At 42.0% G+C, this 72,089-nt stretch overlaps 3 protein-coding genes across 3 annotated transcripts; 2 read left to right on the forward strand and 1 right to left on the reverse strand.

Annotated features, from left to right (window-relative positions):
- Positions 1–15,660: 15,660 nt before the first annotated feature.
- LOC109760200 (pantothenate kinase 2) lies at positions 15,661–25,419 on the forward strand. Its single transcript, XM_020319039.4, has 22 exons — positions 15,661–16,262; positions 16,662–16,874; positions 17,458–17,513; positions 17,943–18,059; positions 18,255–18,374; positions 18,436–18,530; positions 18,602–18,695; positions 18,866–18,997; positions 19,671–19,783; positions 19,934–20,126; positions 21,032–21,243; positions 21,723–21,764; positions 21,853–21,901; positions 22,673–22,755; positions 22,954–23,070; positions 23,152–23,215; positions 23,530–23,676; positions 23,797–23,943; positions 24,318–24,401; positions 24,500–24,694; positions 24,803–24,874; positions 25,124–25,419. The coding sequence occupies exons 1-22, from the start codon at positions 16,007–16,009 to the stop codon at positions 25,211–25,213; spliced, it is 2,691 nt and encodes an 896-aa protein (XP_020174628.1). The 5' UTR covers positions 15,661–16,006; the 3' UTR covers positions 25,214–25,419.
- A 995-nt stretch (positions 25,420–26,414) lies between these two features.
- LOC109760197 (glucan endo-1,3-beta-glucosidase, acidic isoform) lies at positions 26,415–27,638 on the reverse strand. Its single transcript, XM_020319038.3, has one exon. The coding sequence runs from the start codon at positions 27,586–27,588 to the stop codon at positions 26,548–26,550; it is 1,041 nt and encodes a 346-aa protein (XP_020174627.1). The 5' UTR covers positions 27,589–27,638; the 3' UTR covers positions 26,415–26,547.
- Positions 27,639–48,062: 20,424 nt separating this feature from the next.
- LOC109760202 (protein FAR1-RELATED SEQUENCE 5-like) lies at positions 48,063–51,536 on the forward strand. The gene is made up of 5 exons (XM_045228688.2): positions 48,063–48,128; positions 48,263–48,340; positions 48,626–48,679; positions 48,772–51,444; positions 51,516–51,536. Exons 1-5 carry the CDS (start codon positions 48,063–48,065, stop codon positions 51,534–51,536), a joined length of 2,892 nt encoding a protein of 963 aa, XP_045084623.2.
- Positions 51,537–72,089: the final 20,553 nt, after the last annotated feature.

Raw genomic sequence — 72,089 nt, forward strand, 5'->3', positions numbered from 1 at the left:
AGTATAATGCTCCACCATGAGATTTTTTATTCATGGAGCAAACATCAGTGTGCACAATATCAAGAACATTTTCTGCACGATGTGGAGGGAGTGTACGAAATGCAGCCCTATGTTGTTTGCCAGCAAAATAATGTGCACGGGGTTTCAAGGATATATCTTTCAACTCAGGGAGGTACTCCATGCGAGCAAGAGCATGCATGCCCTTCTCACTCATATGCCCAAGCCTCTTGTGCCACAATTCAACTGAAGTGTCTTTTTCAGCAACGTTCAACACCTCATTGCACAACTTGGTTTTAGTCACATAGAGATTACCTTGCTTACTTCCTCGAGCCACAATCAAAGAGCCTTTGGTGAGCTTCCATTTTCCTTCACCAAAATAACTAGGATGTTTGATATCATCAAGCTTGCCCACTGACAACAAATTCAGCCTTATGTCGGGAACATGCCTCACATCATCGAGCACCAATATGCAACCTGTGTTTGTTTCAATGCATATAGAGCCCTTGCCAATAATTGCTGACGAACCACTATTTCCCATCCTCACTTGGCCAGTAACACCACTAGTGTAAGATGTGAAATACTCCTTGTGTGATGTGATGTGGAAGGACGCACCTGAATCCACAACCCAACTCATGGCATCGTCACAAACACTATAGCAATCTTCATCTTCAATGATTAGATAGTCCTCATCTGTTGGGGTCATGGCTGAACTGCTCTTAGCCTTTTGCTCGGTTTTCTTTGTGAGTTTTCCCTCTGCAAGCTCTCTTTTGTACTTCCTACACTCGCTCTTTATGTGTCCCGGATTACCACAATGAAAGCAAGTAATATCTTTTCTCTATTTTGACTTTGATCTCCCCCTGGATTTGCTTTTGCCTTGCTGAAATCTTGTATTGCTGTGTCCACGGTTCTCATTCTTCCCATGGGTTTCAGCCACATATGCATCAGAAGAAGAGGCATCACCCTTTACCTTCTTTCTGGCTTCTTCATTCAATATACTATTCTTCACCATCTCCAAGGTCAGCTTCCCATCAGGAGTTGAATTGCTAAGTGATACAATAAGCGTGTTCCAACTATCAGGCATGGAACTCACCAGCAACAATGCTTGCATCTCATCCTAAAAGTTGATCTTCATGGCTGAAAGTTGATTTATATGGCATTGTAAGACATTTAAGTGCTCAATCATACTTGTGTCATCTCAGTACTCAAGCTTTGCAAGTCTTTTGATCACCGAGCCTTGTTCATTGATGTCTTCCTCTCATACATAGACTCCAACTTCTGCCACATCTCATAAGCATTTGTGTCATTTGCAACATGGTGGAAAATATTGTGGTTGATGTACAACCGAATCATACCTACTGCCTTTCTCTGCAACACTCTCCATTCTTCTTCCGTGACACCGGTGGGTATCTTGTCTTTCACAATTGGCTCATACAAATCCTTGCAATAAAGGATGTCTTCCATCATGGGCTTTCATAATGAGTAATTGGAAGAATCAAGTTTTATCATGCCACTTGTAGTAGCGCTTTCTTCCAAAGCCATTGTGAGCAGCACTTCCAGCAACAATCAAGCAACTGGGATTTGCAACCTTCTAAGCAACCAAGGCTCTGATGCCACTCTGTTTGGAATTAGCACACAAATGCACTTGTGGTTTGATACGTCTCCGTCGTATCTACTTTTCCAAACACTTTTGCCCTTGTTTTGGACTCTAACTTGCATGATTTGAATGGAACTAACCCGGACTGACGCTGTTTTCAGCAGAATTGCCATGATGTTATTTTTGTGCAGAAACAAACATTCTCAGAATGACCTGAAACTCCACGGAGCTTATTTTTGGAAAATATGAAAAATACTGGCAAAAGAATCAAGGCTAGGGGCCCACACCCTGTCCACAAGGGTGGGAGGCGCGCCTGCCCCCCTGGGCGCGCCCCCTGCCTCGTGGGCCCCCTGGTGCTCCACCAACCTCAACTCCAACTCCATATATTCGTGTTCGGGGAGAAAAAAATCAGAGAGAAGGATTCATCGCGTTTTATGATACGGAGCCGCCGCCAAGCCCTAAGCTCTATTAGGAGGGCTGATCTGGAGTCCGTTCGGGGCTCCGGAGAGGGGAATCCGTCGCCGTCGTCAGCATCAACCATCCTCCATCACCAATTTCATGATGCTCACCGCCGTGCGTGAGTAATTCCATCGTAGGTTTGCTGGACGGTGATGGGTTGGATGAGATTTACCATGTAATCGAGTTAGTTTTGTTAGGGTTTGATCCCTAGTATCCACGATGTTCTAAGATTGATGTTGCTATGACTTGGCTATGCTTAATGCTTGTCACTAGGGCCCGAGTGCCATGATTTCAGATTTGAACCTATTATGTTTTCATGAATATATGTGAGTTCTTGATCCTATCTTGCAAGTCTATAGTCACCTACTATGTGTTATGATCCGGCAAACCCGAAGTGACAATAATCGGGACCACTCCCGGTGATGATCGTAGTTTGAGGAGTTCATGTATTCACTATGTGTTAATGCTTTGGTCCGGTACTCTATTAAAAGGAGGCCTTAATATCCCTTAGTTTCCGATAGGACCCCGCTGCCACGGGAGGGTGGGACAAAAGATGTCATGCAAGTTCTTTTCCATAAGCACGTATGACTATATTCGGAATACATGCCTACATTACATTGATGAATTGGAGCTAGTTCTGTGTCACCCTATGTTATAACTGTTGCGTGATGAACCACATCCGACATAATTCTCCATCACCGATCCAATGCCTACGAGATTTTCACATATTGTTCTCTTCTTATTTACTTTTCCATTGCTACTGTTACAATCACTACAAAACCCAAAAATATTACTTTTTGCTACCGTTACCACTACTATCATATTACTTTGCTACTAAACACTTTGCTGTAGATATTAAATTTCCAGGTGTGGTTCCATTGACAACTCAGCTGCTAATACTTGAGAATATTCTTTGGCTCCCCTTGTGTCGAATCAATAAATTTGGGTTGAATACTCTACCCTCGAAAACTGTTGCAATCCCCTATACTTGTGGGTTATCAAGACTATTTTCTGGCGCCGTTGCCGGGGAGCATAGCTCTATTCGTTGAGTCACTTGGGATTTATATCTGCTGGTCACTATGAAGAACTTGAAAGATGAGAAAACAAAAATTTATCCCTCAATTACGAGGGGAGGTAAGGAACTGCCATCTAGGTCTGCACTTGATTCTCCTTCTGTTTTGAGTAAGCTTGCGACACCTAAACCTGCTTCTGCTATTAATTATGATATGTCGCATGTTATTGATGATGCCACTTCTGCTATGCATGATACTTATGATGAAACTACTTCTATGCCTGATACTACTGTGGCACTTGGTGAATTTCTTGATGAACAACTTGCTAGGGCTAGAGAGAATGAAATTATTGAAACTGATAATTTTGAAGATAGTGATGATGAAGGCTCTCCCCCTAATAAATATGAATTGTCTGTTGTGCCTGAGGGCTATATTATGGATGAAGAAACTGCTAGAGACTTTCTTGCTTGCAATGATAGAAGTGATCTTAAGAAATTATTAGTTAAGCTGAAACAAAAATCTCTGAATGCTAGAATGAAATATGATCCTGCTTATGCTACTTCACCTATCTTTGTTACTGATAAGGATTATGAATTCTCTATTGATCTTGAGATAATTACTTTGGTTGAATCTGATCCTTTTTATGGCTATGAATCTGAAACTGTTGTGGCACATCTTACTAAATTAAATGATATAGCCACCCTATTCACAAATGATGAGAAATCTCGCTACTATTATATCCTTAAAATATTTCCGTTCTCATTAAAGGGTGATGCTAAGACATGGTTTAATTCTCTTGATCCTGGTTGTGTGCGTAGTCCCCAGGATATGATTTATTACTTCTCTACTAAATATTTCCCCGCTCATAAGAAACAAGCTACTTTAAGGGAAATATATAATTTTGTGCAAATTGAAGAAGAGAGTCTCCCACAAGCTTGGGGGAGGCTTCTCCAATTACTTAATGCTTTGCCTGATCATCCTCTCAAGAAAAATGAAATACTTGATATCTTTTATAATGGACTAACCGATGCTTCCAAGGACCACTTGGATAGTTGTGCTGGTTGTGTTTTCAGGGAAAGAACACCGGATGAAGCTGAAATTCTATTGAATAATATGTTTACTAATGAAAATAATTGGACACTTCCTGAGTCAACTCCTGAGCCAATTTCTGAGCCTATTCCTAAGCCAACTCCAAAGAAAAGGGGAGTTCTATTTCTCAGTCCTGAAGATATGCAAGAGGCAAAGAAATCTATGAAAGAAAAAGGTATTAAAGTTGAAGATGTTAAGAATTTACCTCCTGTTGAAGAAATACTTGGTATTAATTTACCGCCTATGGAATAAATACATTGTTTTAATCTATCACCTATTGAAGAAACACATGGTATTGATAACCCGACACAGGTAGTAAAGGTAAATTCTCTCTATAGATTTGATGAAGGTGATATTCCTCGTTATAAGTCTGCTAGCCAATGCTTAGATGAATTTGATAATTTTATTGTCGAACAAGAAAACTTTAATGCTTATGTTGGTAGACAATTGAAACACAACTCTGATATGCTTGAACACTTGGGTGATTATATGTCTAGAGTTAAAGGTGAACTTAAACTTATTAGTAAACATGCTTCTATGGTTACCACTCAATTAGAACAAGTACTTAAGGCTCAAAATGATTTGCTCAATGAATTGAATAGTAAGAATAATGATAATGCTGTTAGAGTGGCTACTAGAACTGGTAAAATGACTCAGGAACCTTTGTATCCTGAAGGCCACCCTAAGAGAATTGAGCAAGATTCTCAGAGAACTAATGTTGATGCACCTAGTCCTTCTAAAAGAAAGAAAAAGAAAAATGATAAGACTTTGCATGCTTCTAGTGAATCTGTTGTTGACACACCTGAGAATCCCAATGATATTTCTATTTTTGATGCCGAAACACAATCTGGTAATGAACATGAACCTAGTGATAATGTTAATGATGATGTTCATGTTGATGCTCAACCTAGCAATGATAATGATGTAGAAATTGAACCTGTTGTTGATCTTGATAACCCACAATCAAAGAATCAACGTTATGATAAGAGAGACTTTGTTGCTAGGAAGCACGATAAAGAAAGAGAACCATGGGTTCAGAAACCCATGCCTTTTCCTCCTAAACCATCCAAGAAAAAGGATGATGACGATTTTGAGCGCTTTGCTGAAATGATTAGACCTATCTTTTTGCGTATGCGTTTGACCGATATGCTCAAAATGAATCCTTATGCTAAGTATATGAAAGAAATTGTTACGAATAAAAGAAAGATACCGGAAGCTGAAATTTCCACCATGCTTGCTAATTATACTTTTAATGGTGGAATACCTAAGAAACTAGGAGATCCAGGAGTACCAACTATACCATGCTCCATTAAAAGAAACTATGTTAAAACTGCTTTATGTGATCTTGGAGCCGGTGTTAGTGTTATGCCTCTCTCTTTATATCGTAGACTTGATTTGAATAAGTTGACACCTACTGAAATATCTTTGCAAATGGCTGATAAATCAGCTGCTATACCTGTCGGTATTTGTGAGGATGTGCCTGTTGTGGTTGCAAACGTTACTATTTTAACGAACTTTGTTATTCTTGATATTCCCGAGGATGATAGTATGTCTATTATTCTTGGTAGATCCTTTTTGAATACTGCAGGTGCTGTTATTGATTGCAACAAGGCAATGTCACTTTTCATGTTAATGGTAATGAGCATATGGTACACTTTCCGAGGAAACAACCTCAAGTTCACAGTATCAATTCTATTGGAAAAATTCCATCAATTATTATTGGAAGTTTTGAATTTCCTCTTCCTATTGTCAAGAAGAAATATGATATTCTTATTATTGGGGATGTGCACATCCCCGTTGAGGTAACTTAGTGTTATTAGAAATTTCTCCGGTTCCATGTTATTCGGAATGAGTTTGTTAACACGACCTGATCAACCTTGTTAGTGGATTCCTTTTGATGAGCATGAGATGGATGAAGTTAGAAAGCACAACATTCTGTACCCTCCTTTTACTTTCTGTTATTTAGTTGGAATAAAGTAAAATTAGTATTTACTGTCTGTTTTCTGATTTATCCGTGCAATATAAAAATACCCCGAAAATAAAAGTTCTCCAAATGCCTCGAAAATGAAATATGATTTTTTTTCTAGAATATTTGAGAATATCTGGCACTGAGAACACATCAGGGGGAGCTGGCACCTGGCCACGAGGGTCCAGGGCGCGCCCCCTGCCTCGTGGGCCCACGGTGGCCCCCCTCCACTTATTCCTGCACCCACACACTTCTTCTTCCTCCCAAAAAAATCACCATCTAGCTCAAGCACGAGTTCTAGCTCATTTTGCTGCGATTTTCGATCTCCTTGCTCAAAGCACCTCTCACAAAACTGCTTGGGGGGATTGTTCCTTGGTATGTGACTCCTCCATTGGTCCAATTAGTTTTTGTTCTAGTGCTTTATTCATTGCAAATTTGTGCTGCCTAGGTGACCATATTCTTGAGCTTGCATGTCAAATTTATATGGTTCCAAGTAGTTCTAATGCATGATATAGGCTCTAGGCACTTGTAGGAGTAGTTGCTATCAATTTTGTTGAGCTTGGTTCACTTTTATTTGAAGTACTAAAAATTTCGGAAATTTTCAGAAAACGGTGAAGAGATTTTTGAGGGGCTCATCGAGCCGAAGCTCGAAGGAAAAGCAAGGTGAAGAAGCAGAGAGGCCCAAATATAATCTGCCTCGCACCGCGGAGGTTCGGCCGTGTGAATGGCCCTCGGATGATTTCTTGAGAGCAGCCGGGATTTATGATGATTTTTATGAATTAGCTGAGAATGCAGGCCTCACTGACTTCCTCTGCGACCAACGCGAACAGTATCTCTTACTCACCAATACTTTTGTGCAAAACTTCTACTATTATCCTAAGGAATCACCTCCTTCAGTAGAGTTTCATTTATATGATGTGGTTAAGAAGATGTCACTAGATGAATTTTGCAAGGTTTGCAAAATACCTTTCGAGGGTAGCTTAGAGGAACCACATCGTAAAGATGTGGACGGGTTTATTGATACTATTACTGTAGGGGAAACTAGGAAGGTTTCCGATGCAAGAATCACTAGCATACATTTTCCTGTTTTGCGCTACTTTGCAATATTTGCTAGTCGTTGCTTAATTGGTCGCGGAAACTATGAAAACCTTAGTGTTCCTGGTATTATCATTTTGTTCCATGGTTTATTCCACGATGACTCTATTAGTATGGGCGGTATTATTGCCAAACGGTTAAGTCTGAACCGTACAAAGGGCCCCATCTTTGGAGGTGTCTATGCTTCACGCCTTGCTGCATATTATAACATACCTATTAGGCACTATGAAAAAGAAGAAAAATTGCTGCCCACTATTTATTTAGATTATAAGAGTATGGTAGCGCATGATTTTATTGTTAAGAACAGGGAAAGGGCGCTTAAATATAAATTGTTATTTGATAAACATCACCCTGAGACTATTACCTTGCCTGCTCCTTCCTTGTTTGATTTATCTGCAGGCCAGTATCTCGTTCCACTGGCGGCCATTCACGCCTACCGGAACCCTACATCAGCCACAGAGCCAGAGCCGGAACCACAATTTGATCCTCCATGACAGTCTAATTACCTGTGGGATCCGGAGATGATTGCCAACCAGTGGCAATCGGAGTCTCCTCTTAGCAGTACGACCCCAACTACAACTATGGATATCCGTCAGGCCAGCCGTGGCAATAAACCAACTTAGGCCAAAAGCCTAAGCTTGGGGGAGTACGTATTTCTCACCGACATTACATTTATGTTCACACACTCATTGCTAGTTGTCGGTGCTCATACTTTTTCAATGTACTATCCATGCTAGTTTATTTTCTTTTTCCTGCTTTCTTCTTGTGTGTTAGAAAAATCTTAAGAAAAACCAAAAAAATTAGTTGTAGCTTTTAGCTAATTTACTTTTCATGCTCGTAGTAGTAATAATTAAAAGAAAACCCAAAAAGATTTCTCGTTCTTCTTTTTGCTTGTTGGGAGCTTTCCCGTGTAAATAGTTTTATTTCTTTTCTTTTCTTTGGGGGTGATAGGATAAGACCATGATGAAAATGTTGAAGTGGCTCTTATATGCATTACTGTTGATTTAACCAAGAGCCCATATTGCCTTGTCTTCTCCTGTTTATTGAATGCTTGCAGATTCCAGCTTAGTCCAATGCACATGCACTATTATTATTTTACACACCGTTCGGTCGTGCGAGTGAAAGACAATAATGACGATATATGATGGGATGATTGAGATGGGAGAAGCTAATATGAACTCGACCTCTCTTGTTTTTGTAAATATGATTAGTTCATCGTTCCTGATTCAGCCTATTATGAATAAACATGTTTGCAATGACAATTAGAGATTATAGTTACTTATGCCATGCTTAATTAGCTATGAGTTATAATGGTTTACCTTGCGTGCCAACATGCTATTAAAATAGTTGTGATGTGGTATAGTGGGGTGGTATCCTCCTTTGAATGGTTTAAGTGACTAGACTTGGCACATGTTCACGCATGCAGTTGAAACAAATCAACATAGCCTTCACGATATTTATGTTCATGGTGGATTATATCCTACTCATGCTTGCACTCAATGTTTATTAATTTTAATGCATGTTCATGACTGTTGTCGCTCTCTAGTTGGTCGCTTCCCCGTCTTTTGCTAGCCTTCACTTGTACTAAGCGGGAATACTGCTTGTGCATCCAATCCCTTAAACCCCAAAGTTATGCCATATGAGTCCACCATACCTTCCTATATGCGGTACTTACCTGCCGTTCCAAGTAAATTTGTATGTGCCAAACTCCAAACCTTCAAATGTAATTCATGTATCAACTAGGGCTGTCCATATCTTCCATGATAGGTGGGTTATTCTCAAGAGGAGTAGACTCCGCTCCTCTTTCACGAGAACATGGCTGGTCACCGGGATGCCCAGTCCCATGCTTTAAGCAAACTAAATCAAAATAATTGCAAACAAAACTCCCCCAGGGCTGTTGCTAGTTGGAGGCACTCGTTGTTTCGAGCAAGCCATGGATTGATGCTTGTTGGTGGTGGGTGAAAGTGCAATCATGCCCTTAATCGTATTTTGATGTTGATGACAACATGCATTTTGGGACTAATCATGTTTATCGAGTATTTCTCAGGATTATGTCTCAAAGGGCTATGTGTGTGTGTGGATCATAACTACGGAGATAAAGCATATATATATACTTATATCACTCAAGAGCAGAGACACAAGACAAAGATAAAAAGCTTCAGCTCCTTATTTTCAGGTTGTTCTTGAGTATAGGGATCCCGCACTATTAAGAGGGGATCGTTGGATTTCGCGAAAGGACTTGCTCAAACCCACAAAATTCCCTCTTATACCATCTCAAGTTTCTTCCTCTAACCTATGCACAAATGGTAGTATGCTTCTTAGCTATTTGGTCCTACTACCACCGGACGTCCGAAGTCTACGGACGTCCGGTCCCTCCTGACCTACCGGACATCCGACCCTCTCCGGTCGTCCGGTATATCTTCACAGAATGAATATTAGAGGAAGACCAATCACACCGGACGTCCGCTCATCTCCGGATATCCGGTGCACTTCAACAGAACTGATATTAACGGATTTCCGACAAACACCGGACGTCCGGGCTCCGGACGACCGGCGCCTTCCGGACGTCCGCCGCCTGTGCGTCCCACTACACACCTGTATCTGTGGTTGGTGTTCCAGCCACCGGACGACCGGCCGCCTGCCGGACGTCCGGTCCTCTGCGTGTCACCGGTCGTCCGGTAGCCACCGGACGTCCGTCAGCATTAAGTGGCCCAACGGTCTGTTTTGTTCCCACACTATATATATCCTTCTCCCTCCTCCGGGAGTTGGTTGACCATTCACTTTGAGCTTGCCAAGAACACTCTTCACTCTCTCACTCAATCCTCTACACCAAATCCTAGATCCCCAAGTGATTTGGGAACATTTGAGAGAAGTTCTCCAATCAAGTGATAGATCCACTACTTCCCTTTCACTGCACCAAAGGAATTCGTGATTTGAGCAAGTCTTGAGCTTTTCCCATCGATCTTGTTACTCTTGGAGGTTGGAGACTCCTAGGCGGTAGGAGTCTTTCGGTGAGGAATCAACCTTTGTGATTACCCCCGGAAAAGTTTGTGAGGGTTTGGAGACCACCCCAAGGTCTACCACTAGTGGTTGAGAAACGCCTCCGTGGTGTTGTCTCAAAGGGAGAATAGGGTGAGCCTTCGTGGTGTTGGTGTGCCTTCGTGGTAACATCCACCTCTCTAACGGTGACGTAGCTTCCCTCCAAGGAAGTGAACATCGGCATACATCCTCGTTGAAAGATCGTGGATGTCGCCTAGAGGGGGGTGAATAGGCGCTTTAAAATAATTATGGTTTAGGCTTGAACAAATGTGGAATAAACCTAGCGGTTAATTTGACAAGCACAAAACCTACAACAACTAGGCTCACCTATGTGCACCAACAACTTATGCTAAGTAAGATAAACAACTAAGTGATAGCAAGATATATGACAAGAAACAATATGGCTATCATAAAGTAAAGTGCGTAAGTAAAGGGTTCGGTTAAGAGATAACCGAGGCACGCGGAGACGACGATGTATCCCGAAGTTCACACCCTTGCGGATGCTAATCTCCATTTGGAGCGGTGTGGAGGCACAATGCTCCCCAAGAAGCCACTAGGGCCACCGTAATCTCCTCACGCCCTTGCACAATGCAAGATGCCGTGATTCCACTAAGGGACCCTTGAGGGCGGTCACCGAACCCGTACAAATGGCAACCCTTGGGGGCGGTCACCGAACCCGTACACTTTGGCAACCCTTGGGGACGGTCACCGGTACCCGTCAAATTGCTCGGGGCGATCTCCACAACCTAATTGGAGACCCCGCGCTTGCCCGGAGCTTTACACCACAATGATTGAGTTCCGAACACCACCAACCGTCTAGGGCGCCCAAGCACCCAAGAGGAACAAGCTCAAGGGCACCAAGCACCCAAGAGTAATAAGCTTCTCAACTTGTAACTTCCACGTATCACCGTGGAGAACTCAAACCGATGCACCAAATGCAATGGCAAGGGCACACGGAGTGCCCAAGTCCTTCTCTCTCAAATCCCACCGAAGCAACTAATGCTAGGGAAGAAAATGAGAGGAAGAACAAGAAGGAGAACACCAAGAACTCCAAGATCTAGATCCAATGGGTTCCCCTCACATAGAGGAGAAAGTGATTGGTGGAAATGTGGATCTAGATCTCCTCTCTCTTTTCCCTCAAAAAACTAGCAAGAATCCATGGAGGGATTGAGAGTTAGCAAGCTCGAAGAAGGCCAACAATGGGGGAAGAACACGAGCTCAAGAGTTGAAGTAGAATGGGGAAGAAGACCCCCTTATATAGTGGGGGGAACAATCCAACCGTTACCCCCACTTCAGCCCCGCAAAGAGCGGTACTACCGCTTGGCCAGCGGTACTACCGCTTGCCCCTATAAGCGGTACTACCGCTCCCCCTCGCGGTACTGCTGCTGGGCCCAGAGCGGTACTACCGCGATGGCAGGGCGGTACTACCGCATACGAGCGGTACAACGGCCCCCACTGCCGTGGCTAGTACCGTAAAACCCGACACGAAAAAAGACCCCTCGAATCGAGGAGGTACTAGCACAAGACCGCAGCGGTACTACGGCTGGGGGCTACCAGTGGTACTACCGCTCAGGAGTGGTACTACCGCTTGTAGCACCCAAGCGGTACTACCGCTCCGGCCCGCGGTACTACCGCTAGGAAACCAAAACTGCCATAACTTCTGCATATGAGCTCCGAATTGAGCAAACTCAAGCTTGTTGGATAGAGGAAGACGAGTAGCATCAAAACAGCTTGTTGGTTATAGTAAGAAGAGGCAGGGGAGGTATTCCAACAAATAGAGGAGTGAAACCTCCAACCGAGAAGAACCGGCATAACCTCCAACATCGAAAACATCATAGAAGATGCGAGTGAACTCCGTTTTTGATGAACTCGAGCTTGTCATCAAGATGACCATAAGCTCCAAAACTCACAAAGAGAAGAACCAAACAAGAACCAATAAAGATGATGCAAGGATGCAATGGTTTGAGCTCTCTATGAACGATACGATCAAGCTACTCATCGAGAGCCCCCCTTGATAGTACGACAATCGATCCTATAACCCGGTCTCCCACCTACCATCATGAGACCGGTAAAATAGAAAACCTATCAAGAGCAAACCTTTGCCTTGCACATGGTCCACTTGAGCTAGATGATGACGATCTTGACTCCCTCAAGTTGGACCACCTTTCTTGGTTGCGTTGGCTCGATGAAGACTAGTTGATTGCTCCCCCATGCTCCACTATGGGTGAGCCACTCTTCCGCACATCTTCACAAGTCCATTGTCACCACAATGAACGGAAAGCTTCAAGCATTTGATCTCTTCATGATGCTTCACTTGAACTTGCACACCGCAACATCTTCACAAGTCCATTGTCACCACAATGGACGACAAGCTTCAAGCATTTGATCTCTTCATGATGCTTCACTTGAACTTGCACACCGCAACCTAACCCCACAAAGAACTCTCACGAAGATCATGGGTTAGTACACAAAGCGTAATTGACAATGCTCACCACACCATGGGATCGCTTGATCCCTCTCGGTACATCTTGTGCGCTTTGTGTGTTGATCAACTTGATTCACTCTTGACTTAGTCTTGATCAACCTTGACTCTTTCCAACTCTCTTCATTTGGATGATGTCTTGAAGGTAAACATGAATGATCACACAATCTTCTTCTTCAAGACATGCTTGCAATAAGCTCAACTCCCACATGACCAATCTTTGTATAATTCCTTAATAACACCTTGGTCACCACATAAACTCCTTGAAACCAACACATGGACTTCAAGAAATGCCTATGGACAAATCCTTCAAATATAACTCAAGGCAACCATTAGTCCATAGAGATTGTCATCAATTACCAAAACCAAACATGGGGGCACCGCATGTTCTTTCACTCGTCTCCCGGAGTTGCGGTTATTCCTAACCCTAACTCTCTACTTGTGGTTACTTGTCTCTTAGCACTTACGTTTATCATATTGTGTTTGCCTATTTACATACTTGCTTTACTTGCTTAGCACTTAGTACTACACTTGCAATTGTTAGGTTCACTTTCACATTCCGCATTATTGCCTAAAATTGCTAAGTCATAAGTAAAATTTGTAATTGTACCTATTCACCCCCCTCTAGGTCCATCTCGATCCTTTCAATTGGTATCAGAGCCTCGTGCTCTATTCTTGTGGCTTAACCGCCCTAGAGTGAGATGAACCCCGATGGGACTCCCTTTGTTGTAGATCCAAAGGATAAAGGCGAGGCTTCCTCTGAAGTCAAGTCCTTTACTTCTGAGGATCTGGAACGGGCCCTTGCTAAGCAAAAAGAGGAACATGATGCTTCTCTTGAGGCCTTGGTCCAAATGAGACTAGCCACATTGTCCACGGTGCTTGCACCACTTTCGGGTGGCGCGGCTTCGAGGCCAACTGTGCCTACTCCGTCACTTGGTCAACAACCTCCTAGCAATGAACACTCCAGTGTTCCTTGGCTTTATGCAAGACCCCAAGTTGAGAAACCTAAATATAACCTTCAAGGCAAACCTCCTTTACTTGATGCCACTTCCGATTTTGCCTTGTGGAGAGTTGCTATGCAGGGTCATCTTCGATATGGAAACGATGAGATGCTAGAGATCTTGGAGTATGGTTACCATGTGGTTGATCCAAAGAATCCTACACCAAGAGAAATTTATGACAAGAATCTCAATGACACTGCAATCATGTGTATAAGGAGAGGTATGGTTGAAAAGCAAATGAGACCTTTCATACACATCACAAGTGCCAAGGACCTATGGGAAAGTATTATAAGATCCAAGACCGGTACCTCCACCCTCCGGAGTGCTCAATATGAAATTGCCAAGGGGCAATTGCAAAACTTTTGTATGGAAAAAGGTGAAACTCCCAATCAACTCCTTGAGCGTCTCATGACTCTCACCGCTGATATTGAGTCGTGTGAGTGTGACAAGGCACAAGATGGATTCAACATGACTAAGCGATTCCTTGTGGACAAGTTGCTCCATGCTCTTGCTCCATATCACCATCAAATGGTATGGGACATAAGACAACACCATGCCTTCAAGGAAATGACTACAGATGACACCATATCCACTTTCCAACTATTTTAAGAGTCAAAGGCAAATGCTACAAAATATCTTGCCATGCATGGTACTCCATCATCAAAGATCAATCTTGCATTGAAGGCCAAGCATGTGTGTGAAGATGAGCAAAGTGAAGAAGAAGAAGATGATGATGATGAAGAAGATGGTGATGAGGGTGAATCCGATGAGGGGCCTTCATATGAAGACATGGCTCTCTTTGTCAAGAAGTTTAGCACGGGAAAATTCAAGGGAAGATTTCAAAAGAAGAAAGTAAGAAAATGCTACAACAGTGAAGAAACCAACCACTTCTCCAACGAGTGCCCTTATGAGAAGAGAGAAAATAAACCAAGGTTTCCCAAGATCTTTCCCAAGAAGAAGTTGCCAAATCCTTTGAACTCCAAGCTCAAGAAGAGAGATGGGAAAGCAATGGTTGCTCAAGAAGAATCCGATCTGGATGATGTTAGTGGTGTTGCCGGAGTTGCTCAAGATTCTCAAAACACATTGAGGCTAGTCAACAAGAGTGGTGATGTTGTCACCTACAACTACATGAAGGACTACAAGGGCAACGCTCACAAGTGCCTCATGGCGAAGGCCGTGGTAGAAGATGGAGAGGACCAACACTCTCCTGACAAGGTCAAGGTAACCCCACGATCAAACCCTCCTCTTTTCACTCCTTCTACTCCTAGTGATGAGTATCTTGATGCGGAGGATAGTTATGAGGATGATGATATAAATGATCCTATGCTTGCTAAACTAAATAAGTTCATGTGCTCCCTTAAAGGAAAGAAGCTCACTATGTTTCGTATGCTTATGGAGATGGTGAGTAAGCACACCATTTCCATTAAGGAACTCGAAACCCTCGTCACCGAGAAAAAGGAAAAATATGAAATCCTTAAGCGGAAAGTCCAATATGAGGAAGCACGCAATGATGAGCTATGCTTAAAAATTGGTGCAAACATTGATGTTCATACTAGAGATCTTGCCTCCTTGAAAAAGGCTATTGACTCTTGCGAAGAGTTGATGAATGATAAAAGTAAGCTTGTGAAGTCTAATACTTCTCTCTCTAAGGATTGTGAGCTCCTATCCGTGTCCCTCGAGACTAAGGAAAAAGAGCTCACCCTTCTTACAAAGAATAAAACGTGGACTCTCACTACACATGCATTGCTACTATTCACTTTAACATTTTCAGCTTTATGTATCAGACCATATTTTTTTCCCCAAACACCCGCCTCGGATTCTACTACATCATATTAACCTATATTTTCTGATATCTGGTCCTACATGATATGCGGAGCATCACCTAGAGACTGTTTTTTACAGGTTGGACCTGGCGTCCGTGTGCTTTTTGCACCGAGATCCCCTGGACTTTCCACGCGCACGGCTGCACGCGAGCCATAGTGCCCGCAGTCCGGGACCACGAGTCCACCCAGCCACGCACCCAGTGACGCACGCCGCGAGCGAGGACCCAGCCGATTCCCGATCCATCCCCAACCTGCAGCGTGCTCCCCACACAAATCGAGTCGAGAATTCCCCTTGAGATCGATCGATCGATCGATCGATTCCGGTTTTGTCCCGCGCTGCTTGGCGATTTTCGATCCCCCCAAAGCAGTAGCCGGCAGGCAGGTGGGCGGTTGGTGGCGGCACTCATCCATCCCCTCCCTCCTACATCCAATCCACTGGCCTGGAATGGCGGCCAATAATAGCGGCAGCGAGCCCCGCATCCCCGAGGACGTGACGCTCGAGGAGGAGGCGGAGGCGGAGGCCAAGGGGAAGGCGCCGGCGGCCTCGTCGGCCACCACCACCACCATGAACCGCTCCGGCTCGCGCCCGCAGCTCGACCTCAGCGGCGCCGCCATCCACGGCACCCTCGAGGACCGCAACCCCACCATCCTGCTGCCCAACCAGTCCGACGACATCTCCCACCTCGCCCTCGACATCGGCGGTACGTCATACGGACCTTGCCTCCGCGCCTCTCCTGCTCAAATTCGCCGCATAAGCGTGCTGAGTGTGGTGGTTACTGTGGAGTGTGGAGGCAGCGCATGAAGAAGGATGCTAGCTAGTTTTCCACTTTTCAGTAAATAAATAACTAAAGATGGGTCGTAATAGTGCATGAAAGATGAAATGCAAGTGGCTGATGCTGGCTCTCCGACTTGGGATTGTCGTGCTACTTGGTACTGATCCTTGTGAAAATAGCCTTATGCGTGCTCTTGCTAATTACTTCCATTAATTGCCTGCATTTGGCTTTTGTGTTTTTGTTCACCACATTGTTTTCTGGCCATCAGTCTGAATGAGAGCTACATACTATTTGTTTAGCAACTGAACTGTATGCTTTCCTCTCTAGGCTCTCTTATAAAGTTGGTGTACTTCTCACGGCATGCGGATCAGCCCACCGAGGATAAACGCAAGCTATCCACCAAGAGAAGGCTTGAGATATTTACCGGTGCCAGGAGGAGTTACCCGGTTCTTGGAGGGAGGCTCCATTTTGTCAAGTTTGAGACTGGGAAGCTAAACGAATGCTTGGACTTTATTTCTTCCAAACAACTACACCGGGGTGGTATGCTAATTTTAGCACTACTTCGTTTCTAATACGAATTGCTGCATTGATATTTTGATAGAAAACAATTCAAATCCTGTACGCTGTGGGTTTTTCATATATTCTGTTCAGTATAATCACATCATGTTAGGATGATATATAGTTTTGTTGTAAAACAAAGGAAAATAACACTCTCTTATAAACATAGTGACAGTATATATATTGGTAGTTATTCAAGTTATTATAACATGCTAATAATTTTGAGGGTGGCTTGGGTGTATTTTTCTTTATTTCTCAGTACTATGTTTTTTCTAATTGGATGTGCTGACATGTTCGTTTCATATTTTATATCTTTATTCTGATGTCATGCTCAAGTTTGTGCGTTTCGTGTTCTTACCTTGCATTCCTCATTGAATTCTATCCATTTTGAAATGTACCATATGTCAAATTTGATGCATATATACATGAGCTTAAACTAAATTCTATAATCTCTTAATTGCTCCCAGCCTCCCATCACTATGTTTCATGTGGTTTTACTGTTTTTTTTTTTTTTTAACTTTTATCTCCCCTTGCTCTCGCATTGAGTTGTAGTTTTATGCTGCAGGAGTTGATTCACCTTCATGGCGCTCAGGAGCTCAGCCTGATAACATTGTAATCAAGGTAACAACTAATGAGATAACATCATTGACATTTATTGAAAATTGGTTTGTATGCGTGAAAAGTTACCTAGTGCTTGTTATCAGGACGATTGACATTTTGGTTTGCAATGTGTGCTTCCTAATTTGAACAAATGGTTAGTTTTGGTGGTTTTGGTGAATAAGACCCATATTTGTTCCGGCACATGCCACTTCTTTTTTAATAGAAAACAGGCATCTAGCACATAACGCCATAGATGGTCTAGTAGTAAATTATTATGAAATTTCCTTTCCTCTCACAGTAATAAACTTTTGAACGGAAGTATTAGCAAATGGTTGTACTCGTACTATATAGAAGGAAAGTTTTGATGTTGCACCGCTCTTCCTTTTCATGATATGTAACATTAGAAGTTAAAATTCTACTTTTTTACTGATTATGATATTTTCTGGAAAGGCAACAGGTGGTGGAGCATTCAAGTATGCTGATCTTTTTAAGGAAAGATTGGGAGTCAGTCTTGAGAAGGAAGATGAAATGGACTGTCTTGTAGCTGGAGCAAATTTTCTGCTTAAGGTTTTCATTATTTCTAAATTGCAATATCACTATTTTGGCTGCATCCTACTATGCAATTCCATATTGTACATGGTGTTTATAATGGATTGTTCAAAATGTTTGTGCCACTAAAGTGTTATTGAACACATCTCATAGGGTGGTCGCATTCAGAAAGTCAAATTACGTGCAAGTTAGTAAGACTTTGTTTTTTGCCAGGCTATACGCCATGAAGCCTTTACACACATGGATGGCCAAAAGGAGTACGTGCAAATTGATCAGAACGATCTGTTTCCTTACCTTCTAGTTAATGTTGGATCTGGTGTCAGCATAATCAAGGTAACTTTAAGGTTGACCCTTTTCCCCTCATTGGATCTTTGCTAATTGTTCTTCTTCAAAGGTTGATGGGCATGGGAAGTTTCAACGAGTAAGTGGAACAAACGTTGGTGGCGGTACATACTGGGGATTGGGGAGGTTAATGACAGAGTGCAAGAGGTGCTATTTTTGTCTGTTCATCGATATCATGTGTTCCTCCATAGAAGTTTGAAATCTTGAATTTGTTTCAGTTTCGACGAGTTACTAGAGCTGAGCCAACGTGGAGACAACAGCACCATTGACATGCTTGTAGGAGATATATATGGTGGTCTGGACTACTCCAAGGTAACTATTAATATTATTAGTTGTTTCACTTTATTATCATAATGTGCACATTGGATTTTGTATGCATTATGAAATTTTCCAGTTGCAAGTGGTATTAGTGGATAACATGTACCGTGTCAAAGTCCCTCATTCTTGTTATGCAATGCACTAATGCTTATGGTGTCTTGCAGATTGGCCTTTCGGCGTCAACAATTGCCTCTAGCTTTGGGAAGACAATTTCAGATAACAAGGAGCTATCTGATTATAGACCCGAGGATATTTCACTCTCCCTCTTACGGATGATTTCATATAATATTGGCCAGGTATCTTGTTGATACAGAAACGCTGAGTAGTTATTGACATAGTATTTTGAACTTCAGACATTGTTGCTTCAAAGTATTTAGAGATTCAAACCTGACAACGTTTGTTGACTTCAAAAGTTTGAGCAAGCGATCCATACAATGAAGCTTGGAAGCTTATCTGAACATAGAGCTGTGTTCTACTTGATTTATTCAGAAACCCAAGTGTCCAACACTGAACAGTAGCATTCTTCTGTGAAAAGAAACAAAATAATGAGTTTCAGCTTGTTTTGTTATCTAGCGATATTGGTAAAAATGTACGCAATTATTCATTAGTACTTGTGGATTTGAAAACAGAAAGAGCCCAGAAGCTGACACTGCAAAATATGATATCAGATGGCAGTGATAAACTATGTATTAGGTTACTCAAAGGTTGACTGCCAGTTAGCATGCTGTTCGGTGAACTCAGATATTTTGTGTTAGTTGTTGTAAGCTAACAGCGATGGTTTCTCTGGGAGCTTACGGCTGAACATATCTCATTAGAAAGTACATATAGCCAAAATCTCCAAAATTCATCTGTGTTTAATACTAGACACTAGGTCTAAGGAGAAACTGGGTGTCCACTGTCCAGTACCAGTTTATGATGGTGCATGCAATATTGCACATTTTAGTGGACTCATTTTCTTCCCTTTTGTAGATCTCCTATCTTAATGCACTTCGATATGGACTCAAGAGGATATTTTTTGGTGGATTCTTCATTCGTGGCCATGCTTACACCATGGACACCATTTCTTTTGCAGTACATTTCTGGTAAACATCCTGAAATCATTTTAGTTTTGGATGTGTTACGGTACTAAAGTAGACATGTAGTTAATTTTGACAATAATTAAATAATACTGCCCCCATATTGTATTTCAATAGTATGTTCCTGAAACAAACATACACTATTGTTTTGATAAGGTCAAAAGGAGAAGCAAAAGCCATGTTTCTGCGTCATGAGGGTTTTCTAGGAGCACTTGGCGCGTTTATGAGTTACGAGAAGCATGGTCTTGATGACTTGAGTGCACATCACTTGGTTGAGCGTTTTCCAATGGGTGCTCCATATGTTGGTGGGAAGATTCACGGGCCTCCTCTGGGGGATCTCAACGAGAAGGCAAGGACATCTATTTCTTATTATCGTTATCTTTATGATTATGTTGTTTTGGTTATTCTGCAGAGCATAACAATCTGTATCGTTATTGATTTTTTACGAGGGAGAACCTTACTCATTTTTGCATTAACAATAGAGTATAATAGAGTACATGATTATCCATGCTAACAACAGCACACCTAGACTGATTTGCAACCTTTGGAAACATACCCTACACATAATTAATGGTCAGCCTCACAACTCAGCTAATTCAGTCAAACTAAGCCACCGAAAGCTGATCAGTGGATAGAATGTTGTCACGCCACTGGAATCTGATCAGCCTCTTCAACTGTCAGCACCCCAAGTCCCTGATGTTTTTCACCCAGGCGACTCACAATCTGTTGCAGTCAAGTTGCTTCTCACGGGAAGCATCCTGGAGATCTCCCATTAGCATACCTTGCCAGTAGTACAAAACACACAAAAAAGCAAACCATGCCCGTTATAGATTTATCCTTTTCTTTTCAGAACATAAAGACTTCCTGGTCTTTCAAATTGCCCAACCTAAAGTTAAACCCACAATATGAATCTCTTTCACGGTCGGTAAGATTTGTTGAATTCAGGCAGAACACTGGAACCAGAAATTAAATTTTTGCTTCACAAATATTACACTGTTTTTGTGGAGACCACCTCCATCTAACTAAAGACACATGTGCACGCACCAACCCCCCAAACAAGTCACTCAAAGCCTTCAGCCTTGTCCTCTATTAGAATAGCTGCTGGAATGAGTCATGTTTTGTCGTCACCATGTTCTATTCTTTGGCACATGGCTAACATTTGAAATTTTAAACTATTCAACATTTTAGCTATTAAATATCGTTCTTTTTGAATTGCAAGATCAATAAATTTTGATATGGAACTCTACTTGTCAGATATCATGGATGGAGAAGTTTGTGCAGAAGGGTACTCAGATTACAGCACCTGTACCCATGGGAGCTCCTGCTACGACAGGCATGGGAGGTTTTGAAAGGCCTACTTCCAAGGGTGACATTTTGCGGTCTGATGCAAGTGCAGCTCTAAATGTTGGTGTTCTCCATCTTGTACCCTCATTGGATGTCTTCCCATTGTTGGAAGACCCAAAGACGTAAGCCACAACTATTTATCTCTCATCTCTACCATGTCTAATAATTTTTTGGAACATCAAAGGGGCTCGGGCCAGGCTAGGTAGTTGAATCCGTTTTTTGGACCCAAAGAAGACCAAGTGAAGTCAAACTATTATAACAAATTCAGTGTGGAAGTTGGAGCTCCACTTCCATTTCCCTACAAATTGAGAAGTTATGAGTCGATGCTTGCCTCCAAAGCTTACAGTTACATAAAACTAATCACTACATTGTGAATCATTTTTCTTTATCTATGGGGCAATAAGTAACTGTGACCCTTCAGCATATAACCAAGATCCTCCCCCCCTCCCCCCCGACATGCGCCCTTTCTGTTCACTGATGGAGTAGAGTCCTTGTTATGTATGGACACTGTATGTAAGCTTGATAGTGAAAGAACAGATGCTATCATGTGCAACGCAACTATACATCGTGTTCATGTTGTAATATGCAGTCTGTACTGCAGGTATGAACCAAACACAATCGATCTCGACCATGACGAATTCAAGTATTTTTCCTTTCCCTTGTCTATGAATACATTATAAGAACTGCATTCTTATGATTCCTTTGGTGGTATCTGAGATTTTCCATGCTAGGTACTGGTTCACCATTTTGTCAGATCATCTGCCAGATCTTGTGGAGAAGGTATGTTCCACTTCTCGCAGATATCCTCCCTGTATACATCTAAATTTTGTTTCACTGCATGACATTGTGATAACAATAGATTATCTGAATATTTATACGTCAATTGATAACTGGGGACCTGTCTGGGTCCATAAATAAGTCTGTCAGCCTGCAACCATGTGTCATGGGGGCCAGCATTGTAGCCACTAGCCATTGCCACAAGTCCAAGGAGAGGCCGGCAAAGTCTGTTAAGGCTTAGAGATAGGCCTTCATGTCTACTTCCTCCATCCCAAAATAAGTGTCGCTGATTTAGTACAAAGTTGTACTAAATCAGCGACACTTATTTTGGGACGGAGGGAGTATAAGATTAATTTCCTGTTTAAAATATCATTGTTCTACTTTACCAGTTACCACCAAGTCATGCTAACTATTTAAATTAATTACTAAGCAGGCACTCCATCCACATATATATTCCACTAAAAACACTGTTCTTGTTAAGCACTATGGTTTTTTTTCTTCCAAAATCGACGCAGAAGCTTAAGAAGAATACAACCCAGTTAATTAAGGGTGGGTAAAAACCAAATGACCAATACAACAGACTCAACACTTGGTACTTAGCTAAATTATCGTGGAGCCACTACTATTAACATTTAAATTACTAGTGATTCTGTTATCTATGCTAGCTCCTAGATTCACAGTTCTATCGGCGTTAAATTGGTATAGCAATGAATTTAAGTGTACGTGTAAACTTGAAAAGTATCTCGGTGACTAAACACTGCATACTGTTTGCAGGCGGTTGCCAGTGAAGGTGGGACTGATGACGCGAAACGGCGGGGAGATGCGTTTGCGCATGCCTTTTCTGCTCATTTGGCAAGGTACACAATTGTAGTTGCATGCCACTGGTGTTTGGCTGCCACAACTATGGCTTGCCACACTTGCGGTGTCATTTTTCTTGGCCACAACTTAGCCAGTTTTTTTGACATACTTAGCTTACTCTAGGGCTTTGACCAAACAGCCCTAGTGTAAACTGCATTGCACGTTATCGCTCTGTTGCCTTATGTGTTAAAGTTTAGGTTGACTGAGGAGCCTGCTGCTTATGGGAAGTTCGGTTTAGCCAACCTGTTGGAGTTGAGAGAAGAATGTTTGAGAGAATTTCAATTTTTCGATGCATATGTTAGTATCAAGCAAAGGTTAGTTCATAATCTCTTCATGGTTCTCAGTAAATATCTCTACTCTGGCTACTTAAATTGTTTGATGCTTTCTGCATGAAGGGAAAATGAAGCTTCACTGGCTGTTTTACCTGATCTACTCATGGAACTTGATAGTATGGATGAGGTATGAGAGAATGTTTCCCTTCTTTATCCATTGGCACAGCGCGTAGATAAAAAAAAAGTGAGAATTTTGGTTAATCTCACAGCAAAAAAAATAATAACAATTTCATAAACTGCCACACATTGTGTAACTGAGAAGCAGATCTGTTCTGGCCCCACCTGCCAGTGCCACGGTAAACAGTTTTATATTGATTTTTTTGCTTGCATGCTTCTGTGACGGCCACATGCTGCTGGCCGGTAGTTCAGCAATCTACACTCAGTTTCATCTCTAGAATTATGAATTCGTCTAAGTTTTATTTTTTTGCTCGATGTTTTCAGGAAGATAGATTGCTTGCGCTAATTGAAGGTGTTCTTGCTGCGAACATATTTGATTGGGGGTCTAAAGCTTGCGTGGACCTTTACAACCAAGGAACTATAATAGAAATTTATCGCATGAGCCGCAAGAAGATGCAACGTCCTTGGCGGGCAAGTATTCCAAGTCTCAAATTCAAATGTTATTGCAATGCATGAGTTACCCAAATTATATTTTACGAGTTATACTAATACATGACCAGATAATCGTAATGATGGTATCTTTTGTTTCAGATTGATGACTTTGATACGTTCAAAAGCAGAATGCTTAAGAAAGATCAGCCATACAAAAGAGCACTTATTTCGGTTGATAATGCAGGTGCTGATGTGGTCCTTGGAATGCTTCCTTTAGCACGAGAATTTCTACGCCGTGGAGTTGAGGTATAAATTGAGAGTATGAAAATAAGAACACATTTTGCTAGGTTTGCCCCACATTATAGTTTGAATTGAAAAGAACAAACGTCCTGCTGTTTCAAGAGATTGAATCATGGGCCGGGGACAAGCAGTATATTGCATGCTATAGTGTGTAATTTGCATGCTGTAGTGTTGTCCTTAATGGAAAATATGGACTGAGTGCCAGATCTGGAAATTTTATTTTATTTGCATCACCCAGACTGAAAGACTGAATGCCGGAACTGATAGAAAGATGACTTTCGCAGTTTCAGCAACGTTGTGAAATAACCATTCAATGATTACTCTTTCAACTGCTACTCAGACACTCAGCATAAGCTGGTAACCAAATACTGATTCTGCAGGTAGTTCTGGTTGCAAATTCGTTGCCGGCTTTGAACGATATTACGGCTAATGAACTTCCAGAAATTGTAGCTGAAGCTGCAAAGGTACAAAGTGAACGGAAATTTTGTTCTCCTTGGCCATCCTAGCTGTTTTATCTACTGATGCATCTGGCTTCTGCTTTATTGGTTGTTATGTGTCGCAGCACTGTGGTATCCTTCGGAAAGCTGCAGAAGCAGGCGGACTGATAGTCGATGCTATGGCTGGCATCCAAGGTGATACCAAGGATGAACCGGCGTCGGTGCCACTAATGGTCGTGGAGAATGGATGTGGCAGTCCATGCATTGACTTCCGGCAGGTTAGCTCGGAGCTTGCAGCTGCTGCCAAGGACGCTGATCTGGTAAGAAGGCTTTGTATGTAGCTCTTTGAGCTGAATGTATTTTCTTTTGTGCAATAATCAACTGGAGAGTTGTTTCATTTGTTGGTTTTGGCTATGAATGTTATGCAGTTGATCTTAGAGGGCATGGGGCGGTCACTGCATACCAACCTGAATGCCCGTTTCAAGTGTGACGCTCTGAAGGTACTTCTTTTCTACAGTGCTGATTTGTTTGATGTATGATGACAAACTTGATCCTTGTGCTCATACTAAATGGCAGTATAACTTGACTCTAGTGCTACTATTCAAGTGAACCATCTTTGCACTGCGCTCTGCTGGAGATTTATATCCACTCTGTAAATATCGTCGAGCTAACAAGAGCATCGCGCTGAAGCTTTAGACAGTGTTATATTGTACTCAATCCTGAGCTTACCAAACTGACTATATGTGCAGCTTGCGATGGTGAAGAACCAGAGGTTGGCAGAGAAGCTTTTCAACGGAAACATATACGACTGCATCTGCAAATTTGAACCTGTTTCGTGACAGTCCAGAAGACCCGCGGAGAGATTGCTATAGATGGTGTTGTGCTGTACTCAAGAACCATGAAACCATTGTGATTCTAGCACAGCAGCACCAAAGGTTTAGACAGTGTTATGTTGTACTCACTGACCATGAAAACTCGTGTGCTGGCACATGGCATATAAGCTAAAAAAACGATTTATACTGCAAGAACTGAAGATTTGTTTCTACTTGCATGCTGTAGCAAATACTCTTCACAGTCTATGTAGTGTCAACAACTAAAATAAACGCTTTAGTCCCAAACAAGTTAGGGGTACACTAGAGCTGAAACCCGTAAGATGTCGAGACAAACTCATGGTTTTGGTGTGGATAGCTAACTTTCATGCGCCCTCTCCATGGCTAGGTCTGTGGTGTTATACCAGTCCTTCAGTTATCTTTTTAGGGACGTTTCTTATATCAAGTTTGGTCTAAGTTTGGTCTACCTTAACCTCTCTTCTCATTATTAGCATAGTATACCTTGACCACTGGAACTTTTAAAGGCATGTGCTGTATGTACCCAAACCATCTCAAATGAAGTTTTTCTTCAATCGGTTCTACCCCAACTCTATTATGTATATCATCATTTCGGATTTATCATAACATGCGCATCTCCGTTGCACCTAATTATTGAACATGATGCATTTTAGTCGGCTAACACTCTGCCACAGCACAAATCGCCGTCCTATAGAACCTTCCTTTCCTTTTAACTTTTACGGCACTCTCTTGTCACAAATAATGTCAGAAGGTTGGCGGCACTTCATCCATCCGGTTTTGATTCGATGGCTCACATCTTCATTGATATCGACATCCTTATGTAGCATTGACCCCAAATTTCGAAAGGTATCCTTCTGAGGTACCACCGCCCCTGCGTTTCATCTTCATAAGAGTGGCTAAGTTTTGACGTTGGCTCGTCAAGCAGTGACTGAGTTTTAACGTTGGCTCGTCAAGCCTATCACAATCCTCCTCCTTCACTCGGACTTGAGATCAGCTATGTTGTGACAACATAGATGGACTTAGTCAAAGTAGTGTCCTCTGAGTAATTTCCCTAAGATGGTGCTGTACCAGCCAGGGCGTTGCAACATAGTACTAAAGAGTTATAGAGAACAACATTTTTTAGAATGAACAGTGAGGATTCAGTGTAAGTTTCTTCAGCATTGTGAGATCATGATCAACAGGAGAATGCATATGAAATCATAAAGTTCAAGTCGTAGAAATTAACATAACGGGAGATACATGGACAGATCACGCTAGCATATCGGCCAGTTGATCCACAGATCAACAACGTGCAGATCATCTCCATACAAGCAGCTCTACTAGTACTAAGCAAAGTTGATGTTGTAGGCCTTGACGCCGTCGGCCCTGAAGATGCCGAAGTGACGCTCGAACTCGGCGCCGGTCTTGCCGTCCTCGTCGTAGAGGTCGAACAGGAAAACCTCCACGGGCGCCCCTGGCCGGCGCGGCGTGCCGACGCCCCGCGCCGCCCGCTCCGCCATCCTCCCGTTGTACGCCGCCGCGTTCTCCGGCGTCGCGGCCGGGTGCCCCGCGGTGGGCCACCCGGTCTCGGTCACCGCCACGGGCACGCCGCCGAAGCCCTCCCGCTCGAGCGCCGCCACCACCGCGTCCACCGTCGCGTCGAACAGGCCCGCGTACGCCAGCGCGCCGTCGCGCACCACGGGCTCGTCGGAGGCGCCGAGCGCGTAGGCGAGCGGCACGTTGGCCGGGTCGCCCACGTGGCTGATGAACGGGTAGGCGTTGAGCATGAATGGCGCGCCGGTGTCGGCCAGGAGCCGCAGCATGGGCCGGAGCACGTCCATCTGGGCGGCGTCGAACGCGCCGGCCGAGGGCGGGTAGGAGGACGCGAGCACTGACGAGGCGTGCGCGGAGGAGACCTTGACGGCGCCGTCGAGCCCCAGGGAGGCCAGTGCGGCGTGCAGGTTCCGCATGGCCGGCACCAGGTGCGGCGCGTAGAACTGGTTGTTGTAGAGCACCTCGTTGCCGACGGCGAGGTAGCGGAGCCGGCCGGCAACGGGGCCCGCAGCGAGTCCGTTGGACCGCAGCCACTGGAGCGCGCCCTCGGGCCCGGCCGCGGAGAGGAAGGTGAGGTTCTCGTTGGGCACGCCGACCGTGAGGTCGATGCCGGCCGCGGCGAAGGCCGGGAGCACGGCCGGGTCGGGGAGGAAGAGCCGCGCCTTGGTGATCCCGTTACTCCTCAGCAGCGCCGCGGCCGCCTCCGGCGCGGGGAGGTTGCCGCCCACGCGGCCGTGGCACACCCCGATCTTCCCCGGGTCGCCGCCAGCCGCCGCGGCGAGGAGCGTGGCCAGGGCAGCGAGGAGGACGCAGCCGAAACGCAGCGTGGCCATTGTACGCGTACGTTACGATTCGTCGGTGTTTGTGTTTGGAGTGTTGGACTCTTCCCTCGTCGGTTATATAGAGCTTGTGTTGCCAAGAATGGCAGGAGGGGGGTCACGTAGTACGTTGGTGCAGGCCTGGGTGGGGACGTTGGCGCGAATCTGATCTGAGTTGCTTTTGACGGTTGCCGGGGCGGTACGATCGATTGGACGGGTAGCCGTTAGAGCATATTATAGCCGTTGGCTTTTGAATGGCGATCGAGCTGCACATCAAACGATTTGGTGCTGTCCTGGCCTGGAGGAGGACACGTTGGTCCATGTGGCACCCCGCCGATGTTGCTGGAGCCGCCACTATTGCACCCCACAAGACTGCCGGCGGTGAGCGAGGATGGAGGAGATGCATTGCCAGACGAGGTGTCAGCAGAGCAGAGCGAGCTGCCGTCTTGGCAGTGTTACCCTCTATGGTCTGCAACAAGGTTGTCCGAATCACGATTTTGAATTGGATCGGAATTATTATGGCAATACGGTTCAATCACGAATCGTTTTATCATAACGATAAGCACATTCTACTAATTGTAATTGTAGAATCATTCCAATCAATTCAGATCGTAATATCACATAATTCGCGGTGACTCTCTGTCCCTCGTCTTGCTCCGGGTGAAAACCTTGAACCTTTGGATCGGGTGGTGGCAGCGCTCCGGCGTTGTTACCTTTCTGAAGGCGCCGTCTGGGAGTCCTCGGCTCGTCGGGCGCGGCTCATCTCTATGATGACTCTGTCACGGTGGAGGGCTCCGATGACTTCAAGTGGGGCTTTCTTGTAGTTTGCTTTGAGTGGTTTGGGGTGTTGTAGCTGACCTTCAGCCCATTGTATCCGGTCTTGGGTGTGTTTGGTCTGGCGTCGAGTTGTATGTGTCGGTTTGAACGATCGTTGCTTTATCTATAAAGCAGGTGAAAATCTTTTTTAGTTACTTGTTAGACAGGAGAATCGAATCGATGTAACCTGCACTAGTAGAAAAAACGACTTTACGTGAGCCCCATTAGTCCCGGTTTGGAAACGGACCGGTACTAATGTGACCATCAGTCCCGGTTCCAACGGCTAGGGGAGCTGGCATCATTAGTCTCGGTTCATGTTGAACCTTGATACGTCTCCATCGTATCTACTTTTCCAAATACTTTTGCCCTTGTTTTGGACTCTAACTTGCATGATTTGAATGGAATTAACCTGGACTGACGCTGTTTTCAGCAGAATTGCCATGGTGTTATTTTTGTGCAGAAATAAAAGTTCTCGGAATGACCTGAAACTTCACGGAGAATATTTTTGGAATTTATAAAAAATACTGGCGAAAGAATCAAGACCAAGGGGCCCACACCCTGTCCACGAGGGTGGGGGGCGCGCCCCCTGCCTCGTGGGCCCCCTGATGCTCCATCGACCTCAACTCCAACTCCATATATTCACGTTCGGGGAGAAAATAATCAGGGAGAAGGATTCATCGTGTTTTACGATATGGAGCCACCGCCAAGCCCTAAACTCTCTCAGGAGGGCTGATCTGGAGTCCGTTCAGGGCTCCGGAGAGGGGAATCCGTCGCCGTCGTCATCATCAACCACCCTCCATCACCAATTTCATGATGCTCACCGCCGTGCGTGAGTAATTCCATCATAGGCTTGCTAGACGGTGATGGGTTGGATGAGATTTATCATGTAATCGAGTTAGTTTTGTTAGGGTTTGATCCCTAGTATCCACTATGTTCTGAGATTGATGTTGCTATGACTTTGCTATGCTTAATGCTTGTCACTAGGGCCCGAGTGCCATGATTTCAGATCTGAACCTATTATGTTTTCATGAATATATGTGAGTTTTTTATCCTATCTTGCAAGTCAATAGTCACCTACTATGTGTTATGATTCGGCAACCCCGAAGTGACAATAATCGGGACCACTCCCGGTGATGACCGTAGTTTGAGGAGTTCATGTATTCACTATGTGTTAATGCTTTGGTCCGGTACTCTATTAAAAGGAGGCCTTAATATCCCTTAGTTTCCAATAGGACCCCGCTGCCACGGGAGGGTAGGACAAAAGATGTCATGCAAGTTCTTTTCCATAAGCACATATGACTATATTCGGAATACATGCCCACATTACATTGATGAATTGGAGCTAGTTCTGTGTCACCCTATGTTATAACTATTACATGATGAACCGCATCCGACATAATTATCCATGATCCATTGCCTACGAGGTTTTCACATATTGATCTTTGCTTAGTTACTTTCCCGTTGCCACTGTTACAATTACTACAAAACTGCTACTGTTACTTTTGCCACTGTTACCGTTACTTTCATACTACTTTGCTACTAAATACTTTGCTGCAGATAATAAGTTATCCAGGTGTGGTTGAATTGACAACTCAACTGCTAATACTTGAGAATATTCTTTGGCTCCCCTTGTGTCGAATCAATAAATTTGGGTTGAATACTCTACCCTCGAAAACTGTTGCGATCCCCTATACTTGTGGGTTATCAAACCTCTAGTACCGGTTCGTGACACGAACCGGGACTAAAGGGGTGGTGGCATGCTGGTGTCAGGCTGGGGCCCCACGAGCACATTTAGTCCCGGTTCGTGTCACGAACCGGTACTAGAGGTGTACCTTTAGTCCCGGTTTGTATAACCAACCGGGACTAAATGTGCCTCCATATAAACCCTTCGTCGAGCCCGAGCCCATTTCTATCTGTTTTCCCATTTCATTCCTCTCCTCTGTTCTTCCCCTTTGCTCGAGCTCATCCTTCATTTTTGTCAAAATTTGTCAAGATTTGAAGGCCCCCCATCCATCCAAGTGTTCACAAAGGTTACCAACTTTGTCCTTTCATCTCTCATTGCTAGATTAGCTCTTGCAATGCTCTATAAGTATAGTGATTTATGGGTTTTAGTTTGGGAGTAATTATATGTGGTAGTTTATTTGATTTATATGCAATTTGAGCTCAAATTAACTTCTTAGTTTTCATATGTACGTGTGGTTTACTTAGTGCCTTCTGATACGTCTCCAACGTATCTATAATTTGTGATTGCTTCATGCTATATTATATTCTGTTTTGGATGATTAATGGGCTTTGTTATACACTTTTATATTATTTTTGGGACTGACCTATTAACCGGAGGCCCAAATTGCTGTTTTTTGCCTATTTCAGAGTTTCGTTGAAAAATAATATCAAACGGAGTCCAAACGGAATGAAACCTTCGGGAACGTGATTTTCGGAACAAACGTGATCCAGAGGACTTGGACCCTACGTCAAGACATCAACCAGGAGGGCACGAGGTAGGGGGGCGCGCCTACCCCCTGGGCGCGCCCTCCACCCTCGTGGGGCCCACGTTGCTCCACTGACGTACTTCTTCCTCCTATATATACCTACGTACCCCCAAACCAACAGAAGCATCCACGAAAACCTAATTCCACCGCCGCAACCTTTTGTACCCGTGAGACCCATCTTGGGGCCTTTTCCGGCGTCCTGCCGGAGGGGGCATTGATCACGGAGGGCTTCTACATCAACACCAAAGCCTCTCCGATGATGTGTGAGTAGTTTACCTCAGACCTTCGGGTCCATAGTTATTAGCTAGATGGCTTCTTCTCTCTTTTTGGATCTCAATACAAAGTTCTCCATGATTCTCGTGGAGATCTATTCGATGTAATCTTCTTTTGCGGTGTGTTTGTTGAGACCGATGAATTGTGGGTTTATGATCAAGTTTATCTATGAACAATATTTGAATCTCATCTGAATTCTTTTATGTATGATTGGTTATCTTTGCAAGTCTCTTCGAATTATCAGTTTGGTTTGGCCTACTAGATTGATCTTTCTTGCAATGGGAGAAGTGCTTAGCTTTGGGTTCAATCTTGCGGTGTCCTTTCCCAGTGACAGTAGGGGCAGCAAGGCACGTATTGTATTGTTGCCATCGAGGATAACAAGATGGGGTTTATATCATATTGCATGAGTTTATCCCTCTACATCATGCCATCTTACTTAAAGCGTTACTCTGTTCTTTTGAACTTAATACTCTAGATGCATGCTGGATAGCGGTCGATGTGTGGAGTAATAGTAGTAGATGCAGGCAGGAGTCGGTCTACTTGTCGCGGACGTGATGCCTATATACATGATCATACCTAGATATTCTCATAACTATGCTCAATTCTATCAATTGCTCAACAGTAATTTGTTCACCCACCGTAATATTTATGCTGTTGAGAGAAGCCACTAGTGAAACCTATGGCCCCCGGGTCTATTTTCCATCATATTAATCTCCCGTCAACAAGTTATTTCTGGCACCGTTTATTTTGCAATCTTTACTTTTAATCTTTATCATAAAAATACCAAAAATATTATCTTATCATATCTATCAGATCTCACTTTCGTAAGTGACCGCGAAGGGATTGACAACCCCTTTATTGCGTTGGTTACAAGGTTTTTATTTGTTTGTGTAGGTGCGAGGGACTTGGGCGTGGCCTCCTACTGGATTGATACCTTGGTTCTCAAAAACTGAGGGAAATACTTATGCTACTTTAATGCATCACCATTTCCTCTTCAACAAAACCAACGCAGTGGTCAAGAGGTAGCAAGAAGGATTTCTGGTGCCGTTGCCAGGGAGTCTACGCAAAAGTCAACATACCAAGTACCCATCACAAACTCTTATCTCCCGCATTACATTATTTGCCATTTGCCTCTCGTTTTCCTCTCCCCCACTTCACCCTTGCCGTTTTATTCGCCCTCTCTTTTCCGTTTGTCTCTTTTACGCTTGCTTCTTGTTTGCTCGTGTGTTGGATTGCTTGCTTGTCACGATGGCTCAAGATAATACTAAATTGTGTGACTTTACCAATATCAACAACAATGATTTTCTTAGCACTCCGATTGCTCCTCTTGCCGATACTGAATCTTGTGAAATTAATGCTGCTTTGTTGAATCTTGTCATGAAAGATCAATTCGCCGGCCTTCCTAGTGAAGATGCCGCTACCCATCTAAATAGCTTCGTTGATTTGTGTGATATGCAAAAGAAGAAAGATGTGGACAATGATATTGTTTAATTGAAGCTATTCCCTTTTTCGCTTAGAGATCGTGCTAAAGCTTGGTTTTTGTCTTTGCCTAAAAATAGTATTGATTCTTGGAATAAGTGCAAAGATGCTTTTATCTCTAAGTATTTTCCTCCCGCTAAGATCATCTCTCTTAGAAACGATATTATGAATTTTAAGCAACTTGATCCTGAAAATGTTGCACAAGCTTGGGAGAGGATGAAATTGATGATACATAATTGCCCTACACATGGTTTAAATCTTTGGATGATTATACAAATTTTTTATGCCGGATTGAATTTTGCTTCTAGAAATCTTTTAGATTCAGCTGCGGGAGGTACTTTTATGGAAATCACTTTAGGAGAAGCTACTAAACTCCTAGATAATATTATGGTTAATTATTCTCAATGGCACACTGAAAGATCTACTAATAAGAAAGTGCATGCGATAGAAGAAATTAATGTTTGAGTGGAAAGATGGATGAACTTATGAAATTATTTGCTAATAAAAGTGTTTCTTCTGATCCTAATGATATGCCTTTGTCTACTTTGATTGAGAATAATAACGAATCTATGGATGTGAATTTTGTTGGTAGGAATAATTTTGGACGCGTATAGAGGAAACTTTAATCCTAGGCCGTATCATAGTAATTCCTCCAATAATTATGGTAATTCCTACAACAATTATTATGGAAATTATAATAAGATGCCCTCTGAATTTGAGACTAGTGTTAAAGAATTTATGAATTCGCAAAAGAATTTCAATGCTTTGCTTGAAGAAAAATTGCTTAAAGTTGATGAATTGGCTAGGAACGTTGATAGAATTTCTCTTGAAGTTGATTCTTTGAAACTTAGATCTATTCCACCTAAGCATGATATCAATGAGTCTCTCAAAGCCATGAGAATTTCCATTTATGAGTGCAAAGAAAGAACCGCTAGGATGCGTGCTAAGAAAGATTGCTTTGTGAAAGCGTGTTCTTCTAATTTCTATGAAAATCAAGATGAAGATCTAAAAGTTATTGATGTGTCCCCTATTAAATCTTTGTTTTCCAATATGAATCTTGATAATGATGGGACTGAATATGATCCACCTTTACCTAGAAGGCGTTCCAAATATTCTGAGTTGCTACATCTTGATGCTAAAATTGGTAAAAGTGGGATTGCAGAGATCAAAACTCTAGATATTAATGAACCCAATATTTTGGATTTCAAGGAATTTAATTATGATAATTGCTCTTTGATAGATGGTATTTCCTTGTTGCAATCTGTGCTAAATTCTCCTCATGCTTATAGTCAAAATAAAGCTTTTACTAAACATATCGTTGATGCTTTGATGCAATCTTATGAAGAAAAACTTGAGTTGGAAGTTTCTATCCCTAGAAAACTTTATGATGAGTGGGAACCTACTATTAAAATTAAAATTAAAGATCATGAATGCTATGCTTTGTGTGATTTGGGTGCTAGTGTTTCCACGATTCCAAAAACTTTATGTGATTTGCTAGGTTTTCGTGATTTTGAGGATTGCTCTTTAAACTTGCACCTTGCGGATTCCACCATCAAGAAACCTATGGGAAGAATCAATGATGTTCTTATTGTTACAAATAGGAACTATGTGCCCATAGATTTTATTGTTCTTGATATAGATTGCAATCCTTCATGTCCTATTATTCTTGGTAGACCTTTCCTTAGAACGATTGGTGCAATTATTGATATGAAGGAAGGGAATATTAGATTCCAATTTCCATTACAGAAAGGCATGGAACACTTTCCTAGAAAGAAAATAAAATTACCATATGAATCTATTATGAGAGCCACTTATGGATTGCCTACCAAAGATGGCAATACCTAGATCTATCCTTGCTTTTATGCCTAGCTAGGGGCGTTAAACGATAGCGCTTGTTGGGAGGCAACCCAATTTTATTTTTAGTTTTTTTTGCTTCTGTTTAGGAATAAATCTTTGATCTAGCCTCTGGTTAGATGTGTTTTTATGTTTTAATTAGTGTTTGTTCCAAGTTAAACCTATAGGATCTTCTTGGATGATAGTTATTTGATCTTGCTGAAAATTCCAGAAACTTTCTGTTCACGAAAACAATTGTTAAAAATCATCAGAACGTGATAAAATATTGATTCCAATTGCTGCTGATCAATAAAAAAATTGTCTAGGTCGTCCTATTTTTGCTAAATTTTTTGAGTTCCAGAAGTTTGCGTTAGTTACAGATTACTACAGACTGTTCTGTTTTTGACAGATTCTTTTTTCGTGTGTTGTTTGCTTATTTTGATGAATCTATGTCTAGTAAAATAGTTTATAAACCATAGAGAAGTTGGAATACAGTAGGTTTAACACCAATATAAATAAAGAATGAGTTCATTACAGTACCTTGAAGTGGTGTTTTGTTTTCTTTCGCTAACAGAGCTCACAAGATTTTCTGTTAAGTTTTGTGTTGTCAAGTTTTCAAGTTTTGGGTAAAAGATTTGATGGATTATGGAACAAGGAGTGGCAAGAGCCTAAGCTTGGGGATTCCCATGGCACCCCAAGATAATAGAAGGACACCAAAAAGCCAAACTTGGGGATGCCCCGGAAGGCATCCCCTCTTTCGTCTACTTCCATCGGTAACTTTACTTGGAGCTATATTTTTATTCACCACATGATATGTGTTTTGCTTGGAGCGTCTTGTATGATTTGAGTCTTTGCTTTTTAGTTTACCACAATCATCTTTGCTGTACACACCTTTTGAGAGAGACACACATGATTCGGAATTTATTAGAATACTCTATGTGCTTCACTTATATCTTTGGAGCTATATAGTTTTTGCTCTAGTGCTTCACTTATATCTTTTAGAGCACGGCGGTGGTTTTGTTTTATAGAAACTATTATTCTCTCATGCTTCACTTATATTATTTTGAGAGTCTTAAACAGCATGGTAATTTGCTTAAATTGGGAAATTAATCCTAAAATGCTAAGTATTCAAAACTAGTAAAAAACTTTCTTATGAGTGTGCTGAATACTAAGAGAAGTTTGATGATTGATGATTGTTTTGAGATATGGAGGTAGTGATATTAAAGTTGTGCTATTTGAGTAGTTGTGAAATTGAGAAATACTTGTGTTGAAGTTTGCAAGTCCTGTAGCATGCACGTATGGTAAACGTTATGTAACAAATTTGAAACATGAGGTATTCTTTGATTGTCTTCCTTATGAGTGGCGGTCGGTGACGAGCGATGGTCTTTTCCTACCAATCTATCCCCCTAGGAGCATGCGCGTAGTGCTTGGTTTTTGATGACTTGTAGATTTTTGCAATAAGTATGTGAGTTCTTTATGACTAATGTTGAGTCCATGGATTATACGTACTCTTACCCTTCCATCATTGCTACCCTCTTCGGTACCGTGCATTGCCCTTTCTCACATTGAGAGTTGGGGCAAACTTCGCCGGTGCATCCAAACCCCGTGATATGATACGCTCTTTCACACATAAACCTCTTTATATCTTCCTCAAAACAGCCATCATACCTACCTATTATGGCATTTCCATAGCCATTCCGAGATATATTGCCATGCAACTTTCCACCGTTCCGTTTATCATGACACGTTCATCATTGTCATATTGCTTTGCATGATCATGTAGTTGACATCGTATTTGTGGCAAAGCCACTGTTCATAATTTTTCATACACGTCACTCTTGATTCATTGTTATCCCGGTATACCGCTGGAGGAATTCATATAGAGTCATACTTTGTTCTAGTATCGAGTTGTAATCATTGAGTTGTAAATAAATAGAAGTGTGATGATGATCATTCATAGAGCATTGTCCCAAAAAAAAGAAGAAAGGCAAAAAAAAAGAAGGGCCAAAAAAAAAGAAAATAAAAAGGGACAATGCTACTATCCTTTTTCCGCACTTGTGCTTCAAAGTAGCACCATGATTTTCATGATAGAGAGTCTCTTGTTTTTTCACTTTCATATACTAGTGGGAATTTTTCATTATAGAACTTGGCTTGTATATTCCAACAACGGGCTTCCTCAAATGCCCTAGGTCTTCGTGAGCAAGCAAGTTGGATGCACACCCACTTACTTTCTTTTGTTGAGCTTTCATGCATTTATAGCTCTAGTGCATCCGTTGCATGGCAATCCCTACTCCTTACATTGACATCAATCGATGGGCATCTCCATAGCCCGTTGATTAGCCGCGTTGATGTGAGACTTTCTCCTTTTTTGTCTTCTCCACATAACCCCCATCATTATATTCTATTCCACCCATAGTGCTATATCCATGGCTCACGCTCATGTATTGCGTGAAGGTTGAAGAAGTTTGAGATTACTAAAGTATGAAACAATTGCTTGGCTTGTCAGCGGGGTTGTGCATGATGAGAGCATTCTTGTGTGACGAAGATGGAGCATGAATAAACTATATGATTTTGTAGGGATGAACTTTCTTTGGCCATGTTATTTTGAGAAGACATAACTGCTTAGTAAGTATGCTTGAAGTATTATTGCTTTTATGTCAATATCAAACGTTTATCTTGAATCTTTCGGATCTGAATATTCATACCACAATTAAGAGGGTTACATTAAAAAAATTATGCCAAGTAGCATTCTGCATCAAAAATTCTGTTTTTTATCATTTACCTACTCGAGGACGAGCAGGAATTAAGCTTGGGGATGCTTGATACGTCTCCAACGTATCTATAATTTTTGATTGCTTCATGCTATATTATATTCTGTTTTGGATGATTAATGGGCTTTGTTATACACTTTTATATTATTTTTGGGACTAACCTATTAACCGGAGGCCCAGTCCAAATTGCTGTTTTTTTGCCTATTTCAGAGTTTCGCAGAAAAAGAGTATCAAACGGAGTCCAAACGGAATGAAACCTTTGGGAACGTGATTTTCGGAACAAACGTGATCCAGAGGACTTGGACCCTACGTCAAGACATCAACCAGGAGGGCACGAGGTAGGGGGCGCGCCTACCCCCCCCGGGCGCGCCCTCCACCCTCGTGGGGCCCATGTTGCTCCACTGACGTACTTCTTCCTCCTATATATACCTACGTACCCCCAAACCAATAGAAGCATCCACGAAAACCTAATTCCACCGCCGCAACCTTCTGTACCCGTGAGATCCCATCTTGGGGCCTTTTCCGGCGTCCTGCCGGAGGGGGCATTGATCACAGAGGGCTTCTACATCAACACCAAAGCCTCTTCGATGATGTGTGAGTAGTTTACCTCAGACCTTCGGGTCCATAGTTATTAGCTAGATGGCTTCTTCTCTCTTTTTGGATCTCAATACAAAGTTCTCCACGATTCTCATGGAGATCTATTCAATGTAATCTTCTTTTGCGGTGTGTTTGTTGAGACCGATGAATTGTGGGTTTATGATCAAGTTTCTCTATGAACAATATTCGAATCTCCTCTGAATTCTTTTATGTATGATTGGTTATCTTTGCAAGTCTCTTTGAATTATCAGTTTGGTTTGGCCTACTAGATTGATCTTTCTTGCAATGGGAGAAGTGCTTAGCTTTGGGTTCAATCTTGCGGTGTCCTTTCCCAGTGACAGTAGGGGCAGCAAGGCACGTATTGTATTGTTGCCATCGAGGATAACAAGATGGGGTTTATATCATATTGCATGAGTTTATCCCTCTACATCATGTCATCTTACTTAAAGCGTTACTCTGTTCTTTTGACTTAATACTCTAGATGCATGCTGGATAGCGGTCGATGTGTGGAGTAATAGTAGTAGATGCAGTCAGGAGTCGGTCTTCTTGTCGCGGACGTGATGCCTATATACATGATCATACCTAGATATTCTCATAACTATGCTCAATTCTATCAATTGCTCAACAGTAATTTGTTCACCCACCGTAATACTTATGCTCTTGAGAGAAGCCACTAGTGAAACCTATGGCCCCCGGGTCTATTTTCCATCATATTAATCTCCCGTCAACAAGTTATTTCTGGCACCGTTTATTTTGCAATCTTTACTTTTATTCTTTATCATAAAATACCAAAAATATTATCTTATCATATCTATCAGATCTCACTTTCGTAAGTGACCGTGAAGGGATTGACAACCCCTTTATTGCGTTGGTTGCGAGGTTTTTATTTGTTTGTGTAGGTGCAAGGGACTTGGGCGTGGCCTCCTACTGGATTGATACCTTGGTTCTCAAAAACTGAGGGAAATACTTACGCTACTTTACTGCATCACCCTTTCCTCTTCAAGGGAAAACCAACGCAGTGCTCAAGAGGTAGCACCTTCCCGTCCCGTCCTAACCACCGTCGATCGCCCGCACCGTCCCTTCGCCGGCACCACCTTGGCGAGCCTCTTGTCCTTATCCTTTAAAAAACATGTTTGTGTGATTTAGATAGTTACTTGTATAATTTTCTTAGCGTTACGTTGTTTGTTATACATAGTGGCATGGTTTTGATATCCGTCCCCGTCGGCCCTCGTCGGGTTTATGATTCGGATGTGGTATATTCTCTTTTATAACTATTTGTTGCATTTCGTGTCTATGACAAATTATGCCCATCAAGTTGACATAGATATTTTTATCTAGGAGGCATGTGAACCGAAAATTGCAACCGACCCTCTTGTCGAGAAGTTAAATTTAGTTGAAAAAGAAAATGAGTATTTGAAAGAAAAATTGAAAAGAATTGAAGAAGAGAAGATGAAACTGGAGTTGTATGTTGCCGATGTCGTTGATGATCACAAGATCAAGATGGATGCAATGCGCTTGAAGATTAGAAAGATTAGAAAATATGCCATTGATAGGGAGGCTTGGTATCATTATGTTGTTGGATCAATTGTTACCTTAGTTGCGATCTTGATCGCCTTTGTTGTTGCATTTAAATGCTTTAGCTAGATAGTGTGTATGTTGTTTTATGAGAATAAGTGTGTATGAACTTTATGTGAGAACTTGTATTAATTTGGTCTTTTCAGTGTTGTGTAATGAAGATGAGCCGGCAATGGATGTACGATGATCGATGCTCTCCCCATTTCATTAATGGTGTGCATACTTTTCTGCTTGCGGCTGAGGCAAACAAGCGGGCAGATGGTTTTATGTGTTGTCCATATGCTGTCTGTAAGAATGATCACAATTACTCTAACTCAAGAATCAATCACGTCCACCTGTTTGAGTCCGGTTTCATGTCCGGCTATAACTGTTGGACCAAGCACGGAGAAAGAGGGGTCCTAATGGAAGAGAATGAAGAAGAAGAGGATGACAAAAGTATCCTGGCCATGGGTTCCCTGAATATGATGGTACAACAATGGGGGAAGAAGCTGAGCCGGCAATGCGGGAAGAAGCTGAAGAAGAGGCATCGGATGAGCCTGCTATTCATCTTGGTCGGGCCATTGCGGATGCAAAGAGAAACTGCGCAAGTGAAAAGGAGAAGCTGAAGTTGCAGCGCATGTTAGAGGATCACAAGAAATTGTTGTACCCAAATTGTGAAGATGACAAGAAAAAGTTGGGCACCACACTGAAATTGCTGCAATGGAAGGCAGAGAATGGTGTATCTGACAAGGGATTTGAAAAGTTGCTGATAATGTCAAAGAAGATGCTTCCAAAGGACAACGAATTGCCCGACAATACGTATGAAGCAAAGAAGGTTGTCTGCCCTCTAGGATTAGAGGTGCAGAAGATACATGCATGCCCTAATGACTGCATCCTCTACCGCGGTGAGTACTAGGATTTGAATGCATGCCCGGTATGCGGTGCATTGCGCTATAAGATCAGCCGCGGTGACCTTGGTGATGTTGAGGACTGATGTCTACTACACAACCTTCTTCTTGTAGACGTTTTTGGGCCTCCAAGTGCAGAGGTTTGTAGGACAGTAGCAAATTTCCCTCAAGTGGATGACCTAAGGTTTATCAATCCGTGGGAGGCGTAGGATGAAGATGGTCTCTCTCAAGCAACCCTGCAACAAAAAATAACAAAGAGTCTCTTGTGTCCCCAACACACCCAATACAATGGTAAATTGTATAGGTGCACTAGTTCGGCGAAGAGATGGTGATACAAGTGCAATATGGATGGTAGATAAAGGTTTTTGTAATCTGAAAATATAAAAACAGCAAGGTAACTAATGGTAAAAGTGAGCACAAACGGTATTGCAATGCTAGGAAACAAGGCCTAGGGTTCATACTTTCACTAGTGCAAGTTCTCTCAACAATAATAACATAATTGGATCATATAACTATCCCTCAACATGCAACAAAGAGTCACTCCAAAGTCACTAATAGCGGAGAACAAACGAAGAGATTATGGTAGGGTACGAAACCACCTCAAAGTTATTCTTTCCGATCAATCCATTGGGCTATTCCTATAAGTGTCACAAACAACCCTAGAGTTCGTAGTAAAATAACACCTTAAGACACACATCGACCAAAACCTTAATTTCACCTAGATACTCCAATGTCACCTCAAGTATCCGTGGGTATGATTATACGATATGCATCACACAATCTCAAATTCATCTATTCAACCAACACATAGAACCTCAAAGAGTGCCCCAAAGTTTCTACCGGAGAGTCAAGACGAAAACGTGTGCCAACCCCTATGCATAGGTTCATGGGCGGAACCCGCAAGTTGATCACCAAAACATACATCAAGTGGATCAATAGAATACCCCATTGTCACCACGGGTATCCCACGCAAGACATACATCAAGTGTTCTCAAATCCTTAAAGACTCAATCCGATAAGATAACTCAAAAGGGGAAACTCAATCCATTACAAGAGAGTAGAGGGGGAAAACATCATAAGATCCAACTACAATAGCAAAGCTCGCGATACATCAAGATCGTATCACCTCAAGAACACGAGAGAGAGAGAGATCAAACACATAGCTACTGGTACATACCCTCAGCCCCGAGGGTGAACTACTCCCTCCTCGTCATGGAGAGCGCCGGGATGATGAAGATGGCCACCGGTGAGGGATCCCCCCTCCGGCAGGGTGCCGAAATAGGGTCCTGATTGGTTTTTGGTGGCTACAGAGGCTTGCGGAGGCGGAACTCCCGATCTATTCTGTTCCCCGAAGGTTTTAGGGTATGTGGGAATATATAGGCGAAAGAAGTCGGTAAGGGGAGCCACGAGGGGCTCACGAGGGTGGAGGGCACGCCCAGGGGGGTGGGCGCGCCCCCTGCCTCGTGCTCTCCTCGTTGATCCCCTGACGTGCACTCCAAGTCTCCCGTATTGCTTTCTTTCCAAAAATAACTCTTCCGAAGGTTTCATTCCGTTTGGACTCCGTTTGATATTCCTTTTCTGCGAAACACTGAAACAAGGGAAAAACAGAAACTGGCACTGGGCTTTGGGTCAATAGGTTAGTCCCAAAAATAATATAAAAGTGCATAGTAAAGCCCATTAAACATTCGAGATGGATAATATAATAGCATGAATACTTCATAAATTATAGATACGTTGGAGACGTATCAGCATCCCCAAGCTTAATTCCTGCTCGTCCTCAAGTAGGTAAATGATAAAAGAAAGAATTTATGAAGTGTGAATGCTAGCAGGTGCACAAGTTTGATCAATGATAATTTTGATCACGTTTTCTAGCATCATTATATGTCATAACAGTAGCTCACATCATAAAGCTTTGCATGATCAAGTAACAAACTATTCACATGTTAAAGTATAGATCATAAACTCTCTTGAAAACTAACAAACCGTGTTATTAGTCATCAAACAATTACAATTCATCTTATTTTCAGGAAGAGTCTATGTCAGAGCTTTGATTCCGCAAACTTCACATACTCAACTATCATTTAGTCTTCCATGATTGCTACCACTCAAAGCATATTTTTAGAACAAATAGTATTCATCAAACACAAAGAAAGATAGGGGCTTAATGTTTCGCCTCCCAACCTTTTACCTCAAGGGTAATGTCAACAATAATAATTCATGCTCAAATATATTTGAATGGCCATATATGCTTAGATCTTTCCATCACATGATGCTTGCCAACTAAAGAATAGGTTGGAATGAGAAGGAATACTATTGACTCTTGCATAAAAGTAAAAGATAGGCCCTTCGCAGAGGGAAGCAGGGATTTGCAGAGGTGCCAGAGCTCGAAGCTAAAACAGAGATGAAAATAATTTTGAGAGGTATGCTTTCATTGTCAACATAACGACCAAGAGTTCCCAATATCTTCCATACTAGATACATTATAGGCGGTTCCCACGCAGAAAGGTAAAGTTTTTACTCCCCCTCCACCAACATTCACACTCCACGGCTTGTCCGAAACAACGGGTGCCGTCCAACTATCAACATTCCTGGGGGAGTTTTTTTTAAATTATGTGCGAATTTATTTTTGATATTTTGATCATAGGACTGGGCATCCCAGTTACCAGCCATTTTCTCGTGAATGATGAGCGGAGTCCACCCATCGTGAGAATAACCCACCTAGCATGGAAGATACTGACAGCCCCTAGTCGCTACATGAGCGATTCGGGCATACAAAACAGATTATTATTTGAAGGTTTAGAGTTTGGCACATGCAAATTTACTTGGAACGGCAGGTAAATACCGCATATAGGTAGATATGGTGGACACTCATGGAAGAAACTTGGTTCAAGGAATTTGGATGCACAAGCAGTATTCCCGCTTACTACAGATATTTTGGCTAGCAAAGGATTCTAAATAGCAAGCACCACATGTTAGAGGATCCATAACAATATAACTTCTATACAAATATACCCAAGCATAACTCATTATGTTGTCTTCCTTGTCCAACTTCAACTAATTTGCTCAGGTTTGAAAATAATTAATGGGGCTCACAATCATAGAAGATGTCCAAGATAGTATATTATATGTGAAACCTCTCTTCCTTCAATATTCTTTCATGAATTGTTCAAGTGACCAATACAACGTTTGCTAACCTTCAATAAATTTACCACCTCTACTTCTTATATGTGAAGGCTTACTCCCCATGGGAAAGGCATATGAAACATATATAATTTCAGATTTATGACATTCAAATCATTAAACCATTTACTCATAGGATATAAGTGAAGCACACGAGTAAATGACAAACTACTCCAAAAAGATATAAGTGAAGATCAATGAGTAGTTAAATAATTATGTAGCTATGTGAAGACTCTCTCTCATTTAAGAATTTCAGATCTTGGTATTTTATTCAAACAGCAAGCAAAGCTAAATAAAGTAAAATGACGCTCCAAGCAAAACACATATCATGTGGTGAATAAAAATATAGCTCCAAGTAAAGTTACCGATGAACGAAGACGAAAGAGGGGATGCCTTCCGGGGCATCCCCAAGCTTAGACGCTTGGTTATCCTTGAATATTACCTTGGGGTGCCTTGGGCATCCACGAGCTTAGGCTCTTGCCACTCCTTATTCCATAGTCCATCGAATCTTTACCCAAAACTTGAAAACTTCACAACACAAAACTTAACAGAAAATCTCGTGAGCTCCGTTAGCGAAAGAAAACAAAGCACCACTTCAAGGTACTGTATTGAACTCATTCTTTATTTGTATTGGTGTTAAATCTACTGTATTCCAACTTCTCTATGGTTTATAAACTATTTTACTAGCCATAGATTCATCAAAATAAGCAAACAACACATGAAAAACAGAATCTGTCAAAAACAGAACAGTCTGTAGTAATCTGTAACTAACACAAAATTCTGGAACTCAAATAATTCTACCAAAATAGTACGACCTAGAAAATTTGTTTATTGATCTACTGCAATTTAAATCTGTATTTTATCACGTTCTTGTGATTTTAAACAATTGTTTTCGTGAACAGAAAGTTTCTGGAATTTTCAGCAAGATCAAATAACTATCATCCAAGAAGATCCTATAGGTTTAACTTGGCACAAACACTAATTAAAACACAAAACCACATCTAAACAGAAGCTAGATGGATTATTTATTCCTAAACAGAACCAAAAAGCAAGAAACTAAAATAAAATTGGGTTGCCTCCCAACAAGCGCTAACGTTTAACGCCCCTAGCTAGGCATGATGATTTCAATGATGCTCACATAAGACATAAGAATTGAAACATGAAGAGAGCATCATGAAGAATATTACTAGCACATTTAAATCTAACCCACTTCCTATGCATAGGGATTTTGTGAGCAAACAACTTATGGGAACAATAATCAACTAGCATAGGAAGGCAAAACAAGCATAACTTCAAAACTTTAAGCACATAGAGAGGAAACTTGATATTATTGCAATTCCTACAAGCATATGTTCCTCCCTCATAATAACTTTCAGTAGCATCATGAATGAATTCAACAATATAACCAGCACCTAAAGCATTCTTTTCATGATCTACTTGCATAGAAATTTTACTACTCTCCACATAAGCAAAATTCTTCTCATTCGGAATAGTGGGAGTATCATAAGAAACTTGAATACTATAAATTGTTTCCACATTAAAAGAGTAATGTTCAGAAAAAGGGTAATCATAATCATGACAAGTTTTATAAATATAATCATCACTACTTTTTATAGCATAAGTTTCATCACAATAATCATCATAAGTAGCAACTTTGTTCTCATCATAATTGATTGAAACCTCTTCCAAGATAGTGGACTCATCACTAAATAAAGTCATGACCTCTCCAAATCCACTTTTATAAATATTATAAGATTCAACATCCTCCAAAATAGTGGGATCATTACTTCCTAAAGTTGACACTCTTCCAAACCCACTTTCATCAATATAATCATCATAGGTAGAAGGCATGCTATCATCATAACAACTATGCATATCAAAACTTGGGAGGCTAAAAATACCATCTTCATTAAACATAGCATCTCCAAGCTTGGGACAAACATTAATTGCAGCAAATATATTCTCAAAAACATCATCTTCATCAAACATAGCATCCCCAAGCTTGGGCCTTTTCATATCATAAGCATAATCACTCTCATCATTAATAGTATGGATAGCACCAATAGTATAGCAATTATCATCATCACGATGAGTAATTGGAGCAACATCATTTGGGGGAGATACCTTTCTACCTTTGCTTCTCCGTCTTTTGTTTTTCTTCTTCACATCATGTGTGGGTTCAATCCTCTTTTTGGAGCTCCTTATTAATGAGATTGGTTGAATAGAAAGCTTCTCCTCGTTACATGATTCATCATAAGAAATAATAGGAGGATATTGGGAAGTCTCTTCCCTTTCATTAGTGTTCTCTTCATCTTCTATTTTCTTTCTTTTCTTTATGTAATTGGAAATATAAGGATTTTCAATGCAATTCACTGCACAATACATATAAATTTCCTCTAGATCAAAATTAAGAAGTTTATAACGGGCAAATTCTGGAAGATAGTTAGTTATACGTTTCATTTCTTCATAGCCCATAAGCAAACTAAGTTCATTATAATGTGCAAGGGAAATCAAGTCATCACAATTTTTTGACACGATTAGATCATGAAACAATTTGTATCGAATAGTTAAATGACCCCGTTCATTGCAAAGTTCACAAGTACGGCTAAGAAAATTTAAATTTTCAGCACAAACATCTAGCCTTTCTTGCAACAATTTAGTTTCTAAATGCTTATGCCTCTTGCAATATCTATCTTCCCTATTTGGTGTGTACTTGCAAACCCAATGCACTCCACAAAAATTGACATGTTTATAGGAGACATTTTCATCATAACTAGTGCAATCATCATTAGTACTATGGATATTCAAAGAGTTCATACTAACAACATTGCAATCATGCTCATCATTCAAAGATTTAGTGCCAAACATTTTAATGCATTCTTCTTCTAACACTTTGGCACAATTTTCCTTCCCATCATACTCTCGAAAGATATTAAAAAGATGAAGTGTATGAGGTAAACTCAATTCCATTTTTTGTTTTTTTTTGTAGTTTTCTTTTATAAACTAAACTAGTGCTAAAACCAGAAATAAAAAGATTCGATTGCAAGATCTAAAGATATACCTTCAAGCACTCACCTCCCCGGCAACGGCGCCAGAAAAGATCTTAGTTGACGGGGTGTGAGTGCCGCTTACCTAGCCTCCCCGGGCAACAGCGCCAGAAAAGAGCTTGATGTCTACTACACAACCTTCTTCTTGTAGACGTTGTTGGGCCTCCAAGTGCAGAGGTTTGTAGGATAGTAGCAAATTTCCCTCAAATGGATGACCTAAGGTTTATCAATCTGTGGGTGGCGTAGGATGAAGATGGTCTCTCTCAAGCAACCCTGCAACTAAATAAAAAAAGAGTCTCTTGTGTCCCCAACACACCCAATACAATGGTAAATTGTATAGGTGCACTAGTTCGGCGAAGAGATGGTGATACAAGTGCAATATGGATGGTAGATAAAGGTTTTTGTAATTTGAAAATATAAAAGGGAGCGCCTGGAACTCATTCGACTGAGAAATAGATTGGTCTCAGTCGAATGACGTGGTGATGACGTCGTTCGCTATTTCTCAGCCCGATCACCTGGCACGCCCGAGCGAGGCTCCTTTCTCCCCCGCACAAAGCCCTATTGGGCCGAATACAATCCAGGCCCTTTGTTCTGTTGTTATTTGTAGGTTGTGGGCCTTTTTTGGTTGTTTGTTTTGATTGTCCTTGTTGGGCCTTTTTGACTAAAAGCTTGTTCATACTTTACAGAAAAAGCAGAAAAAAGACAAAAGAAAGCCCAGGCCCCGCTGTACAGGAGCAAAAAAGCTCTGTTGCTTTCTTCTCCTGATCGCAGCACATGCCCCAGCCCCCATCCACAAAAATCACAAACCCTCAACCCCAACCCACCCACTCCTCCTTCCTCCTCCAGCCCCAGCCGCCAGGGGACACACCTTTCCCCTCCAAAATGGCAATGTGAGCAGAGGAAGGAAGCTTGTGAGCAGAGGAAGCGGCCAGGGCACACACCCACCCACTTCTCCTCCTTCCTCCTCCAGCCCCAGCCGCCAGCCCCCATCCACGAAAATCACAAACCCTCATCGCAGCACGCAAAAACATGGATGCAGGAAGAGATCAGAGGGCACAAAGCACTCACCAGGGTATGCACGCCTCTCCCCTCTCCAGATCTCGGATTCTTGTCTCTGTTCTTGTATTCTTCAGAATTCTATTGTGAAAAACACAAAAAAGGGAAAAAACAAAAAGTTAATACAGAACAACCCCCATAGCTGCAAATTCGTAAAAAAACAAGGAGCTTTCTTCTTAGGTGCTGCATCCTTCATATACCCGACAAAGAAAACTCTTGACGTTGATTGCAGCTGTTCTTGATGCTTATGGAGCTTCTCTGTTTGGTTCTCAGGTTAGTGCCTACAAAAAAAGCAAATGAAATTTTAATGAACATCTGAATCTTGCTTGTACTATTCTGGTTATTTGGTTACAGAAATTTGATGTCTGATCTTTTCTACTATTATGTGGAAAACATAGAAACACAGGGGGGGCGCAAGATACCCAGTAGCAACAGTGGCTGACTTCTGGTGCTTGGAACCAAGGGCTGCATCATACACACCCCTGGATGCAAAATCAGATGCTTCCTCATGCTTCTATGAACAGAACACAAGGGAATGCCCTGAACATTCCAGTGAGTGCAGCTATGTATGGTATCTTCAATAGTCAAGGCAATACACATGTATTTCTGGGCTCTTTGAAAAAAAACACTTGCTTTTGAAAATTGTCAGTAGACATTTCTGTGAATGTTAAAACTTCTTTGTGCAGGTAAACTTGCTTGTCAACCTGGGTCCACATACTTCAGTGGGTGACTCCAACCTAGTGTGTACTGCGCTCCAACCCCCTGTAAGTGTTTACAGTTTAGAGAAAATGGAAGAAAAAAAGAAAAATTCCACTACGATTGTTTTACAAGAAATTGGCAAAAATAATGATGCAGGCAAACAAAGTCGCTTATGAAGCCCCCATGTCATACACGCAACTCCTACTTGCTGCTGAAGAAGAGGTTCTCTACTAACATACTCCTGTTTGCTTGTCGTGGATAAAAACTGTATTAACTTACAAAAATAAACCCAAAAAAGAAAAAAAAAACATCAAACAAACAGAACTAACTAGAGCTGTTCTAATTTTCAGGGTGCTAGATATGCATCCTCACAATCGCAAGAAGATTGCCTTGTTCGTACTGAGGTATGTTTTTTCCTGCTTAAACTTGTGTCTATGTCCCCTGAATAAAAATTGTTTGACTGCTATGTATAACTATAAAAAAACTCTCTCTACAGAACGATATGTACATGATAACTGGGCGATACAGTAGATCTTCAGAAGATCCATTACAAGCACACACTGGGGGTGGAGCTCAGCATGTATCTGGAGTCGATGACCAGCATGATATAGAGCTTGAACCTTTTGTTGACAACCGTTTTTCAGAAAGCTTGAATGATTTGAACTGGGACAATGAAATGCAGACAGAAGCAGGAGGAAACAAAAACGGCTCTATGGTGTCAAATGAGATTGCTTCTGACAATGATTCTGATTCCGAGGATGATCATTCTCCAGCGTTGTTGCAAAAAGCCTCTGAGATTACTGTTACAACTGCTGGAGAAGAAGAAAACAGTGGTGCAGCTGGCGAAGTTCAAAAATTAACACAGGATGATATACTGATATTCCTTAAAAATGACAGTATAGAAGCCGCTCAGAGTGCTAGCCAAGAAGTGCGCAGCCATCACGTACCCCATGTGGACATGGTATTTGATACAGATGATGCAGCTTACAACTTTTACAATGAGTATGCCTCAATTGCTGGTTTTTCTGTGATCAAAGCATCTCGATATTGTGGCAAGAAACAAGGAGGCAGTGCAGCAACTCGGGTAACTTTCAAGTGCAATCGGTCAGGAAGAGTAATTGATGAAGAAGAACAAGAGAATAGGAAGAAGAAACGACGTGACACAAGGCAACAGAAAACAGGACAAGAGCCCTATCGCAACGCAAGGAAGAAAAAAGCAAACACCATTGCAATAAGAGGGTGTAAAGCTCAGCTCATTGTCACCAAGAAGGATGAGAAGTGGGTGATAACAACCATAAACCTACAGCACAACCATGATTTGAGTCCTCACACAGAAGTGAAATACCTTCGTTCTCATAACTACATGACAGAGGAGGAGAAACTCCTAATCCGAACTTTCAATGCTGTGAAGCTACCAACAAGACAAATAATAGCAATCCTAAGTTACTTGAGAGGCGGGAACACTCCTTACACCAAAAAGCATGTAAGCAATGTTAGAACAGCCATTGGCAAAGAGAGCAATCAAAATGACATGATGCAGGTGCTAACATATTTCAGGAAGAGACAAGCTGAAGATCCACAATTTTACTATGCGTTCAAAACAACTAAAGTCTCTGATGACGCAAGTAAAGTTTTGTGCATTTTCTGGGCTGACGGGTATTCTAGGAAAATGTACGAGCTGTACGGAGACTGCCTCAGCTTCGACACAACATTCAAGACAAACAGATACAACCTCCCATTTGCTCCCTTTGTTGGTGTCACAGGACATGGCCAGAACTGTTTGTTTGCTTGCTCTATCATAGAGAATGAAACAGCTGACACCTTTCAATGGTTGTTTGAGACATTCTTGCATTGCATGGGTGGGAAATCTCCGTCCACAATCATAACAGACGAGGATGCTGGGATGAAGACAGCTATCCCTTTAGTTTTCCCGCATATCTGCCACAGGCGTTGTTTGTTTCATATTAAAAAGAAGGCTGAGGAAAAATGTACTAGGACTTTTGCAGCAAATAAAACACTGCATGATGATTTCAGTGACATCATTCACAACTCTCTGACGGTGGCTGAGTTTGAGCAATTGTGGACAGAGATGATCCAGAGATACAACATTGGGCATGTGAAGTATTTCCAAATCATGTGGAAGAAAAGGAAAAGGTTTGTCCCTGTGTATTTCAAGACGGACTTCTTCCCCTTCATTCATTCTACTGCGCGTAGTGAAGGCACCAACGCCATTTTCAAGGACAACATCACGTCAACTCACAATGTGATCAGCTTCCTCCAAGAGTACCAGAAGATTTCAGAAACCATACAAGATAAGGAGAGGGAGCAAGACTCTATCACAAGAACAACTTCGCCGACATTCTGGGCACGAAGTGAGCTTGAGATACAAGCTGCAAAAATGTACAACAGAAAGATATTTTACAGATTCCAAAAGCAGATAAAGTTTGTGCTGAATTTGCATGTTGAAGAGGTTGAGAGAAATGTGAAATATGAAGTCTACAAGACACCAATGCTAGCTGAAAAGGATTTCAGAACGCGAAGATTTGTTGTGATTGTGAACTTGCAGCAACAGTTGTTCAGTTGTATCTGTGGGAAATTTCAAAAAGATGGCATTGTGTGTTGCCATGTCTTGAGAGTCCTTTCTCATCTCAACATGTCTGTGTTGCCAGAAAAATATTACATAGACAGGTGGAGGCCAAAAAATAAAAAGGACATACGGGACATCCGTTTCAATGTTCCTTTGGAACTAACTGCTGGAAGTCAACACTTAAGGTATACCCTTCTATCCAACAGGCTCAATGAGATGGCCTCGGACGGTGCATCAACAAACAGAAAATATCTGTATGTTGTAGCAGAATGTGAAGGGGTGCAACAAAGGTTGGACGAGATGACTAAAGAGGATGAACTTGCAGAAGCGCAACAAGCAAATGTTGACAAGGACACAACAGAGACTGATGCAGCACCGCATCCTGATGGTTATGGAGACAAACTTCAAGATCCCGATGTTGCAGTGTCAAAAGGGCGTCCACAAAAAGGACGTTACAAAACTTTCATGGAAAGTTTGGCATCTAAACAGAAAGTCACATGCAGTCGGTGTGGGAAGCCTGATCATTATAAAAGTTCTTGTACTACAAGTACTGAAGATGTCAATTTGGCTCAGAGAGAGAAAGTCAGTCGCAAACAAACCTCAGGTTTCGCATCAAAAACTTTTCTCTTTTTGGTGTTACCTAACTTTTCCAGCATTACAAAAAGGTCTTGTAGTTCATTTTATTCATTTTGATGAAAAAAATTGCAGCCTCATTTGGGACATCTACGGGCAAGCAACCAGCTGGTGCAAACCCGAGGAGGAAGGCAAGAAAAGAAAAATGAAAATTTGGGTGCTGGAAGTTCAAGAAGGCAAAAAAATATGCAAGTGATGACTGGAAAAATGTATATGCATTCAAAGTTTTGGTTGTTTGTTGTGCCACTGAACAAAAAACAAGAAGGAACTATGATTGTTCATGCATGATAGCACGTTTGCTACTGTTTTAAGACTGTTTTAGGAAATGCATAAGTTATAAATTTCAGTTGTACTGGTAGACTGGTAGACAAAAACCAGGGAAAAAATTGCTTTAGTGTTGGGGTAGCAACACTGACCTTAACACAGTAGGTTCCTTGAAATTTTTTCATCCACTTTTTCGCTTGCGGTGTAGAAGTAGATTCCGTGTGCCAAAGAATTTTGAAATCCTGCACCAAAGAAATGTTGGGGGGGAATGATAGAAACAAAAGAACAAGGGCAAAAAAATGTTCTCGTTAGTGCCGCTATAGACGACATAATTTTTTTAGAAAAAGAGGGATACTGAAAATAATCAGATTTAAAAAGCATAAAACAAATTAGAAAAATAACACTCTAAAACCGATGTTTCGATATTGATCTGAAAACAAAATGGGACATTCCAAATTGTTTTCTTCTGGTTAATGACCAGTTTCTACGACACTGCTATACAACTTGGATTTGCTTTCAAATGAAAAAGAAAAAAACATATCGTTCCTCCATGTACACCGGACACTTTGTGATGTTGTTTAACTTTTGTGATTGTTTTTGATCATCTTGCTAAAGTCCTTTATTGTAGTATTCCTCCATCCATTACAGAGAATGTTGCAGTTGGTTGGCCTCCTTGACCTTCTGAAGAAGTACAAAAAAAAGAACTAGTTAGTAACCTGAAAATGCCATACAATAACAAAAGGAACTTTGTTTACAGTGGCAAACGCAAAAAAAAATACACAAAAATTGGAAAGACAGGAGAAAAAGATAAACAATTTTGTATCACAAGTCATTGCTAAAAAAAGCAGAAAAACTTTGCTTCAATGGAAGAAGTAAAAACATACCAATTTACCATGCGAAGTTCTTGACGAGTATTTTGCCTTGATCCTCTGTGTTGTGAATACTAAATAGAATGTCAACAGCAAATCTGACCCTTGCGTTTGCTACGTCGTTCATTGTGAACTGTCGCTGCATAGGGTTTCGCGAAGCCCAAGTTTGCATCCAGTTAAGAGCAAAAATCCCACAAGCGTCGCTGTTTTTTTGCAGAAAATTTAACAACAAAAATTAAAGAAAATATCAAAAAGTAAAATGAAAAAACAGTAGTTTCTGAATTTATATTTACACAAATTAGCTTATTTTGACCTTCCGATTTGCTTTGGCATGTTTGGGTACTCTACACCAAACTTTCTGAAACTCATTCCTCTCAGATTAGAATCTTCCCATGTTTTTATGAAACTGTTTATCTAGAGACAATTGAAAAATGAATATGTTTAGGAACACAAAAATGAATGGGTGTTTCATTACCAACTTAATTTAAAAAATAACAGAAAAATAAAAGATTAGAAAAACTGTTTTAACCATCAAATCTCTGATCCCGATGTGGAATGGTGTGTTCCCTTCATAATATGAATCTAGGAAGACAAACTTTCTTGCTATAATGTCAACAACGAACAAGAACCAGTGCTCATCATGTACTGACGGAAAGAAGATCTGCATTTTTTGGACACACAATTTGATTGCAAAAATTTAAAAACAAAGGATAATAAAAACCCAAAAAATAAAAAAATTAATATAGTTTGGTGTAATGAAGCATACACGATCACTTTCGTGTAGAGGCAATGCTTTCCCAGCTCCATTGAAGCTTCTAAGTGTTTTTCTCTTCATTTCCCTCCTTCCTTCTTCAGATTTCCAATTTTCAAGAAAATAATCCTGATTTGTGAAAAAGAACAAAATTTAATTATTGATCTTCCACCCAAAGAAGTCCAGTAAAGTGTTGTACAAAAAAAACCCTATGTTGAAAATATGTTGAGTTGTGCTTGGATATGAAATTTCTTTTTTTTTTGAATATTGATATGAAATTTCTTTGTACTTACACCTAGTGTAGTGAAGAAGTAGTGCGTTTTTGATCTCCTTGGATGATTCTCTCGAAAGAGCATCCGACAGAAAACATTGAAAACATATGCTTCCACGTGACCACTCACACCAAATGAATCGCCAAGTTGTCCAAAGGAAAGGCTTGTTTTGTCAATCAACACAACCACTTTGCTGCAAGTGGTTGAGAACCAGTATTGTTAGTGAAGGCAACAAAAATATCAGAAACCATTTAATCACGGGAAAAAAGTGGAAAATCAAAGTGTAGAAAAAAAACCTTCTGTGAGGTTCAACTTTGCTTAGTGCCACTATGCCCCTGTGTAGCTCTATCTCATGTGGCTGAAGAGGTCCTCTCTCGTTGTGATCATATGGTGAGGAGAGCCACTTGCTTGGGTGTGTTATCCTTTTTGGAGGCAAATTCTCTTTACCACTTGATGAAGTGCCTAATGATAGCTTCGTGTTGTATAAATTGTCCGCCGTGTTTACCATACTAGAGCATGAACCATTGAATGATCTTTCCCCCAAAACTTGAACATCCGGAGACACCTACAAAAAATCATAAACACACACAATTTATGGTTAGTTTGTGTGACAGCAAAAAAAGATGATGCTGCAGAGAAGTAGGTGTCAAAAAGAGCTACATAAAAAAGAAAGTTGTTCAACAAATTTACATGTAGGTAGTCACTTACAGGGATTGGTTGGTGTTTAGTGCCTTCTTGTTCATCATTTTCATCAAACTCATCTGAAAAAAGCCTCTTCCCTAAAATTGCTGTTGTTGAATATCTCTGCAAAGTGGCAAATAATGTTGAGAGGACGTGTTCAGCAATCAATCAAAAAAGAAACCAAAAACACACTTTTAGAGGGCAGACTCACACACATTTAAAAAAATAGCAGAATTTATAAAAAAAGTAAAAAAAGAGAGGAAATAAGAGCATAAGCAACATAACAAAAGAAATGATGATACCTTCTTGTGCTTTTGTGTAGGACTTTCAGCGTTCTCATTGTTCCATTTGCCCATTGGGGAGTAGCATGTTGTTGCCCTGTCCCAAGTGTGTGACATGCGTGCAACAGGCGATGTCTGAAAAAAATGTTTTGTTGTATATTATAATGAAACACAGGAAAAACTAAGGAGATTAGAAAACAGAAAAAGAGCAAGCGAGAAACGAAGATAATTTTTTTGGAAAAAAGACATACCAAGTCGATGATGCCATCCTTTTCTTCAAACTGTGGAAGAAAGTCTCTGTACTTGCAAATGCCTGTGGACACGGGTTGTCTCTGCGCACACTGTATGGAGGAATCTCCTTGCACTTCTTGCTCATCCTTGCTTGCATTGCATGGATATTTTTTCTTTGCTTCCTACAATTGTAGAAATATAATTGGGTGTGTAAGAAAAATGACAACTAAAAAAGGCAATAGGGGCTATGGAGAAACAATTACCTCTATTTGAGAATTATATTCTTCCGAGTTCATCTGTAATGGGCGCCACAATTCTGGCTCTGTTATTTGATTCCCACAATCATCATGGTCTGGAAGAATTCTGCAGCTTGGTGTCGCATCATCTGTGAAGAAGTACTTTTGCCTTGCAATATCTAATGGATGCAAAGTGTCCTGTAACTCTTTGACATGTTGTTGCTTATCGTCTATCCCGTTGTCATGTAAAAGAAGAAGAAAAAGGAAAAAAGGCACAAAACAATGAGAAAATTACTGCCAGCAAAAGCATGCAAAAAAAGACAAAAAAATATTGTGTGATCAAAAATAGAAAAATGAAAAAATGTAGGCAGTACTGTTTGATAGTGCTATGTTGATATCTATATCAAGTTCAACGCGCTTCTTGTAATCGCTGACATTATTTGCAGTGTTTTGATCTGAAACAAATGAACAAAAAACAAGTAAATGAAGAAACAAAGCAAGTCAAAAAAACTTTAGAAAAACAAGAAACACGTGCTCAGGAGTGCTTCTTGTAATTCTGAAATGTGTGAAAGTTTTTCCCTGGAAAAACACCTTTGTCAATGTTGTTTTGATGTTCCACACATTCAGAAACCACTGCTTGCTTCTCATTTCGTTGCTCCATGGTACTAGTGTCTATGCAATGCTATGTTCATAGAAGAAACACAGGTTCAGTTGGTCTATACAAAAAAAGAACAGACAGAACAACGTCTTTGAATGATGACACTAAGACAAACGTCAAATGAATTCCTCAGGGGGTGTACCTGTGTTTTATTGTTGTTAACAGTATTATGTTCTAACCCTGTGAATGTTGTCTGTACATCTCGGGTGGATACTTCCTTTGATTTGTTAACTTGTGTCGTGCTCATCACTGCTTTTGCCAATCTAGCTGATAATAGCATGTAGTTCAGGCTAGTGCTTTTCTGTGGTGCTTCTATTTCAATAGGACAAGCATTGACACTGCGCTCGAGGATGTTGCTATGTCCATCCAATATATTTGTGTCTTGGTTGTGTTTAGCAGGGCCAACCTTGTTCATGCTTTCTCCCTGCAACACAACAAAAAAAATTGAAGCGGTTGGTGTCAGAGTTATATGCACCAAGCTAAAAAAGAAAAAAATTTGTTGACAAAAAGAAACACATGACATATAACCTCGTGGGCTTCTTGTTGCAGTGCAATGCATTCAGCACGCACCGGTTGTCCAACTATATGTGTACATCCTTTACCAATTTCAGAATTTACTTCCTGGCAAATTAGTTTACAGAGTTGCATGTTAAATAACAAAAAATTAAGAAAAAAGGTTAAAACACGTTAGATCTTCTGTTTTTATATGAAACTAACCATTTCATCTTGATGTTTGTGCTCATTTATAGGACCATTCCATGGTACTGGTTGCAATTCAGCTTTGACTCCTTGTGTGTCAACTTCAGGTGTGCTTTGCTGGAGGTGTGACCATGGGCATAGTCATAAATTTGGTACAGAAAAAAAATGAACTGAAAATTACACACGAAAAATGTGGATTTTAAAAAGACTAAAAAATAAGAACAAAAATACCTTTATTTTATCTTGCAACAATACATCCTTACTTGTTGAAGTTATTGACTGCTGTGTACTCGTCTTCATTCTCTTCTTCCTTCCTCTTCGATCTGCCACAAATATAGTGGGGGTCTTATTACAGAAAACACAACATGAATTAGAACAAAGAAAAAATGCTGTAATAACATACCACTCCCAATTTCAATCCCATTAGAATCAACTCTAATAGTACTGCCAGACCCATTATCTTTGTCGGATGACATGTACAAGTGCTCGGATGACTCTAACTTCTCTGTATGTTGAGAGCCATTAAAAGAAGAAGAGACAATGTTCAAAGTATCCAGCAACACTTGTTTTGCTATCAGACAAGTGGTCAGGTTTTGATCTTTTACACGCTCCTGGAAATTGAGGAATATATCTTCTTTGATCTAACAAGCAGAAAAAAATTCCACAAAAATAAATCAAAAAAATATAAAAAGGGGAAACCAAAATAGCTTAAATTGACTGTTGAAGTTGCTCTCTCAACCAACTCTCATGCATTTTACCTTATCTGAAAAAGAGTTGCCTAACACCCTTTGTAGAGCTTTTTGGATGTTTGAGTTCTTGGCGGTGCTTGCCCATGCACCATCAGTTTCTGCATAGCAAGTTTCTGCCTCATCTTTTATCTGACAAAAAAAAATGGAAAACAATAAACAAACATAAAAAAGGAGTATATGTAAGAAACCAAAAAGATACACATAAAACAGAGGCAAAAAAATAGCAGAGTATGATAATTACTTGAAGAGCTCCATATAATCCATCTTTCCCAATTAGCATATCACTGAAATGTTTAATGGTTTGTCCTTTCCAAAAACAAACCCTGGGTAGTGCTGGTGGAATTGTTATTGATCCAAAATTGTTGAAGTCTAGACACCGAACCTGCAAAATAAACAACAAAAAATACAAATGCAGCCTTGAGAATGTTTGATGAGAACACAGTGCTCATAAAATAAAATCAAATTAACAAAAAGTTTCATAAAAACAAAAAGAAGGCGCATACTGCTAGCTGATAAATGCAGCCTCCCAAAGTGGTTGTTATCCGTTTCTGCTTCAGCTTGTCTGTTTGGTACTTCTTGACATAGGCGATATTCCATGTATGGACAAAAGAGCACCAATCAAGATCTTTTGACTTTGACACATCCACAAGTGCTCCCAAATATTTGGTGCTTGGCTTTGTGTTGGATGTGGGACACAGGAAGGTTGCTAGTGCGACAGTCAAGAAGCAGCGAAGATAAACGTCGTCAGGCAGCTCTTCATTTATAATCTTGTTCCCGAAGCAACTTATGGATGGAAGATCTGTTAGCCCAAACAGTGATAGAAACTCCGCTTTCCCAAACTCCTCGTCTAGCACTGTGATCTTTGTTCCGCCTGCTGGTATACCAAGAACTAATGATACGGCTTCAGGGTTGAGAGGAATTGATTTCCCACCAAGTACAATTGCTTCATCTTTTGTGGATATGTTGTCCGCGACCCACTGTGCGAATGGCCGTGGAACATAACAATCATCTAGCTCAAGCAAGTATCCAAAACCACCGTTCCTAACAACCTCCATCCTATGATTGCTTTTGCACACAACATCAACAATCTTTGCGAAATATCCAATGCTAAATCTGCTGTATGCAGTTGCTCTTTCTTTGTTAATGTGTCGTTTGGGTTTTCCTTCCTCTGGCCTTCTCCTCTGGAAATGGGCATAAGAAGTATTATTCTCTAGAAAAAAAATTGGTTATGGCTCACAGAAGTTACAAAAATGAAAAAACAACGAAAAAGCATACCTTGTTCCTTTTCTCTTTCAAAGCACTCCTTTCCTGCTTCCTCTCTTGTCTTTCCTCTAACTGTACAAATAAATGGAAAGTTTCTGTCGGAAAATTGAACTTACAAAAAACGACACACAAAAATAAAAATTAGCTTCTACTAGTTCAAAACATATTTACAATTCTTCTCAAGCCGTCAAACAGCATGCCGTCAGATGCGTCTGTTTCTGTCAGATCCACTATACTTTGTTCATGTTTGTCATTCATGGTGTCATCCCCTGAATCATGTTCTTGGCTACTGTTGTTTGTCTCCAAAAGGTCAGGATTTGTATCTTTGCTTAAAAGCTCCTGTTTAAGATAAAACAAACATTTAGACAAAAAATGCATGAGCAGCAGCAAATTTTTTGCATAAAAAGCAGTCTCTAGTAGACATAGTGTGAAAATGGAACACCAAACCAGAACATGAGCAGCCAACGAAAAAACTCCAAGTTTGTTAATTGTGTACGTTCGAATATACTGTGTACATAGCAATAAGCTGAAGGAAAAACATAAACATACTTGTAGACACTCTTATATGTCATTGAGGCACACTCAGCTTCACTCAGGCAACTTGAGTGTTTGTGTATATTAAAAAGAGAATTGTCATACATTCAGATCTATTGGGTTTGTTAATAAAACATCTAAAAACTGTGTGCTAACATTCTGAATCCCACACTCTGAAACTTACAAAATCAAGCATCGACAAAAAACATTCCTGAAAAGCACATTCTTAAAACTTACAAAAATCAAACAAAAAATGCGTGGCATGGTGACACATGAAAAATACTAAACCAAACATTGAGAAAAAAGAACTGAGTTAAAGTTAGGGTGCACATTCAGAAAAATACACTACTAATTAAACCAAAAACATCAGGAACTAAAAAAGCATAAACTACTACCCAGAAGCATGGAACACATCTGGTTACAACACCAGTGCTGAACTACTCCTACTGATCAATTAGAAGTACTGTCGCTACGCGACTACGTCAGCTACCTTGGTTTGAATAAGGGACCAGATTTATTTTAGCATGATCTGCTTGATTGCCAATCAAAAACAGTTAACAAAAAAATGAAAGGCTGCTCTGAATTTTCATATATGGCTCCTTGTACAGTCAAAGGTAGTGATACGAATTAACATAGGAACATTAGTTTCAGATTTGTTTTGGGAGAGTTCACTAAAAATTGAAAATGTTTCAGTCAATTAGAACATTATTTAAGCACAAAGAGGTATAAATATGTACAAAAAGAAGAAGGCAAAGCATAGACAACTGATATATATATATATATACTAGGGATGACTTAATTTGATGAACAATTCATCAAGCTTGCCAAAAATAGCCTCAACTGATCAGGCCATCTCAACTAGGGTGCAAGCCCTTCATCAAGCTTGAACAATTCATCAAAGCTGAAGTAGTATGCTGGCTCTGTTTGTTATACCCAGAGCTGACTGAGAAAAAAGAAGAAGCATGCATGGTCTTCCAGACTAGAAGTTCGGCCATCTCAACTAGGGTGCAAGCCCTTCATCTACACAGACAAATTAAATGTTCCATAAACATAAGCCAATCAAAACAACGACAACTAGGACAGCTGCACATACAGGCAGAATTGGTGCTCGTGTTTGTGCTGCAATGGCATTCAAATAGCGAAACAGCTAGTCTGTTCAAACACTTTGATCACCAAAAAAATCCCCTCATAGGGAGAAACACCTAAAAAGCACCCACCCTTGCCGCATAACCACACTCTAAAAAAGTCTCAGAAATGCTATGGTACTCTGAATCTAACAAATTCAGACTTGCCGTACAATTTCTCTAACAGAGACAGACATCTATCAAATAGAGATTCCTGGCTCAATGAATCGAAATCCTTATCCCTCTGCTGCCCAACCCACTACTCCAACGTGACCTACACAAAAAATCGCGGCGAGGCGACGCATTCTGCAGAACGAAATCGCGGCGCGGAGTTGAACGGAGCGGAACCAAACTGGAACCCCGCATACAAACGAAAAAAAAACATCATAGAGATAGCGTGATGTGGGCTTGGTCTTACTCTATCGTGTGCCGCATGCTCAGTGTCGCCGGCGCAGAGATCGGGGCCCCTGCCCATGGCGGACGGCGCGTCGCCTGCGTGGAGCTCCCGGACGGTGCAGACGGCGGGGGAGTTGTCGGTCGCGCGGGGCTCCTGGACGGGGCAGACGGCGGGGGCCTTGTCGAGCGCGGTGGGGATGGCGGGTGGCTCGTCGGCGGCGACATCGCAGGCCATCGTCTTCGATGTGCTCGCCCCCGTCTCCCCCTTCTCTCTCTCCCACCGATTCAAACAGTGCCAGCCAAAAAAAAGATAGAAGCAGAGCCGCACAACCAGAGGTTATCCGTTGCAAAAACATTGGACATCTTCCACAAAAACCCTCCAGAAAAAAATTAATACAGTAGAGTTCAAAAAACGTCCTTTGTGCTCCTACACAAGAGGTTGTTGTGTGTAAAAACATACACGAGATCATACCATGCAAGAAAAAAAAATGATACAAAAAAATATTTGTTTACAAAGTAAAAAATCATTTGTTTTGTTCCATTAAAAAAAGGAAAAAAATCTATCAAAAAAAAGAAAATAGTTGTAAAAAAAGAATGTGAGTCGAGCATCAACTTGGAACTGGTTGAAAAACGTTCCTCAACAAACACACACACCGGCACCTCTCAAATTGCGATTTTCAGTGGTTGACTTGCAAAAAAAATAAGAATTCGTACAGAAAACAATTTTTCCCCTCCCCCTAGTTGCAAGTCGATCCTCGGCTAGCAACTTCTCCACCTCGTCCTTGGTTGTGGCTCGATGGTAGACTTGCAAAAACTATGGACCTTAACAAACACATAAATACGCGACACCCCCTAGTTGCGAGTCGATGGTCAACTTGCAATTTGCAAACTGGGTCCACGAATAAAAAACACACACACTTGCAATTTGCGAGTCGATGCTTGACATGCAACTGGTGACCCTCAACAAAAAAACACACACACACACACCCTCCCCCCTAGTTGCGAGTCGATGGGCAACTTGCAACTGGGGGTCCTCAGCAAACACACACCCCCCTAGTTGCGAGTCGATGGTCAACTTGCAACTGGGGGTCCTCAACAAACACACACCCTCCCCCTAGTTGCGAGTTTGATGGTCAACATGCGACTGGGGACCCTTAACAAAAAGACACACACACACCCCCTAGTTGCGAGTCGATGGTCAACTTGCAATTTGCAAACTGGGTCCACGAATAAAAAACACACACACACCCTAAGTTGTGAGTCGATGAGCAACTTGCAACTTGGGACCCTCGACAAAAAAGGCACACACAAACCCTAGTTGCGAGTCGATGGGCAACTTGCAACTAAGGGCCCCCCTAGTTGCGAGTCGATGCTTGACATGCAACTGGTGACCCTCAACAAAAAAAACACACACACACCCTCCCCCCCTAGTTGCGAGTCAATGGGCAACTTGCAACTGGGGGTCCTCAGCAAACACACGCCCCCCTAGTTGCGAGTCGATGGTCAACTTGCAACTTGGGACCCTCGACAAAAAAGGCACACACAACCCTAGTTGCGAGTCAATGGGCAACTTGCAACTAAGGGCCCCCTAGTTGCGAGTCGATGCTTGACATGCAACTGGTGACCCTCAACAAAAAACACACACACACACCCTCCCCCTAGTTGCGAGTCGATGGGCAACTTGCAACTGGGGGTCCTCAGCAAACACACACCTCCCTAGTTGCGAGTCGATGGTCAACTTGCAATTTGCAAACTGGGTCCACGAATAAAAAACACACACACACCCTATGTTGCGAGTCGATGAGCAACTTGCAACTTGGGACCCTCGACAAAAAAGGCACACACAACCCTAGTTGTGAGTCAATGGGCAACTTACAACTAAGGGCCCCCCTAGTTGCGAGTCGATGCTTGACATGCAACTGGTGACCCTCAACAAAAAGACACACACCCCCCCTAGTTGCGAGTCGATGGGCAACTTGCAACTGGGGGTCCTCAACGAAACACACACACCCCCCTAGTTGCGAGTTTGATGGTCAACATGCGACTGGAGACCCTCAACAAAAACACACACACACCCTAAGTTGCGAGTCGATGAGCAACTTGCAACTTGGGACCCTCGACAAAAAAGGCACACACAAACCCTAGTTGCGAGTCGATGGGCAACTTGCAACTAAGGGCCCCCCTAGTTGCGAGTCGATGCTTGACATGCAACTGGTGACCCTCAACAAAAAAAAAACACACACACCCCCCTAGTTGCGAGTTGATGGGCAACTTGCAACTGGGGGTCCTCAGCAAACACACACCCCCTAGTTGCGAGTCGATGGTCAACTTGCAACTTGGGACCCTCGACAAAAAAGGCACACACAACCCTAGTTGCGAGTCAATGGGCAACTTGCAACTAAGGGCCCCCCTAGTTGCGAGTCGATGCTTGACATGCAACTGGTGACCCTCAACAAAAAAAACACACACACACACCCTCCCCCTAGTTGCGAGTCGATGGGCAACTTGCAACTGGGGGTCCTCAGCAAACACACACCTCCCTAGTTGCGAGTCGATGGTCAACTTGCAATTTGCAAACTGGGTCCATGAATAAAAAACACACACATACCCTAAGTTGCGAGTCGATGAGCAACTTGCTACTTGGGACCCTCGACAAAAAAGGCACACACAACCCTAGTTGCGAGTCGATGGGCAACTTACAACTAAGGGCCCCCCTAGTTGCGAGTCGATGCTTGACATGCAACTGGTGACCCTCAACAAAAAGACACACACACCCCCCTAGTTGCGAGTCGATGGGCAACTTGCAACTGGGGTCCTCAACAAAACACACACACCCCCTAGTTGCGAGTTTGATGGTCAACATGCGACTGGAGACCCTCAACAAAAAGACACACACACACACCCTTCCCCCTAGTTGCGAGTCGATGGGCAACTTGCAACTGGGGGTCCTCAACAAAACACACACACACCCCTAGTTGCGAGTCGATGCTTGACATGCAACTGGTGACCCTCAACAAAAAGACACACACACCCCCTAGTTGCGAGTCGATGGGCAACTTGCAACTGGGGGTCCTCAACAAAAAGACACACACACACCCTAGTTGCGAGTTTGATGGTCAACATGCGACTGGTGACCCTCAACAAAAAGACACACCACACACCCTTCCCCCTAGTTGCGAGTCGATGGGCAACTTGCAACTGGGGGTCCTCAACAAAACACACCCACACACCCCCTAGTTGCGAGTCAATGGGGAACTTGCAACTGGTGACCCTCAACAAAAAGACACACCACACACCCTTCCCTAGTTGCGAGTCGATGGGCGACTTGCAACTGGGGGTCATCAACAAAACACACACACACCCCTAGTTGCGAGTCAATGCTTGACATGCAACTAGTGACCCTCAACAAAAAGACACACACACACCCTAGTTGCGAGTTTGATGGTCAACATGCGACTGGTGACCCTCAACAAAAAGACACACACACACACCCTTCCCCCTAGTTGCGAGTCGATGGGCAACTTGCAACTGGGAGTCCTCAACAAAACACACACACACCCCCTAGTTGCGAGTCGATGGGCGACTTGCAACTGGGGGTCCTCAACAAAAAGACACACACACACCCTTCCCTAGTTGCGAGTCGATGGGCGACTTGCAACTGGTGACCCTCAACAAAAAGACACACACACCCCCTAGTTGCGAGTCGATGGGCAACTTGCAACTGGGGGTCCTCAACAAAAAGACACACACACACCCTAGTTGCGAGTTTGATGGTCAACATGCGACTGGTGACCCTCAACAAAAAGACACACCACACACCCTTCCCCCTAGTTGCGAGTCGATGGGCAACTTGCAACTGGGGGTCCTCAACAAAACACACACACACCCCCTAGTTGCGAGTCAATGGGGAACTTGCAACTGGAGACCCTCAACAAAAAGACACACACACACCCTTCCCTAGTTGCGAGTCGATGGGCGACTTGCAACTGGGGGTCCTCAACAAAACACACACACACCCCTAGTTGCGAGTCAATGCTTGACATGCAACTAGTGACCCTCAACAAAAAGACACACACACACCCTAGTTGCGAGTTTGATGGTCAACATGCGACTGGTGACCCTCAACAAAAAGACACACACACACCCTTCCCCCTAGTTGCGAGTCGATGGGCAACTTGCAACTGGGCGTCCTCAACAAAACACACACACACCCCCTAGTTGCGAGTCGATGGGCGACTTGCAACTGGGGGTCCTCAACAAAAAGACACACACACACCCCTAGTTGCGAGTCGATGCTTGACATGCAACTGGTGACCCTCAACAAAAAGACACACACACCCCCCTAGTTGCGAGTCGATGGGCAACTTGCAACTGGGGGTCCTCAACAAAAAGACACACACACACCCTAGTTGCGAGTTTGATGGTCAACATGCGACTGGAGACCCTCAACAAAAAGACACACACACACCCTTCCCCCTAGTTGCGAGTCGATGGGCAACTTGCAACTGGGGGTCCTCAACAAAACACACACACACCCCCTAGTTGCGAGTCAATGGGGAACTTGCAACTGGAGACCCTCAACAAAAAGACACACACACACACCCTTCCCTAGTTGCGAGTCGATGGGCGACTTGCAACTGGGGGTCCTCAACAAAACACACACACACCCCTAGTTGCGAGTCGATGCTTGACATGCAACTGGATACCCTTAACAAAAAAAACTCACACACCCTAGTTGCGAGTTTGATGGTCAACATGCGACTGGTGACCCTCAACAAAAAGACACACCTAGTTACAAGTCGGTGGTTGAGATGCAACTGGGTGCCCCAGTTACACTTGGGGGCCACGAATAAAACACACAAAGACACACACACCCCCTAGTTGCGAGTCGATGGATAACTTGCAACTAGGGGTCCTCGACACACGCACACACACACCCTAGTTACAAAGTCGGTGGTTGAGATGCAGCTGGGGGCCCTTGAAAAAACACAAACACACGCACACACTTCTAATTGCGAGTCAATTATTGACTTGCAACTAGGGATCCACGACAAAACACAGACACACACACACACACCCTAGTTGCGAGTCGATGTCAACTTGCAACTGGGGGCCATGGATAAAACACACACACACACACCCCCCTAGTTACGAGTCGATGAGTAACTTGCAACTGGGGAGACCAACAAGACACACAGGCACACACCTAGTTGCGCCTCAATTATCAACAAGCAAAAAAATGGGGCCCCTCGAGAAAACACAAACACTCCCCCATCCCCCTCCTAGTTCCCATTTGATGGTGGGCTTGCAACTGGGGACCATCAACAACACACACTCCCCCTTGTTGTGAGTTGATGGATCGCATACAACTGGGGACCTTCAACAAGACACGCACTCTGCTAGTTGATGGCTGAGTTGCAAACTCGGTATGTTCAAGAACAATCTTCAAAGAACAAGCTCATACAAAAAACACATAGTCGCCCACCCTCCCTCTCCCTAAATTGTGAGTACACGGTAGACTTTCAACTACAACCTTGACCGCACTCTCTTAGACCTACGATTTTGAAAGATGACTACTTGCAAAAAATAAGGCATCTATGAGAAAACAATATTTTTGTTACTAAAAAGGAACCGGGCAAACAAAATTGCATGTATAGTGCAGACAGGCAAAAGGGTGTTTATCGTTACAAATCATAACAAGAAAACATTAAAAAAACATAAACGCCTTTACTCCTAAAGAAACATACTGATGAAAAATATATAACATCACTTATCATTACGAGAAACACATATTCCACATAGTTTTGAAACACACATAGATAATAAAACATCGCAAACGACGAGCCGGGGGGGGGGGGTTACTTGGTTCTTGTCAACCGCATAAACAAAAGACCGCATCGATGTTTTGCATCAGCATACTACATAACTAGGAACATAGCTTCTCGAAAAAGAAAGTGAAACTTAAAGCTTGCTGACGACAACAGAAACATTCATGCAAGACTTGCTGCTGGCCTTGAAGAACATGAAGATGCAGTCATTGATTTCCAGGGTAGTCTTTGAAAGGAAACGCCTCCACTGCTTTTTGTTGAAAGCTATACGTCCATCAGTAGACGTGCTGTATTCAACACGAGTCTTTGCCTCCCCACTGCTTAGATGAACACAATCCAACCCTTTTTTAGGGATGTTCAAGCTTGTAGCAACCCTCTCTGGCACTTTCTGTATCGACAACAAAGAACAGAAAACAAAAAACATGAAAATAAAAAAGCTTGAAAGCAAACGCAACAAAAACTGCATGCATTTAAGAAAATAATGAATGCATATAAACAAAATAAAGTAAACACAAAAAGCAAAATTTTAATAAAAAAGAAACAACAAAACATACCATTTGTCCAACTTGAGTGTCAGTTGTAGTAAGACAGTGTACAAAAGACACTCCTAAAAACTTGGACTTGAAGCTGAGCACCAGTTCATTGAGAATGTCCTGTTGTGCATCATTCAGAGTTAGACCCCCTGTATACTCGATCTTTATGTTGCCACCGTCTTCATCCACATCTGAGATGCCTCCATCTATCATCTCTTCATCCACGTCTATGTGCAAGTCAACACTTTGAGCGACAACATATGCCTGGCGGGGACGCCTGTCCAAGTCAAAAATGACCACAGCACCCTTTTGAAGAGAAAAGTCAGAAGTGAATTTCTTCCAGCCACTCCCCTTGATCCTGGTCCTGTGTGCCCCCTTCACAATGTCGACAGAGTACTTGCGTCCATGGGCTTCAAAACGCATGTAGTCCCCGGTAACACCATTGACGTAGACTCTTGCATTGCATGGGACAGTCTACAAAAAATGTAAAAACAAAAGAAAAATATAATTAGGAAACTGTACATAAAATAAAAAAGACATCATTGAATACAAAGAGCGCGACCATCCATGGCAAAATACGCAAAGCATTCTGACCGTAACTTGTACAATCAGGATAACAATCGTTAAAAAACTATGATATTACAGAACTAGTAATGACGTAATCAACCAAACTATTCTGAAAGAACAAACAAATCAATGATCCGACAGTATAACCAATGAGTTAGCTAGAAACCCTAGTTGCATGGTCTTCCCCAGTCCCATGTCATCACCGACGATGACATTCTAAACAGCGATACAAAATTGACATACTTATTAAAGAAAAAGCTGATATGAAGCAAAAAGAAAAAAAATTGCACATGGAAAAAAATCAGCCCAATTACCGCTTTAGACAGGAACTCATCACGAATGTCGATCTTGAAGTTGTTGTCAGCACTACCATGGCAAAAGTTCCCACATAGCTCACAAGAAAAAATCTGAGAAGAGAAAAAGAAAAAAACAAGTATTCTTTTAGTCAAGCAAATTTTCAAAAGCTCTACAATTACACTTGGTATCTGCACTTATTAATGCAAAAAAACTTGGTCATGAGAAAAATTGAGACATTCCCTCTTGCTCTGGGCATCACCGAACTAAGCTTCCAGAAAATACATGCATGCGGAGGCTAAACAAAAAAAAGGGCCTGCTCCAGCACAAATCAGACACCGGGTAAAAAAGGCGTTGTCAGACAGGAACAATAAACATAAAAGTCCAGCTTACTAAACTGTGGATATTATACAGACTCAAGCCGATGCCCCACAAAATTCCAGACGATGTGTGAATAAGATTCTAGAGTACTTATCAAGACTAAACAGAAAGATGGAAAAAGAACAGCCGCAGATGCATGGTTCTAACTTCAGGCAAAAAAGCCCAAAAAGAAGAATAAAGAATCACAGCAATGTGTGAAATCATATTCAAGAGAAAGCGGTAGGCGTTGTAGTTACTCGAACAAAAAAACACCCGTATACTAGGACAAAAAAACAAACAAACAGAAGTTCTGCTGAATGAACTCCACAAACAGAAGTTTTGCAGTATCCCCACTGCAAAAAAATAACTTCCATGGTCTCAAATGGAAGAATTATATTCGCGATTCTAAGAAAATGAATGATAACACAGACTGGAACTGAAGATGACAAACTGGGTCCTAGAAGTGCTGCCCTATATAAATGAGCTAGAAGTACATGAATGTACAGACTCTAAATTAGAAAAACTGAAAATGCTAGCTGATACATTAAAAAAAACAAAAACAAACAACTCAATGTCAACAGGAACTTGCACTCAATGTCGGCAGCTGGAGAGGAGCCGGTCTTGGATATCTTCAAAGGCTCATGGTCTGGATAGTGCACCAGCTCCACCCAAGTGACCGGGCTGGATAGCAAGGTTAGTTTCATATCATTGGGTTCAGTAAGCGCGGGTGATGGGAGGGCACACCTGGCCTGGATCGCAGAGGAAGGTGGCACTCAACTCGGTACGCACCGGCACATACGCTCGTGCAATGCGTGGCTGACAGTTAAGGGTGCAGACTTCCAGCAAGGCGGGCACACTTGGAAAAGTCATAGCCGCTAGATGCAGATCAATGAAGAAGAAAAGATTCACGGCACGGTGGCACGGTGAAGCCAACAACAACGACAGACAGCACGTACGACACTCCCCCGTACGTACGTGCGTGCTATGAATGTACATACTCTAAATTACAAAAGCTGAAATGCTAGCTGATACATTCAGAAATACAAAAACAAAACGAACAAACAGAAAACTCTACTCTGCAATATGGGTGCTATCTGCTACATACAGTACAACAAACAAGAATCTAAACAAAGATGAGCACAAAAAAACTAAACAGCAGGCTCTGAAACTAGTCTGCTTACTATTCAGCAGCTATATGAACATGCACAACTACACACAGGGGCATGATCTGAACCTATGGCCACAATCAAAAAACATTTTATTTCACTCTAAAAAAACGTGTGCATTCCACACTCAACAACATTCCTCTTAATGCCTTGCTCGTTTTCATAGCATTTCAAAAGGGTTTTGAAGGGGATTGGAAAAGGGATTAAATCCCCAACAACTCAAAATCCACCTCAAATCCATCCATTCCTCTCCAATCCCCTTGCGGTGGGGATTAACCGAACATGCCCTAACGTAGGTCGCTCATATAAAACACCACCCCCCCAACCACCATCAGGATAATGATGAACTACCTCAAAACAAAAACAGAGGAACAAACCCTAGAATGCAAAAAAAAAATCTAAAAAAAAGAACAAGAAGAGAAGACGAACACTCACATCGCCGGCCTCCCCTGCCATCTCTCTCGCTAGAAGCCACCAAGCCGTTCCACGCTTACACTGAAATCAGATGTGAGAGCCGCCGTTGCTGGGGAAGAAGGCAGCCGATGGGAAAGGGGAAGAGACGCGAGGAGAGTGACAACAGCTGCAAGTCGATGGGAAAGGGTTAGACCGTTCGCATTCTAAAAGCATGGCCCAAACACAAACAAAAAACGGGGCGGCCCAGCCCGAAACAAACAACTCGCTCCCCCGTGTCGCTTCAGGCCCAACAAACAAAACAGCTCGCCCAGGACGAAACACGAACCGTGGCGCGGGTGGATCGGACGGTCAGAAAACTGAATGAGACCAATTTGTTTCTCATTCGAATGAGATTTAGCAAATCCGAATATAAAAACAGCAAGGTAACTAATGGTAAAAGTGAGCACAAACGGTATTGCAATGCTAGGAAACAAGGCCTAGGGTTCATACTTTCACTAGTGCAAGTTCTCTCAACAATAATAACATAATTGGATCATATAACTATCCCTCAACATGCAACAAAGAGTCACTCCAAAGTCACTAATAGCGGAGAACAAACGAAGAGATTATGGTAGGGTACGAAACCACCTCAAAGTTATTCTTTCCGATCAATCCATTGGGCTATTCCTATAAGTGTCACAAACAGCCCTAGAGTTCGTAGTAAAATAACACCTTAAGACACACATCGACCAAAACCTTAATTTCACCTAGATACTCCAATGTCACCTCAAGTATCCGTGGGTATGATTATACGATATGCATCACACAATCTCAAATTCATCTATTCAACCAACACATAGAACCTCAAAGAGTGCCCCAAAGTTTCTACCGGAGAGTCAAGACGAAAACGTGTGCCAACCCCTATGCATAGGTTCATGGTCGGAACCCGCAAGTTGATCACCAAAACATACATCAAGTGGATCAATAGAATACCCCATTGTCACCACGGGTATCCCACGCAAGACATACATCAAGTGTTCTCAAATCCTTAAAGGCTCAATCCGATAAGATAACTCAAAAGGGGAAACTCAATCCATTACAAGAGAGTAGAGGGGGAAAACATCATAAGATCCAACTACAATAGCAAAGCTCGCGATACATCAAGATCGTATCACCTCAAGAACACGAGAGAGAGAGAGAGATCAAACACATAGCTACTGGTACATACCCTCAGCCCCGAGGGTGAACTACTCCCTCCTCATCATGGAGAGCGCCGGGATGATGAAGATGGCCACCGGTGAGGGATCCCCCTCCGGCAGGGTGCCGAAATAGGGTCCTGATTGGTTTTTGGTGGCTACAGAGGCTTGCGGCGGCGGAACTCCCGATCTATTCTGTTCCCCGAAGGTTTTAGGGTATGTGGGAATATATAGGTGAAAGAAGTCGGTAAGGGGAGCCACGAGGGGCTCACGAGGGTGGAGGGCACGCCCAGGGGGGTGGGCGCGCCCCCCGGCCTCGTGCTCTCCTCGTTGATCCCTTGACGTGCACTCCAAGTCTCCCGTATTGCTTTCTTTCCAAAAATAACTCTTCCGAAGGTTTCATTCCGTTTGGACTCCGTTTGATATTCCTTTTCTGTGAAACACTGAAACAAGGGAAAAACAGAAACTGGCACTGGGCTTTGGGTCAATAGGTTAGTCCCAAAAATAATATAAAAGTGCATAGTAAAGCCCATTAAACATCCGAGATGGATAATATAATAGCATGAATACTTCATAAATTATAGATACGTTGGAGACGTATCAAGGACGAGCGCCCCAGGAAGAAGATTCCTGCCAAGGTGATGTGGTATGCTCCTATAATACCACGGTTGAAACATTTGTTCCAAAAAAAGAGCATGCCAAGTTGATGCGATGGCACAAAGAAGACCGTAAGAAAGACGGGAAGTTGAGAGTACCCGCTGACAGGTCGCAGTGGAGAAAAAATGAGAGAAAGTGGGAGGACTTTGCAGATGACACAAGGAACGTATGGTTTGGTCTAACTGCATATGGCAGCAGTCATAGCACCTGGCCTGTGACTCTATGTATCTATAACCTTCCTCCTTGGTTGTGCATGAAGCGAAAGTTCATTATGATGACAGTGCTCATCCAAGGCCCTAAGCACCCCGACAACGACATTGAGTGTACCTAAAGCCATTAGTTGAAGAACTCTTACAGATGTGGAATGAAAAAGGTGTACGTGCGTGGGATGGGCACAAACGGGAGGAATTTGACCTACATGCGTTGTTGTTTGTAACCATCAATGATTGGCATGCTCTCAGTAACCTTTCAGGACAGACAAACAAGGGATACCGTGCATGCACACACTGTTTAGATGATACCGACAGTATATATTTGAATAAATGTAAGAAGAATGTGTACCTGGGACATCGTCGATTTCTTCCGAGCAGGC

Source organism: Aegilops tauschii, chromosome 5, assembly GCF_002575655.3.
Source record: "Aegilops tauschii subsp. strangulata cultivar AL8/78 chromosome 5, Aet v6.0, whole genome shotgun sequence".
Taxonomy (NCBI): domain Eukaryota; kingdom Viridiplantae; phylum Streptophyta; class Magnoliopsida; order Poales; family Poaceae; genus Aegilops; species Aegilops tauschii.

Bases quoted from the DNA above. Each gene is read 5' to 3' on its own strand.
- LOC109760200 (XM_020319039.4), top strand. From the start codon at position 16,007: ATGGCGGCCAATAATAGCGGCAGCGAGCCCCGCATCCCCGAGGACGTG. The intron at 19,784-19,933 runs GTAAACATCCTG...TGTTTTGATAAG, and splicing joins TCTTTTGCAGTACATTTCTG to GTCAAAAGGAGAAGCAAAAG. The intron at 22,756-22,953 runs GTACACAATTGT...GTTAAAGTTTAG, and splicing joins TTTTCTGCTCATTTGGCAAG to GTTGACTGAGGAGCCTGCTG.
- LOC109760197 (XM_020319038.3), bottom strand. From the start codon at position 27,588: ATGGCCACGCTGCGTTTCGGCTGCGTCCTCCTCGCTGCCCTGGCCACG.
- LOC109760202 (XM_045228688.2), top strand. From the start codon at position 48,063: ATGCAAAATCAGATGCTTCCTCATGCTTCTATGAACAGAACACAAGGG. The intron at 48,129-48,262 runs GTGAGTGCAGCT...TTCTTTGTGCAG, and splicing joins GGAATGCCCTGAACATTCCA to GTAAACTTGCTTGTCAACCT. The intron at 48,341-48,625 runs GTAAGTGTTTAC...TCTAATTTTCAG, and splicing joins GTACTGCGCTCCAACCCCCT to GGTGCTAGATATGCATCCTC.